This window comes from Coloeus monedula (genome assembly GCF_965178545.1).
Source record: "Coloeus monedula genome assembly, chromosome: 15".
In the NCBI taxonomy this organism is placed as follows: Eukaryota; Metazoa; Chordata; class Aves; order Passeriformes; family Corvidae; genus Coloeus; species Coloeus monedula.
The window spans coordinates 5693652-5762852 of NC_138795.1; the positions used below are offsets into that span (position 1 = coordinate 5693652).

Consider the following 69201-nt stretch of genomic DNA (forward strand, 5'->3'; position numbering starts at 1 on the left):
GCAAGGCTGGCACACAACCAACTGGAAATCAATGCCGATGGGAAAGAGGTGAGAGCAGCCCCGTGAGCTGGGGAAAGGTGCAAATTCCAGTCAGCAAAACGCAGCTGTTGGGTTCGGTGACCCTTTTGGAGGCAAGCCTCACGCTGGAGCGGAGTTTGCTTCAGCTAGACGTGAACCTGCCAGGGCCTGCGTGGTATTTCATGGCTTTTGGAAACACTGGCTGCAATTTTCCATCATAACACAGCAGGCGAAAAGGGAAAAACCACAGACCGTGTGATTTATGAGATGCTTCTCTTGGATATTTCCATCTGTGATCCGAAATTACCGAGTAATGTAGGAACCCCGAATCATTGCTCCAACTGCTCCCACTGTGGGTGCTTTTGCCATGATTTTTCATGGAGCTCCAGCTTCTCCTCCCCCATCCCCAGCAGCCTCCAGTGCTGGCTCTTGCCCCTGCCCAGCAGCAGGTTGGTTTTGTGGTTCACGATGGTCAGAGCACCTTGGGTTGTTACTGATGGCTAATGGAGCTGAAACCATCGGCACCCATCAGGGACTCTTCGTCAGTCTTTTTACGGCTTAGCAGAACCTGGAACATCTGTTGAGTGAAGGATGTGCTGGAGATCAACATTTTCTGCTCTGGCAAACAGCTCCTTGCAAACTCAGGCTCATTTTCTTGAGCAACAGGGTCTTGGCGAACGCTGGAGCTGTGAGTGTGTGTTAGTGCAGGCACCATCCTGGGCTCGTCCTCCTGGCACTGCACATGTGGGCATTGCCTGGCTTTTCATTAGTGTGGGCTCAGGGATGACCAGAGAGGGGCCAGGGGGCTTTGTCCAGCTCCCCCATTCCTCCTCTCATCGCTTCTGCTGAGGGGCTGGGCAGAGGCCAGGCTTGTAATGTGATTTTCCCAGTCTCCCTGGAGGGGCTTGCATTTTCAGCCTGGAGATATCTCAGATCACCAGCCCTTCTCCTGCTGCTGCTGGATTCATTTGGGCTTTTCCAGAGCTCCTGTTTGGCCTCCTCTGAGGAAAACCAGAGTCTGCCAGGACTGTGCCATAGGGAAGGCTCCAGCCCTGCTGTGCAGCTCAAATTATTCCTGGCTTTGGCAGAGCTGGAAAACAGGCTGAGAGCACCTGATCTGCAGAGGTGACTGGGCAGGGGGTAGGTGGAGGACAGGCAGAGGGCACAGGGGTCACTGTGACTCGTGCAGGTGCTTCACTCAGCACCCAGTACACAGCGTTACCTGCACCTCTGTGATCCAAGAGGAGCAGTCACTGGAGCATGGAGAAGGGAAACCCTGGAGACAGAACAGCATCTGCTGGAGATTCAGCCCGAGGTGCTGCCCAGAGAGGGTCTTGCTTGCATTTTCCAGGTGATGAATTGACATGTGCTCCCCAGTCCTCTGTTTCCAGAGATCCCAGAGACTGGGGGGAGCCCACGGTGAAGAGCATGAGAGCAGAAAAACCCTCGTAGGATCCCTGCAGGGTGTGGGAACTGCTCTTGGTCCTCCAAAAAGCACTGTGGGAGTGAGTTGTTGCTCATGCCGCTTCACAGCTCTGCAAGGGGTGGGGACAAAAACCTTGTAGGAATTGGATTTTAAAAGCAAGTTCAAAGTTCAAAAGTAGCTGTAATTTGAACAGAAATCTGCTCTTTGCAGCCAATTAGCAAGGCTGTGAAAGCAGCATGAGTAGCTCATGTTTTGACAGCATTAAAAAGGCAACAAAATGAAACAGTGTGGATTGAACATGGCACCCACGAGAGCTGCTCAGAGCCGATCTGGTGGCGGCTGCAGCAGCACAGCAGGTCCCAGGCACCAGCAAGGTCCCAGCCTGCCCACCAAACCAGCATCTCTGCCCTGCCCTGCCTGCTGGGCTGCTGTTGGCAGGAGAAAATGGCACATTTTTTGTTAACTCCATCCAGAGCAGCTTTGCATGCAGGGGTCTGTGTTTACTCCACGTGCTCCCCTCTTTATTCTCCTTGGGTTGAAAGTTTTCTTGGGTGGAAAGGCCTGGTTTGGGCTGTCTCTGTGCAGGACAGGCAGAAAGGGAATGCTCCATCTGGCTGGCTGTGCTCGTCTGAACAGATGAGTTTGCAGCTGTTTCACTGTCCCAGCAGAGTGAATCAATGGGTCTTTAATTAATTTATTAATAAAATAATAATTATTAGTTTAATTAATTCAGCAGATATGGGGAATGACACAGGTCTGGCACAGTATCCAGGGTGTCAGCCAGGGAGTGCAGAGGAGGAGGAGGACTCTTCCTGAGATGGGCTTCCCTGTGTGTAGGGTGAGGGATGCTCCATTGTCCTGAGAATGCAGGAGACAGGTCCTCAGGTGATTTCTTTTCATAGGGCCTATGAAACACTGAGGCTCCCAAAGAGACAGGTTTTGGTTCTCTCTTGACTAGCAGATAGTGAAAGACTCCATGTTTGCTGTCCCTCTGGGACCTGCTTGTATCAAGAGCCTCTTGGTGCAATTCCCAATGGTTTTCTTGTGAAAAGGGGCTGATGTGATTACCACAGTGCAGGTGTGCCCCTAAATGAGGGGCTCCAAGTGCCCCTTGTCCCAGCTGAGGCAAGAGAAGGCTCTCCAGACGCTTGTTGCACGTGGCACGAACAGGAGCAAGCAGGATCCGAGCCCCCTTTGTTCTGGCGCCTGAAAAGGATGGAGGCCCCGTCCCTGGGGAGCTTCCTGCCCCACTGATGAGCTGTGTCCCCTTCTCGGGATGCTTCCCCGGAGACAGCAAGCCACCAAGGCAGAGGCTTTGGGAAGGGCATTTCGAGGCACCTCCGGTCCCGGGCGGAGCCGGGGTGGAAGTGCAGCCTCCGCACCAGCCCTCGCTCCGGCCGCTGGGATCGCATCCCGCTGCCGGCTCCGCAATCCGATGGATGAGGAGCAGCGGCGCGGGCGGATCGGGAGCGGGCGGAGGGGGAAGGGGGCGGGAGGATGCTCAGTGACCCGCTCCCTGCTCAGGGTTTCTCTTTTGGAGGTGAACACTGGAAAGCAGCTCCCTCCCTCTCCCCTCCAAGCCAAAAAAAAAGCTGTGACAGCTTGATTTAGGGCTGGATAATGAGACAATTGTGAGGAGGATGGGTACGGCGGGAGCCTGCGCTTGCCAAATCATTTGGCTTAAGTGATCAAATATTTTTATGCATCGTTTATTCCTTTAAGGTGACCATAAGCCGCTTCTCCTGCAGCTCTGAAATGAAAAGAGCAACGCTGGAATTCACCCAGGCTGAACCCGGTGCGACAGAGAGGGGTGGGTGGCCGCCAAGGACCTCCTGGCCACCGAGGACTTGCCTGGCAGCCTGCGCCAAGCGGAGGGTGGGCGAGGGGATCCGGCCTCTCCAGGGCCTCCCAGGGCACGCAGCAGGCAGGGGCACCACTGCAGGTAGCATCCGTCTGGCCGGGCTTGTGCCACCCGGGCTGTGGTTGCCCGTCCCCGGGGACGGCTGCGTGCCGTGGCAGGCTGCTCCTGCCATCCGCCGTGCGAAGGGAAACACCCAGCGAGCCAAGACCGGCGCAGGAGTAATTGCCAGGGAATGTTTTCCGCATGCCATTAAGTCGCTGTGATCACTAAATACTTCAGTCAGAGCTGGATCTGTTACTCTACAGAGAAAAAAGGACAAACCAAATCCATTCCTTGTTGGCTTTTACCTCCTGCTGCAGGATGCCAGCGGTGGGAATTGCTCTCGGTGCGGGTAGGATGGGGGCACACAGCTCAAATCCCAACCTTCTCCTTCGGATATCGCTGCTCCCAGGTGCCGACTTCAGCCCCCTGAGCCCCCCATGTCCCTGCAACCCCTCCTCCTTTGGGTTCAGGCTGGCTCCCACCGGGGTTTCTTTGCCCACCCAGGCTTTAACACACTGTATTTGGAGAAAAGCGGCTGCTGAGTGTGCTGTGGGACCCCGGGTGGGTTGTGGCGAGGGGCTGCAGCTGCCCGGGGGAGGAAGGGCCGTGTGTCGGGGCAGGCAGCAGCAGCTCCATCGCTCCTGCCCGCAGCGCCCGGCTGCTCCTCCATGCCCAGAGCAAACCAAGAGCTGCCTCTAGCGGGGCTTCGCGGGGCTCCAGGCGAGAAGCTCCTGCTCGGCCCTGCCCTGGGGACTGCTGCCTGGCCGTGGTGTGTCCCCATCACCCAAAAACTGCACGGAGAGAGACCCCCCCGGCTTCCCATCCCTTCCCCCACAGGCATCTCCCTTTGTTATCCACTTTTCCCTGGTTCCCGGCATGGTGCTGCCCCTCCTGCCGCTGCCACTGTCAGCCCAGATCCTGGCTCTGAGCTTACCTTTGTGTTCTTGTCTTTGGATTCTGCTTGGCACGTAAAAACCTTGACCCAGGCTCCCTTTCAGCTGAACAAAAGAAAGCCTTCGTTGCCGGGATGAGAGTGGCAACTTTGCTAAGGTCAGTTTGATGGGAAGAAAAACACAGGTGCTCACAGGCAGAAAGAGATATGTGGGGATGGATGGAAAATGATAAAAATGTGGACCATGTGTGCTCCTTTCCAGGGTGGCTTCAGTGGCGCAGCGGGAAGTGTCAGGGACTGAAGAGAGCTGGTCTGTCCCATTGTCCCCATGCCTGAGGGGTCATGCTCAGCCCTCAGCACTGTCCCACTCACACCCTGACTGTGTTCTGTACTGCTTCTAAGGACACCTTTCCAAGTCAGGAGATGCTGGAACATGCTCTGGCTGAGAGCTAAGAGATGGGGCAGCTCATGAGTACAACATATCCCAAGGTGCTATTTTGGACTCTCACAGCCACCAGATTCTGTTTTCTCTTATTCGAAAACCTCTCTGTGACAAACCTTCACTAACTGTTCTCTTATTTCACCTAGAGAATGAGCAGACAGAAAACCTCACGGTCCTTCTGGAGCTCCTGGCCAGGTGAGATCCACCAGCATCTGTGGGAAGCACAGGTCTCCTCTCCCACATGCTGCTGATCCTCTGCACTTCCCCCTTTGTTCAGAGCAAGTCAAGTGACATAAGACTTCCTTGATCACACACCCAGGGGTGCTGCTCTATACTCCTGCGCTTCGAGAATGAGCAACTAGTCTGTGAGGCTTCAGAAGAAGGCTGAAATTCCTGGAAACATCTGAACTGAAATGCAGGGAAGAAAAAAAATGAGATAGAGGTAAATTAACAGCTGGGGCTGACACTCCCAGCCCAAACTCACAGGAGGGAGAGAGGCTGGCCTGTGCTCCCTGCTGCCCGTCGAGGAAGGTCACTGTGGTTGAGGCATGTCAAGAGAGTTGCCATTCTGTATGACCAGTAATGGTATTTGCAGCTCTGCATTTAACAATGGTGATAAACGTAACCAAACTGTTAGGAACAAAGACAGATGGGGAGCTCCCTGGAGCCAGTGAGGGATTCCATGCTTTCAGTCAGCATCAGCAATTTATATTTCACTTGCTCTATGGACTCAGAGCAAGGAGCAGGGCAGAAGTGCTTTGCAAAAACACAGTAGGAAGGAACACACAGACACCAAATTTGTCTCTGCTTGAGCTTCTAGACCTGTTTATGCCATCTTTTGACATCACCAGGAAATATTGCAGGGGTTATAAACTTTTCCCAGAAAATATTTTGATGAGCAGAAGTCCCTGATGGGATAACAACCGGTAACTTCCTGCAGACAGGATGCAGACAGGTGCATCCTGACAAAGAGTGACCCCCTCTTCCCTTCCTTGTCTTCCCTCTCAAGGCTTTGCTGAGGTCCTGCCAGCAGGCACTGCTCTTTAGATCTATCTGAGCTATGAGGTTCAAGGATCTTTCAGAAATACAGCCTGCAGCACCAGGACTGGGAATGAAGGAAGGGGAGAGAGGTGTGAGGACTCTCCAGCTGCAGAGCCATTGACCTTGGCCTGCCAGCCAGGTCCACAGCTCAGGTCTTTGGTGGCTGTGGATCCAGAGCTGCAGAGTGGAGACCTCTCTTGCTATTCTCCGAGTTCTCCCTTTGTCATGGCCCTGGCACCCCTCCTGTCTTCAGATGTTGTCTCTTTTCTCCTCTTACCTTTGTGTGGTGTCACGCCGGCAGCGGGGACAGCTGGCAGCCTTTCTTCCTTTGACACGGAGTCACCCAGCACGGGGCTGTGTCTGTGCTGATATTGTATCCATGCAACCTGTGTTCCAAGGATCGTGCTTGCTTCATTTCTGTGGGTTAAAAAAAAGCCAAAACCCAGTAAGAAAACAGCCTTGCTCAGAAGAGTCCTAGCAGTTAATTAGTTTCAACATTGCAAGGCCCACTGCCCAGCAGCTAAAAATCATCGTCTTTGAATGGTGAATTAAGTCAGCCAAGCAATAAATCTGTGCAACAAAACAGTCCCTTTAGCTCAGAGAAGCTCTCTTTCCCCCAAAACACTGAGAAATGTTTTTTTTCTGAGAGCCTACAAGGTCATCGAATTAATAAAGCATTTCAAGTAATCTGTGGAAGTGAAGTGACACCCTGCTGCAAGAGATTTGCTGTTAAAGCCAACTTTCTGTAACAGAGTGTGATGCATATAGGATTTCCAAAGCAAACCTGTCCTCTAATTTAGGACAGTTGTCCAAACTCCTTCATGTCTGTTCTGGTCCACTGTCCTCCTCCCTAGTCATTATTTAGGAGAGTTAAGCTTGAGAAAACTCACAAGAGAAAAAAGAAAAAGAAAGAAAGAAAAATGAAAACTTGGGATTCTCCCATCGACCAGGCAAGATTCTCTAATATTTTCATGCACCAAATTGAAAACATCAAGGAGAGAAAGCAAGTGAAATACTGAAAATCTCTTGAGATAATGGTGGGACAGGTTCATGTGCTTTACAGTGGCTGCCTTCTGTCCCTTATCACATATAAGTACAAAGCTATCACAAGACTGCTGCACCCAGAATTTTGGAGCTACTCCTTTGATATGAACAGCACTGGTGTCAGGGACATCTCCATGACCCAGCACAGACAGCAAGAAGGTCCAAAGCCCAAGAAGCAACACTCACAGACACCCAGGCATTAAATAAACAAAAGGAGTTTGACTTTCAGTTAAATTCTGCAGGCTTAGGCTGAATGCAGAATGATCTATGCAGGCGAGGCAGGCACATAAATCCAAGTACGGCCCCTGCGTTGTGTTGCCCTCCAATTCCTTTCCTGCACGTTTGGTGTGGCCCTGATTTGGACTGCAGGTGTAGCAGCAGTGGGCATGGAAAGGATGAGATGGGTGATGCATTAAGAGATGCTTTGGGGCAGATATTAGGGAAATCTTTCCAGTAGTCTGGGTAGTTCAGCAGGAGAACAGATTGCCTGGGAGATGCGACATCTCTGCCAGCAGCTGTTTTTAAGCCAGGATGGACATCTGTGGCTGAGAGCACGTCCTAGGTGGCCTCTCATGCTCCCTTTAAACCCAGGGCTGTTCTCAATGTCCTGATCTATAGAGGAAGAGGAAGTAGCACGGGACAGAATTTTCACTTTCAACTCTTGCAGATGGACCATAACAGGTCTTACAGGAGAGCAGGGAGCAGGGAAGGCAGGAGGAGCTCCAGCCAGTTATCTCCAACCCCTGTAGTGGAAGTTTGTGTGATGGCAGCCTCTGCCTTGCACTTAGAGCTGAGTATGTCCCCTTGCTTTCCACTGAAATGGCTTTTTGCAAGTTTGTAGAATCATTTAATGTGAAATATATATTTAATAATTTGGTTGCGCAAAGAGGTACCGAATGGGACAAACATAAAGAAGAGCTGGCAATAGCCTCTGCAATACTGTGCCCACTGGGTCCCTTCTTCATGAAATCCTAGCCCAGGTTCCATTTGCCTTGGATTCACTCAGTGCAAGCCTCTTGAGAGAGTGTCCAGTAGCAGAGCTCTGCCCTCCCAGCGCTGTCACAGCTCACAATGACCACGGTGCCAGGGGCAGCTGAAACCCGAGGGATGCTCATCCCGCTGCAGCCCCTGACAGCGCTGACATCCAAACCCAGCAGCACACACAACGTGGCTCCAGCCTCTGCCCACTCATTGCCATGCACCAGAAGCCCCAGATCCCATATGGAGTGTGGCTGCAGATGGATGGACATATGTGGATGCATTCACATCCCCGCCGATGGAAACGTCCCCGTGCAGCCGTAACGCTCGAGTGTGTGGTTTGCGTTTGGGGCAAGAGAGGATTTTTCTCCCACTAAATAAATAAAATACGTTCAGAGCAACTTGGGATAGAGCCATTCTAATCCTTTTATTCTTTCCAAAAGGAAAATGATTCCATATTCAGGGCACTGTGCAAACAATTAATTAGCCTAACGAAAATGAAAGGCTTAATTGCTCAGTATTATTGCGCTCATTGGCAGCCAGGCGTGACCAAAGAATAGGTACTGTTTTACCAGGGATAAAGAACAACTTTCCAGCTTTTAGGGCTTTTTTGGTATTTCAGCATCTAGCAGAACGATTTTTTTTTGAATGATGGTGCAATTCTCACTTCCACATGCAAAAAAGCTGGCAGTATTTGGAGACATCTGAATGAGCTGCTAGCCAATAAAAAAAGAGGAGACTCAGCTGGTGTGAAATGACCTGGCTGAAGGGAAGTCGATAAAGCTGTAACTTTCCTGAGTTGAATGACACCGTGGTGTCTCCATTGTGTCTCCAGCTGGAGACTTCATTCACAGAAGTGCTGTAACATCAAGAAAAAAATGTATTTTTTAAGGCATGCACCTAGAATTAAAGTACAGTCATCCTTAAAGCAGCTCCCTTTTCAATGATCTGTTGTTACCAGATGGAAAAGTGCTCTAAATGGATGCAGACGAATTTGTTCACTGTGGATAGGATCATGAGGGGTCAAGTTACAGGAGCTTTAAAAAACTGAACCGTTATCGTTAATGCATCTCTCATAACAAGGAGATAGAAAGCAGATGCTGACTGAGTATTGACCTAGCCTGAGGAGTATGGGTCCAGTAATTCTTCCTTTAGGCAGCTGATTCTCATGGGAAAATCCCCAAACATTCAGCTGTAATGCCATTATCTGCCTTGTGCAGATTCTGGTAACCAGAGACTCTTCTTTAAAAGCACGGTGGGTGAATTCTGCTCTCGTTCACACTTGCACACCCCCTGGAAGGCACTTCAGAGGGTTTCTCAGCAAGGTGGATTTTTGGTGTTTGGGGTGTGGGATTACAAAAAGAGAGGTGCTTACAATATGGAATAGTACAATCATGTGAAAAAGGTGAGAACAAATAAAACAGATTTGTGGCTGAAGGTCACACACAAAATGTGAAACAAAGAAGTAAACAAGGACCTTCCTGAAACCATTTCAGGCCTGTAACTTTGTATATGCAGCTGGGAACAATTATTAGGTGTTCTTGAGGAGTTTAAGACAAAAAAAAAGACAGTGATGTCAAGCAGGAATGGTCCTTCAGATGACTGAATATTCCAGTAACCTCTGTCAGGTTGATTAACAACATTCTGCTGAGCTCAATACAGCTGCTACATAACCTTGGAGAGACAGGCACTCCTCACTTGTAAAACAGAAAACTCCACCAGAACAAGGTTTTTCTTTTGAATTTATTTTGCAAATCTACTAATTCATTTTATGAAAGTATGAAATCCTACGTGGTTACATTAAACAGTTACATTACAATCCAGGTAATGCAAATCATCACTACAAAGTTAGTTTTAGGTACTCTTGGATAACAAGTAGATTTTAGGTCTTTTAAAATAAGTCACGAAGAAGAGATAGAATAGCCTTGTGATTGTCAAAGACTTTAGTTTAAAGCAAGGAAACCACTGCAGAATCTCCTCATCCTAAAAAAAGTTAAGAGAGAAACACTTTCAATGTTAATGTTCAATTAGATTCATCAAAGAAATTTAAGTGCACACATCTACTCTCAGGATAACTAGAACAGTTCACAAGTTGTTTGGAAACTGGTGTCAAATTCTATTCTCTGGAAATCACTTTTACCATTTAACATCACCATCGTCCTTGCTTTCAGATGCATAAAAATCCTGTGAAATGCACCAGAGCTCCAAATCCTCTCTAAATGAATTCAGTGGGAGTAGGATCAGTTCCTACATTCAGAGGGTACTCCTGATACACCAAAATCCTTACAAAAGCACCTCCTTCCCAGGAAGGAAATTAATTTAAGGAACAAAATACTGTAGTAATTCAGGAAAACTCTCAGCTTTGCTATCCAGCAATTGACACTGCAACTGCACTTCTGAGGACCTTTATGCATGGTCATTCTTTCCTCTCAGAAAGCAATAGGAAGACATCAGGTAACTGCGTTGAAGAACTCAGAGCTACATAAATAAAGCAGAAAAATCAAAGAAGAGATCAAATCTTTCTAGAAACTGCTCCCCTGACACCCGACACACCTCCAGTGTCATCCTGCTGCCTGTCAGCTGCCACTTCTGATGTGACACCTGTCAATCATAACTGCTTCTTAGGAAGCAATTAAATAGGGTTTAGATTTTGTAGTGGCACCTCTCACTGCGTGTGTTTTTAGGGGTTACACATCCAATGTGCTACTGCTGCATATCATGCAACAGTTTCACAGAAGCAAGGAGAGCTGTTTATAGGGAAATAAGGCAGGTGCAGGTACATTCTGATGGCCTGTGGCACAAAGGAGATTGAAACAGATCATTCTCTCTTGTAGCCTTTACCTCTTTCAACCAGTGCATCCTAAAGGATGCAAACTCCCAAATCTCCCCTCACACATGTGCAACAATGAATCCATTGTAGCTCAGAAGTGAAGCCAGCAGCTTCTCTCTTCCAACATAAATAGGAATTTATCCACAGAGTATCTTTTAACACTGATAACCTCAAAAAACTTAAAAGAAACCAGACAGTTCACAGAAAACTATACAAACTTTTCACCTGGACATAAAGTGCTATCAAACTATTGAAGCAAAAACGAAGTCACTGTTGAGGCAGCTACTTGAAGTGTGTACAGAAGGCTTTATTCCCCTGAAGCAGATAAAGTTTGCTACAGTCTTGGAAATGGCACCAAGCTGGTGGGAATGTTACTATAATAAAGGCCAGCAATTTTCTTCCTGACAAACCCGACAGGCCAAAGGCAACCAGGGTGATTTAACTGGTGGCTGACTGCAGGAATTTCCCCAGAAGGTAGTTTAAAATGGTAATAGATGCTGTCATTTTCCTCTCTCTGACATAGTAACTGTAATTCGTTCAGCCCCTTCATTCTGAGCATGCATTACCACAGACAGCCCCACCCTGCTATTACCACTGTGCCTGCTTGTTTTCCACCTCTACTCATGTAAATGTAATGTCAAATCCTCTTAAGAATCCTGAGCAGCCCTCCAGAATCACTTGTTCAACTGACATTTCTGTAATAATAAGGGAAGAAAAAAGAGTTGTGTGAAATTAAATGGTGCTCCTGTTGCCAAGTTGTTAAAATTATATGGCAATATGCTTCCAGTAGTTGTAAGAAATTAATTTGTGGAGTGCTTACAAGCTTTACATCTACTAAATCTCAACAGGATATAAAATACTATTTAAGTGATACAACTTACAAATGTTAAGGAGAAAAAAAAATCAGCACCAAAGAGTGGAAGAAGAAAGTAGATTCTTGTCTGCACTCTAATTCCTGGAGGCTGGATCTCTACAGCTGAGGAAGCCAGGTGGGAGATCCTTGGTGAAGTACTTTTGTGTGTATGTATGTCAGCACCTGCAGCTCTCCCTTCTGCCACCTCTGCAGCACATGAGGCTGGGCTCTAGCAGTGAGCCACTCCACTCCTGCAAACAGTGGCTGGCAAATAGCTCAGCCAGTCCCCCACTCTCTCTGCCACTGCCTTGTGACAGGACCAGCCAGAAAAGAGCGACTCAGTGTCACTACTTTTCACCTGCTTTATTATAATGCTGTTCAGAAAGATGTGCCTGGCACCTATCTGTAGATGATAAATTCATTTATTAGTTATGCCACTATGTGATTACTGTCATCCTTTTCTCACAACAACGTCAAATACATATAAAACTTTGGATTTTCTACAGTGAGTGAAATCAGCAAAGTCAAAAGCCAGGCAGTGCCAGCAGTGCTGTCCCTGCTCCATTCTGTGGGACAGAACCAGGGTAAGGCGCTTTGGCAATCAGCACCAAGTTTAAACAACAAGCTTTTAGAATACACACAAGTTTCCTGCAGATGCACAGAAAACTGAGACCTCCTGGTTGTTCTCTAAGCTGCTTTGAAACTACAACAACTCATTTAATCCAGCAGCAGATCCTGGCACTATTCTTTTCCTAAGTACAGTACATTTTGATAGCAACACACAAGCACGCGACACAAAACAGATTTGTTCAAGCTCACCATGGTTCTGATGGGCTACACGCACCACGAGGCAACTCAAAAAGAGCACAGAACTCAATTCATCAGGACAACACTGACTCAAAGGAATTTCAGCTCAACTTCGTGAGGAAAGAAGGAGCTCACAAAGGAAAAGTTCTTATTGCAAGTTGTACTGCTCGGCTTGGTCACTTCTCACACAGATCTGAAGTATCAAAAGCTACCAAGGAGCCAAGGACAAAGAACTCCTGTTGTGTAACTATTTTAAATATAGCAAGCCTGCTTTAGAAAGAAAAGCCCCTACACAATGTTCCAAACGGCCTTTTCTGGCAGACTCGAATCGTTAAATCAACACTGACAGAAAATACACACTTCAGATCTAGTTCTGGCACCTTGCAATTTGGAGAACTCTTGTGCACATGGGACCGAGGCAGCTTGTTTGCAGACCCTTTTCTCACACTATCCTTGGATCACCCGAGCTTCCTTCACCCCCCTGGGGATCACTGGGCTCAGCAGGTGCCTTCCTCGGCAGGCACAGAGTGGCAGCTGTCGTGAGACACGGTGTCGATGCTCTGCCCCTGGGACTGGGGGTGGATGGACACCTGCACGGCGATCTCCTGGCCCTGCTCGCTCATGGAGCCATCGTCCGAGTCCCCGGCCGGGGAATCGCTGCGCTTCATCTCCGGGTTCCTGGGGAACAGCGCGGCCTGGGCCCCGCAGCCGGGGGGCTGCTTGTCCTCCTTTCCCACCTCATCGGGGTCATCCACTCGCACGGCCTCGAAGATCTCCTCCATGAACGCCCTGCAGTTAAGGATCAGAGGCGGGAGGGGAATGCTCCTGGCGAGCTCTTCGATGTACCGAGCAAACTCCATGGTCTTAAACTGAGTGACTTTGGCCAGCTCGAGCGTTTTGGCAGATGTGATGATAGGGATACGCTTGGCTATCTCAAAAGCCTTCTGCAGCTTCTCAGCCCCTTCCGTGCGGAAGAACTCATTGATGGCCTTCTCCGTTTTGCGGAGGTGGCTGCTCATCATGCACAGGCGGGTGATGTTCAAAATGAGGGTGATGGCAAAGGCAACGAGGCACACAATCATGTAGTAGATACTCATGTCCCCTGAGGTGAAGATAACCCTCAGGGTGACTGTGTAGTACAAGGTCTCGTTATGATTAATGCCTGCACACGTGTACCGGCCCCGGTCAGCAAAGCTGACCTTTGTGATGTTGAGGGAATAATCAGCAATTCTCCACTGGTCACCTGCAGAGGGGAAAGAAATAAACAGAGCTCATGAAACAAAAATCCCAGGGTAAACATCAACAGGAGTCAAAGTTTGGCAGTAAGCAGTCCACTTCTAGCATCATAACAGTACACCAAGGACTGAAATGACACAGAAAGCCATAACCCACTTACCAATCCTACTGCTTAAAGGTAAATTATTCTGCATGCTTGCTACACTGGTTTTACTTCCTTCTCTCATCTGCACTTTCCAGTGTGTTTCTGGCCTGCTGGTTCTTCCTGACAGGGATCCTAATTCTTAACTAGGACTTCTCACCCAATGTTAAAAGACTGTCCTCTATAAAGTCTAATTTTCCATACGTTCAGAGTCAAAAGTCAAGTGACCCATGAAAAAGATCAGTCTGTAAATGGCTCTGTTGGCAAAAGAACGCAGAATTTTCTCAAGACAGTTTTCTGCTGAGCATGCAGTGCTGACAAGCAAAACCCAAGTAAAAAGAAATCAATACAAGAAGCTTTATACAGCATTTGCTGTGCATTTTTAACACAGGGGGGAAACTGTTTCCATAACTCATTTCTTCTAATTACTCTACTTTGAACTGTTTTCATAACTTATTCTTCTAATTACTCTACTTTGAACTAATCTCCAGATGGCATTATAACTACAAAAAGGTTACTGAATACTTAAGGCAGAAAAATGGCCTCCAACAAGATCCTATCCTATAAAATCCATTAGTTTGATGACCTTCATTAATACTAACAGAGAGAAAAACACACACATCTCTAAAACACTTTTTTAAAATTGAAAACTGCAGGGACAGAACTGTAAGAGCCAATGGCTGGGAAAATATATTCCCCTTAAGTTCAAAAGGGTTAAATAGCAGGAATTCCATCGTTGGCCATTACATATCGTGTTACTTTCCACAGTCTTACTGGTGCATAAACCAAAAAATACATGTACTAAGTATGGTTTAAAATATCCTGCAACAAAATTAAAGCACCAACTGCCAGCTGATAAAGTCACAAGCTGTGGAGAATTGTGTTTAATTCATGCATTTGGAAAAATATAATTTAAACCAGAGCAATAATAAATAAAACCATCAGTTAGTATTAGGTAAGATGAAGACTCATTTCTTCTGTATGGAATACTGCGATGACTCTTGAACAAGGTGATTCTGTGGGGCACCAAAGCAGGATGGATGGGCTGGAACAGAAGTACTCAGGTGTAATTCCCATGCAACATGTCAGAGGGCAAAGGGCTTTGTTTTGCTCTCTCCTTATCTCCTAATTGCAAAAATGGGAGGATAGGAAGAGAATATTATAATAAAGTCCCAGGGGTTTTCCAATACTGTAAAAAAGGGGAATAATGATGGATAGAAAACAGCAGGAAAACTCACCTTCATCTTTCTGTTCAAGCAGGTGTCCTCTGGAGTTATACCAAAGGATATGTTCATACTGGCTGATGTTCAGTTTACATTCAATTAAAATACTAGTCCCTTCTTTGGCTATGATATCATGGTGTGCTGGAGAACTTATTAAAGCTTGAGACACTGCATGAAGTGATGCATTGAAAGACCCAAAAGCAACTGTCCTGTTAAAAGCTACATTTTCCACTGTGAATCCAACTGAAAGATCAGCACTAACAGTCAAAATTAACAGGCAATAGCTGAGCTTCATGGAAAGCTAGTGAAAATTCTTTCATTTAATTTGGAGAAATGAGGTCGTATGATATCAAGCTGTCTGTTTTGCTCTGAGATAGGAGAGGGGGCTCTTGGTTTGTTCTGTGCTGGAAAATGTCTGGGATCCAAACGCACTTTCAAGACCATGAATATTTGAAGTGGAAACTGGAAGTACAACTGAAAAAAAAAGATAAAGCAGTAAGTTTATTAATGACAGCAAGGTTACCACGTATTCAAATTTAATTTCCAGTAAACAGATTTCGATTAGCGTAATACAGACTGTCAGCTGAGAGGTTCCAAATCAGAGCTTTGCTCAGAACACAGTAATAAAATGAGGGTAAGAAGGCATTAGCACAGCCTCCAGTCCACTAGATGTTCATCTTCCCAACCAGATAAATAATCTCCGGAATAATAATCATTAAGAGGAAAAAGGTTTTGCAAAAAGAACAAATTGTTCAGACTACTCGAAATGCACAATTATCTTTAAAAGTGGATTCTGCATTTGTTACCAAAGAAAAAGTGCTTTCTTAATAGAGGAAGAAAAGAGAGAAAGAGGATGTCATTTCTGCCTCCCTCTCCACCAATATCAAAGTGCTTTTAAGCCCTGGTTTTCTAAAGCCAGTCTTTCATTTACCACCCAGAGAAAAACCAAAGCACACACACACATCTGATTATTAGCACTTACATCTACTTACTTGATTTTAGGGGTACAACTGGTATTAGGGGTCTAAATACTACATAACGTGATTTAATTACTTGGAAAAGTCTCCTGGTTGTTATCTACAGCCAGAAGAGGAAGTCCCTTTCTGAATATCAGGACACTGATGTCTACATATACTTCCTTTTTTTGCAATCTCTCTTGTTGCTGCTGCATTTTCTAAGCCTGCTTCCTGTTATTCGTTTGTTTTACAATGAGGTCCTGTTGAAAACCTTTTCGTTTATGCTGCTTCATCTCAGCAGTCATATATTCTTCATTGTCTTCTCTAGCCAAACTTCATAGCAATGTGAAAAATTGTTTTGTCTAGATACTCTTCAAATTGATGTGCACAAAAGATATTTTAAGACATTCGGATACAGCCTTTAATTTTCTGTCTTCTGCACACACAGACTTTCCTTTTTTACAAGCCAGAATAAAACCAACTTGTAACAAAATGAGATGACACTGATAAGAGACAATCTGTTATCAATTTTCCTGGAAGCCTGATTCAAGAAAATTTCTAATCCAATATGTGTTCCCTGAAGTTATGACTCTATCCAGACTGCTCCAGAGCCTTAAAAAACCATTTACAAAGTACAGAAGCCACAAGCTCAAATGTTATCCTAAAGAATACCTCACTTCATACCATTGACTGTGTGACTTCAAATTTATCATCTTTTCTTCTACAAATAACAGATGTTAGTGGAATGGAATTTCATAAATATCACCACACAAAGGGACCCATTTACTTGATAAATAATGCAGACACTTTTCATCCTTCTAGAATTAGTAGTTAACACTATCTAAAGCACTTCTGAAAAACAATGTAATATGCATAAAGCCAGGTGATTTCTAGTAATTGTCTATCATCAGAGACAAACCAAGCATATTCAAAAAGGGGAATTCTGCTGATAAGATGCTATCCAGACTGGGAATTTTTTTCAGTAAAAGTTAATTTGCCGAAGGTCAAACCAGATTCCAGACTTGACATCTGATGAGAAATGTGTTATTTGACCCATTTCCATTTCTGTTGTGGCTATTGCCAAAACCAGTTTAACAAAGAAGGCAAAGAAGACAGCTGTGTCCAACTCTCCTTCAAGCTTGACTAACCAACTCACCCACTGAATCCTGCAAGAGAAACTGGAAAACAGGCTCCCTACTTGTTTCTCTGTAAACAGCAATCCCTTCATCTGCCTTCTTCTTCTTTTTTTTTTTTTTAATCATTGGCCCCACTCTGTTTTCTATCATGCCTCTTGTCCTTTCATTTAAGATGAGACTACTGCAGAGAACTCAATTATACCATTGTGCTGGAGAAGCTACTTTCCCACAGCTAAACAGTTAAAACCACTACCAAGGCCTCTTTCATTCCTGTTTTTCACCAGCTACACTTCAGGGAAAGTGTTACTGAGTCCTGCTGCCTCTGGAGAAGAGCATCCCATCCACAGCAACAGCACAGGTCTGAAAATAACCCAATACTAAGGCTGCTGTTGATAACAACTATTCTTTTGTTTGAGGGAGTGGTTTTAACCTTCCATTTTTAGACCTCTGGTATTTTCAGTGTTTCAGAGCCCGCAAAAGACTGCTGACACTGACCTGCTTGTTTGGGTAACCTTGTGCAGGCTCCTCACAGGCAAGCTGTGGACTGGTAGTAGTTTGTGGACCACTGACATTTGGGTTGCTTTAAAGGTCTGTCACACCTTGCAGTGGCAAGTGAGGTGCTGTGGTCCCAGACCTTCAGCTGACATCACCCCATGAACCAGCTGACTTTAGCTAAAAACGCATTTAAAAGCTTTTGCATGCATCAGACTTCACAGCACCTGATACAGTTAAAACAGACAATACTTCTGCAGCAAACACAAACCCTCAACTTCACCCTCGAATCCCAGGCACATAATAACTTACAGTCTTCTAAAACAATAACCTCCCAACTGAAACGTTAGATTTATTAGAGAATAATCCCAGGGCCTCTTGTACTCTGCCTGTGCTATTGTCATTTGAAATTATTAAATTTGAATTGTTAAGGTTTCCAAGCGTCTGTGACGTTTCTCCTAAATGACATTATGAATCTCACTCATTTATTTAACACAAGAAATACTCAGCAACATTTTCCCTCATAAGAATAATTATCTTCAGTAATTGCATATGCTCTCCACTATACTTGCACTGAGCCTGCATAATGCATAAACCATTGGTGATGGGTCATTTAATTTTACTATTAAATTCTTCAAGGTCTGATTTATTAGAAATTGTTTGTCTTTTGGAAAAGCCATTATTGCTAAGCAGACAATGATCTCTCGCTGCTGAGTGCTGGGAACAATAAAATGATTTGCAAAATCCATATTCTTCATCCATTGCACTTATGCAAAACAGCTGCTGGAGCTGATAAAGGACCCAAAAAGGATAAAGCGCGATCAGTGCCAACATCACAATTCTTCAACAAAGTGTTAAGCTCAAGCAAGATGAAATGTGTCAGAATAGGAACTGGCTATTTTACAACTGAACCTGAAGCTGAGCTCAACACATTTAACCTTTATTAAACCATAAGTTGTAACAACAAATAGCAGTGGAAAGATAAAAATCTGTGATGCATGCATTTGTATGAGTCATCCTTGGCTCCTACCCTGAAGAAGTGTATTTGTGTCTAACTTAGAGCACTCTAAGTAGTCCCACTGAGGTCAGTGGAAGCACTGATAGTACTTAAAATTACACACATTTATATGGCACTGCAAAATTGGGGCCCAAGAGGTTGCAAGTTATATGGTTTTACATTCACTACTTATAATATCACATCATACCTGGAGTAACATGAGGCAGTAAACCAAGACACACCAGACAGAGCACAGGCTGCTGATGTCTTGCAGAAATACAATTTGCAAGCCCCCTCTGACCCTCTGTCAAACCAGGGGAATGCATTTGGCAGAGCCCTACAGACAGGAACTCTTGTGGGATTTATGAACATACCATGGTCTTGACAAGAGCCATTCTGGGTGCACCCAGCATGGGAGAGGCCACAGGGAGGGCTCATTTCTGCTGGCACCAGCCAAAGCTCTGCAGGGGAATGGCAGCACCCACGGTGCAAAAACCAACCTAAGGAGCAAATCCACAGGATATCAGGGCCAGCCTCGCTGGGTGAGGCTCCCTGGTGGGATGTGATGTTCTTCTGTGCACAGTCCCGTGGCTGCCTGACAGGATTTCGTGTTTTCCTGCACGCATCCCTTGGCTGCCTGACAGGACACGGTGTTTTGCTGTGCTTATCCCTTGGCTGCCTGACACCTGTCACGAGGTAACCTGCCACGACACAGCATCGGCTGCGCACCAGAACAGGTTTTTTTGCCCTGTCAGCTAAAAACCACCAGGCACAAAGTTCCACTTAGCATTACCCTGTTCCCACAGCCCCAGTGTGCTCCAAGTTCACTCGTGGAAAAGCCCCGGTCCCGCTGGGCTGGTGGTGGCAGTGGGACACACGACGCGACTACACTGCAGCCGAGGGCACCGGGCCACGGGGGTGACACCACGCGGGCTGGTGTCACTGGGGCATGATGTCAAGCCAGAAACACAAACTCACAGAATATTCTGAGCTGGAAGAAAACCAAAAGGATCATCCAGCCCAACTCCTGGCCCTACTCAGGACACCCCGACAATCCCACCTCGTGCTGGAGAGCGCTGTCCAAACGCTCCTGGAGCTCTGGCAGCCTCGGGGCCGTGCCCATTCCCTGGGGAGCCTGGGCAGTGCCCAGCACCCTCTGCGGGAAGAACCTTTCCCTGAAATCCAACCTAAACCTCTCCTGACACAGCTCCGGCCGTCCCCTGGGTCCTGTCACTGTCAGAGCAGAGCTCGGAGCTGCCCTTCTGCTGCCCCTCGGGAGGAGCTGCAGACCCCCATGAGCTCTGCCCTCAGTCTCCGGTTCTCCAGGCTGACCAGACCAAGTGACCTCAGCTCCTCGTGTGGCTTCCCCTCGAGCTCCTCCACCACCTTCGCTGTCCTCCAAACCCATCCCTTGTTGCCCCAGCTCCATTTCCACGCCGGAGCAGCGAGGCGGGACACGGGCCTGCGGCCTCCCCCTCCGCCGCTGCCCCCCGACCCCGACCTCGCCAGGTGAACCTGGCGGTACCGCCGCTCTCACCGGGACGAGGGTACCCGGCCAGGCCCGGCCCGGTCCGTCCCGCAGCTCCGCCGCCGCGCCGGCCCCGCCGCCCGGACGCGCTTCCCCGGGCTGAGGCCGCTTCCGGGGCAGCGCCGGGGCCGCTCTGCGCCGGCCTCGCTGGTCACGGTCCGCCCGGAGCCGCGGGGGCCGCGCCGACCGCCGACGGTGAGGGGCGGCACAGGCTCAGGGGGCTCTGCGGGGCACAGGGAGCCCCGCGGGGAGAGGCGCTTTGGGGTTCCTTGTGGGGCAGGCAGCACCGTGTGTGTGTGGGGGTGGTGTGGACACCGGGCGAGCTCCTTGTGCAGCAGGAGCCCCACGGGAAGGTTTAGGGAACCTGGGGGTGCCATACGGGGCAGCCCGATGTGGGGGTTATGGGACTTCGGGGGTCTCCCGGAGAAGCGGAGGCACAGGGAGGCCTCCAGGGCTGCGGGGCGGGGAGGGTGCAGGGGTGACCTGGGGGCCGTGGTCGCTGCGGGATCCCGGTAGTCCTGGGCAGATGGGGTGGGGGTGTCCCTTTCCTTCGCTTGAAGCCATCGCTGCCCGTGGCGGGGGCAGCTGCCCCGATTGCATCAGTGACCGCCTGGCCGGGGACACGGCGTCGCCCCGGTGTGATCCCGGGAGCTCTGGGGTGCTCGGCTTGGCACCTGCAAGTCACTTCACCCGCAGCTGCTGCCAGAGGAGCCCGCACGGGTGACACGTGGGCCCCGGGAGCAGCGTGACAGCCCCGCTCATGGGCTCCCCATCCCCGATCCGCGATGCTGGGGCGGCTGCTGTGGCAGCTGGGGCACATCGCAGCTTCGGGGGGGTGTTCGTGCCCTGCAGTGCTCATCCCCGAGTACAGAAGTGACCCAGTCGCTGCCTCCCTGCCTGCTCAGCTCTCTGTGTCCCCATTTGTATCCTACACTCCTCAAAGCAGCCATCCCAAGCGACTTGTGTTCACTTTTATTTTGGTAGAACATGTAATGATTTGATTATCTGAGGCCCTATTGTGCCGTCATTTGTTTTCCAGAGTTAGCGAACTGTTTTTTTCCCTGCGGAGAGGGTGTGTCAGTTAGATAAAGCCACGTGGCCCTGTGGGACTTTAGTCTCCCAAGTATGACATTTCTAGTTAGACATAATTTAGTCTACACAAATATGCGTATGCATGGCAACATTGTTGTGTTTAATTATTTAAAACACCAATGTGATGCTCTTCAACTAATGTCAAAGTGCAAGGGAATGATTGTTTTATTTGCTTTGCTTTCTATGGATGTTTGTAGTCATGTCTGAGGAAGACAGTGGTGAAAATCTGAAAGAAGAAACCTCTTACAAAGATGAAAATGAACAGAAGACAGAGCAACTTGGCTGCTCTGAGAGCAGGGAAAGGAGAGAACAAGAGACTGTGCCTGTGACTCGGAAAAGACCTGAACCCAAGCCCCCAAGCCAGCCTGCTGCCACAGAAAAGCCTGCAGCTGAAACCATCAAGGTATGTTCCTGTGCTTGCTCAAAATGATGTGACTTCACATTTCATGGCTTTGAACACAGGAGAACTCTGAGCATAAGCCCCACTCCTTTCTGAAAATTCACATTGCTGTTCTCTGAAATGAAAAAGCCGCACAAAAGACAGACTGCTTCTGTTCCTTTCCTCACCATAATGCCTGCATCAGTCTTCTGTTTTTCTTCATTAAAGGTCTCAGATCCTCCTGCAGTTCAGACAGGGTGGGGCTACTGGGGAAGCTGGGGGAAATCTCTTCTGTCAACTGCATCTGCTACCGTAGCTACTGTAGGTAAGGCTCTTTCTGGTATTTGATAAATATTTTAATCATGTTTTGTGTCTCAAGCTGGTGCTTTAGAACTTGTTTCTAGAGAAGGGGATTTCAGTTATAGCAGCCATTATTGGAAAAATGTCGACAGAATTGTTCAAGTAATGGGAAAAGCTTGTACCAAAAGGGACAGTGAGATAGGAGATAATGCACAGACAGAACTTTCAAGTTTTTAAGGCGTTTGCGTAATTTTTACCTGGTATTTTAAACTGGTGTTCAGCCAATATTTACAACTTCATTTAAAAGCTGAGATGAAACCTTGGTTCATTACATTGGTAGGCAAGCTGGATAGAAGGAGGTTTTAGTGCTGGTTAAACTGTTTTGAGCAGGAGTCCAGAATAATAAAAAAGAATATGCAGCTCTAATCTTGTTTCTGTTCTGATTTCTGTCTTCTCTAGGTCAAGGAATTTCAAATGTCATAGAAAAAGCAGAAACAACCCTTGGGATCCCCAGTCCTAGTGAAATCTCATCAGAGTCTAAAGACGCTACAAGAGGTCAGTTTTGTACTGCATAAGAACAACCCTGAAATGTTTTTCATAAGATAATCAGCCCCAAAATGACATCACCTTACTCTGCACCTTGCACCTTGAGATAGATAATAAAAACATTAAAATAATTCTCTCTTGCTTCGTTCTGTTAGCTCTGAAAAGTAGAAAGGAAAATAATCTGAATTGTAGGCTTGCTCCTGGCGGATATTTGGTGTCTGTTGGTTTTCTCCACTCTGTGGCTGACAGGGTCTGGTTTTGTTTTTGGAAGTCAGGAAGTTAATTCTGTGCCTTCTAATGCAGGAAGTGAGAATCCTGCTGGCAGCAATGCCAATGCAGCGGATGATGGCAGCTCCTTCCCTATTGCTGGGGCTCTTGAAGTTTTATCAACCATCTCTACTGCTGTCCAAAGCACAGTGAGTGAGTTGGGAGTGTGGGAGAAAATGGGTTTAAGGGAGCTTTGGGGTTTTGGTCTTTCATCTGAAACATTGTAAGAGGAAACTTAATTTTGACGTTTGTGGGATATGTGGTGAGAAACTCCTCCAACTCAGACAAACCTTATCCTGGGCCTTGCTTCTAACTGGCACCTAATGTGACAAATGTCTCGAATTGTGATAGTTCTGTATTGGGTGTTTGTACATAGCAAAACAATCCTAACAGTGGATTGTGCAGAGTATGCATTTCTGTGCATGTCACCTCTGTACTCTGTCATCTCTGCACCTTGCCTTTGGAGCGTTCAGGTAAATGCAGGGTCAGACTCATTCCTGGAGTATTTCCACTGATTTCCACAGAACTGTCTGGAGATGAAATCCATTCTCCTCTTCAAACACCTCTGTGAAACTAGCCCAATTTGCTTGGAAATCAGCTTGCTCCTGTGACCATGAGAAATGCACTTCAAAGGAAGCCATTACCCTTGGAAACTGCTTTTGTGATCTGCTGTCTTGTCAATTTGCCTGGGAATCTGAAAGAGCTGCAGATGGAAAGCTGCCTTCTGTTTCTGCTTTTAAGGCTTGAACAAAAGTTAGCAATCAAAATCCACAGGTGTGGTGTTTTCTCATTGGAAGGATGAGAACTAAATACTGCAATGTGCTGAGAACCAGCTTCTTCACCAACTAAAAATGTACTTCCCATCAGATTGCTGCAGCTGTCTGGGTGCTGTAATAAGCTGTTGGGTGATGATGTGTTGTGGCTCTTTCCATGTCCTGCTGCTCTTTTTGTGATGACTAGGGTTGAATTTCAGGGTGGAAAGGACCAATTTGGCTTTTCTGTGAGTGCCCAGCATAAGATTGCTGATAAAACCCTCCCAATTAAATTTCTTCCGTTGTGTAATCTCTGAGTTTTATGTGCTGTCTTTATCCAAATCTGATTCCTAGGGTAAAAGTGTTATTAGTGGAGGTCTGGATGCCTTGGAATTCATCGGGAAAAAGACAATGGATGTAATAGCTGAGGGAGACCCTGGATTCAAAAAAACAAAGGGCCTGATAAACAGAACCTCCACGTTATCTCAGGTACAGCAGTTCCCTATCAGCACCTCGTTGGTTTCTCTCATGTCTTCTCCCTTCCTTTGTGGAAGGGGTCCTCTCATTAAGCAACCATTTTTGCTATTGAGCCAAAAGCCTTCTGCTTCTGTATTCTCTATCTCCTGACACTGTCACGAGGCCTCTGCTTTTCTTTTTCAGGTCTTACGAGAGGCAAAGGAGAAAGAAGAGCAGCAGACAGCTACCGAGGTTACCATGGCTACTGAGAAGAAAGCCCATTATGGGTTACTGTTTGATGAGTTTCAGGGTCTTTCACATCTGGAGGCCTTGGAGATGCTTTCCAGAGAGAGTGAATCAAAGGTAATGGCCTTGAGCATTTTGCTTTCTATTCTGAGTTCAGCTGAACAGGGGAAAAAGGATTAGAAATATATGTACAGACATGTAAAAGCAAGTGCTCAGAACTTGCTATAAAATGATTACTGGACTTCACTTTGATCCTTGCATTAGGATCTGGTGTTTACCTTGGGAGCAGTTTGTCCTGTCCTCAGCTCCTAAAGCCATTCCCTTTACCCCAGCCAACCTCAATTCCTGCAGGTCTCACAACTTTTCTCAAGTTAGTCTCCTCACACCCACTCGTTTGCTGCCTTGGCCTCTGCCTTTTCCATCCTATTGGATGGATTTATTGATTCTCTCTTTGGCTGTGCTGCCCCTAACCAGGTGAAAGCAGTTCTGAATGCCCTCTCTGGAGAGAAGTTGGACACACTGCAGGAGGAAATGGAACAACTCAAAGAAGCATTTTCTTTACCTGAATTCTTTGAAGAAGAAGAGGAAGAAAAGAAGGGTAAGAGAGCCCCAGGTTCTGAGAAGAGAAGCTGGTCCTCAGTGCAGAACCAGCCAGCCCTGATCAGTAGCAATGGCCATGATGCCAAATTTAAGTTATTCTTTAGATGGATGTTTAATCCTAAAGCCATCTGTGCCCAGGGGCATGACAGGTAGCAACACCCTTCATCTCTGTAAAGCTGCTGTGCAGTAATTCCATAGCAGGAATGATTTCTTGCCAGAGCAGGATTAGAGTTGTTTGACTCATGGGCAGTTCATAAAACTGACCCTGAGCCAAGATGCAAATTCAGAGAGAGAGTGGGTTTCCTTGACCAGGAAGGAAAAACTGTGAACAGAGTTGTCCAGCATGCAGGAAAGCAAAAAGGCTTTTTATTTGTTTATTAAATGAGATTTAGCCACACAGAGCAAAAGATTCAGAGGTACCTTTGCACACAAGAGCCCTGATTCTTGAGAATTACATGGATTTAAATGTAAATTTCTTGCCTTGCTTTTACCTAAATGCTCATCAGGGAGGGCTTACACACCTGCACTTGCTATCATTCAACATTTAATGTATCTTTTATATTTGCACATAATGGATCTCACATCTGCTGTGCCATATATAATAGGAGAACCATAGGTTCTAAGTGATATTTCACACTCTCCAAGGTGATGTGCAAGATAGTGTGTTATAAAAGGCTGCCTGTTAAAAAAAAAAAAGAAAAAAAAAAAAAGGAGTTACCTTAGCTACAAAACCAGAATTGAGAAAGCAAGAACTAACCTTCAGGCACTGATGTCTCCACCTTTGCAGAACTTACCTTAGAAATTGTATTTGAAAAGACTGGTTTTGATATGTCTTTGCCTCAGGTGATGATTCAAAGAGAAATAAAGGAAACAGTTGACAGACTTGTGCAGAACTAGGTGTGCATTGAAGTGCTGCTTATGCCTGAATCTGTCCTTTGTGTGGATTCTTTAACCTTTCCTGTCCTTTAGGAGACGAGGAGTTCACAAAAGAAGTAACAGAGCTGTTTTCAGAATTGCACATCTCCTCCAAGCCAGAAAAAGTGATCATGGTGAGTTATTTTCCATATTCTAAAAGCTGGAGAGTTTCCTCACTGGAAGAGCTTCTCTTCACCTGCTTTGCTTGTGAAAATATCAAGTGCATGAAAACAAGCTATATTTTAGATCTTTTGGCAATGGTAGGCAAAGGAGATGGGCCTTTTCTTTTAACCTTATGGGGCAGAATCATGTGAACCTTCAGCCACCACAGTGAAAAAACCTATGGTCATGAACTGAAGGCCTCCTCTTGGTACAAAGCACCTGATTTTACTGTGTTCAGGAGCTGGTATGAAGAAGAATCACCTTTCTTGCCATCATTTCACTACCATTCAGATCCACCAAGTGGCAGCAGCATTCTGCAGACATGTTTCTAATTGTTGGTAAACTCCAGCCCCTGGTGCTAGAGAAAACAGCTGTCCTCAACTACATCAGTGCAGCCAAACTTTTGCAAAATTCTGAAGGCACTGGGAATATGTCCTGGTTCCTCTCAGAAGCTTGAAAGGAGTTGTAGCTTCTTCTTTCCTCTGGAGAGGGCCCATACTCCATTGTCTTGTGTGCAGGGGGGCTTAATTCCAGTCATTAAATATTATGGCACATCTTGCTACAGGTGAGGACATCTGCTCATGAGTGGATAGCACAATTCAACAGCAGTCTTTCTAAAGAAGAAAAAGAAAGTGAAGAAAACCAAGAAGTAGAATCCAGAGATGGTGACCAGGATACTAAGAAATCAGTAGAGGTAACTGAGTAATCAAGGAAAAGAATACTTGCCTGCAGAATGTTTATCTGGCTGCTGAGTTGCAGTTGTGACTCGCAGGGTGTATGGGTTTCTACACACAGGGTGTGTGGGTTCTGAGGTCAAGAAAGGGCAGAGTGTGATAGTATGGTGTGTAATTGACTTGTTTTAAATAATAAAAGCTGCTAGTTTCTGTATGGTATGGGGAATTTTTGTCACTCTTGCAGGATATTCATGCATTTGCCATAAGAAGCCTGGCAGAACTGACAGCCTGCTCCATTGAAATGTTTCACAAAACTGCAGCTTTGTTTCTCTATGGTCAGAAACAGGAGGTGACAGCCACAGACAGAGCCAAGTCCCTTTCACAGTGAGTGCATCTCTCAGTAAATGGATAGCATATAATTACTGATTAAACTGTCTAATAATTCTTTGGAAATCCATGCATTGCAGGGTTCTTGAATAATGCATAGGTGTTTAAATTTGGGAATTGGGCAAATTTGTGGATTTGTGATGGGTGGCATCATTGTCTTTTAGAACTCAGCTGTCTCTTTCCAGCTTAAAGACATTTCTTGATAAGAAAAAGGAAACCCTTCTTGAAAGCTTTGTGTAACCTAGAAGAATATTTGCCCTAAGTTTGTGCTGGTCAGTAGGCAGAGATTTAAAACATGACAAAGCAGTTGTATGGAAGTGATTCCTGATCACCTCTCTGTTAATCATTTAGTATGCTTGGTACATGAGACAGCAAAATTACTGCACAGGAGACACTTGGCATGTGTCTGAAATGTGCAGTACTTTCTAATTCAGAAAATGATACTTGCCAGTAAAAAAAGGCAAGTTAGTACTGTTCCTTCTGGAATGGATGTGTCTGTCCTCTGAGTGCTCTTTAAGATCTTCTGCTTTAATTATTTATTTCCCCATCTTTCCACTCTCTATTTTATTGGGGAAACTTCTGAATCTTCATGCACCATTTATATGTTCTATATCGATTTTGGTTTAATTTAACTTAATAAGCATGGAAACAAGGCATTTATATTTTAGAGGAATGCAGAAAGAAACTTCATCTTGAGGACTGTGTTTACTTCCTTGTTTTCCCTGTCTTCCTCCACAGACTGACGATCATGCTGTGTAAAGAACTGTCAGCTTTCTCTAAAGAGTTCACAATGTGCTTAACAACTGCAGGGGTAAGAGTTACACCACAGTTCTTAGGAATGAGATGTGGCTATTTGATAACAGCCTTGGGATCTTTGCCATGAAGTGCTTTTTTGTTTTTGCATGTTTACATATGCAGGTGTTTTTCCCTGTGAACTGATCTTCTAGGCCCGGGTTCCTCAAACTGTGGCAGCTGAGTTTTTGAGAGGCTCCTGCTGCATTCAGCCTGGCACTGAGTGGGGGGTGGGAATTGATGCTCACAGTGTTAAGGAGACAGAGGCAAAAAAGGTTTGTGAGCCTGTCCTGGGTTTTCCAAAGCACTCGGGTGTTACTGAAGATTGTATCATCATCTCTGGATTCTCCACTTGTTCCCAGCTCATTTGAACATGTGATGTGTATTCATACCCAACCTGTGCTGGCCACATGCAGGTTACTTTGTTCTTATTTGCATGCTACAAGGCTGCTGAGCTTGTGGCTTAGCTTTCCTCTAGTTACAGGAGCAGTGGTGGTTTTAAACTTACTGGGGATTTAGCTTTATCTTGCTTGAAGAAATGTGATCAAATTTTCGATCAGGATAATGTATGTCTGATCTCTGCAGGTCAAAGAGAAAGCAGATGTGCTTAATCCCTTAATCACTGGAGTGTTTTTGGAGGTCAGTTATGCTAACATTAAAACTTTAAGCTAATACTTTAAAAACAGATACGCTGGTTCTTCCCACTTCAGGATCCTTATGCATGCCAAGTTCTCTAACCCATGGTCTAAAATTGTGCTTACCTGTCTAATAATGTGAAAGTTTTGATAAATGTCTGTAGATTTGCACAAGAGATGAGTTACTTAGTGAGGAGTGAGTGTCAGCTCACAGTTATGATGGGTCAGGAGACACATACTAAATTCAGCAGTCTGCATTTTTAGAATTGAAATGTCCAAAGTCAAACCTTAGACAAGTTCAGAAATTAGCATGCAAGAGTCCCAACACTTCCTTAATGTTAAGTGGGTTCTCAATGCTTGCAGAGCTCTGAGGTGTGGTAAAAAGGGGTGTTTCATGTTGGTGTGTTCTTCCTTCCTGCCACAGCGTGCTATGCTTCACTTAGAAATAAACACTTTTCTTCTCTTACTGAGAACAGTATCCTACATTTGGATTGGAACTGATCTTGTTTGGCAGTCTTTAAGCCAGTTGCTTTTTTTGCCTAGTGGCATAGAGCCCCTCAAAAACTTGATATAAAATTGATTTCTAGAATGAAGCCTTTAAAGTCCAGCAAGCACTAGGCTTCTGTTTTTTCTGTGCAATAATCAATGCTGTTTGAAATGAGTATGTGGTGAGTAAAGCTGATTGGTAGCGTAGTTATTCACATGTGTATTTTGGTTTTTGTTTTCACAGGCTTCAAACAGTGCTTCCTATATCCAAGATGCCTTCCAGCTCTTGCTGCCTGTACTGCAGATCTCTCTTATTGAGGCTAGAACGGAACTATCACAGTAATAAAAATCCTTCTAATTAAGAACTTTTTGACCTTCCCAGTTCATAGTTTCCATGCTGGAGAATGATGTAATGGCTCTTATTGAAGGGAAAAAGATGAACTCTGTTCACTGCTGCTGCAAGAATGGTGATTAAGTGCAGACTGGCAATGACAGCTCTTACAGCACACTGAGAGATGTGATTAGCATAGTCCAAGCTGGTGGACAATGTGACAGACTAAAAGTGCAGATTGCTTCTCTGTTTCATGGACTGTCTGTATCTTTTCACCGAAATCTCTCTGCTGTATGTATTAACAAGCTCTTTGTGTTCACAGTCCAGAGAGCTTCTCCAGTGCTGAAGAGAAGAGTAGCAGCTGGCTAGTTAGTTAGCTAAAATCATGGTGTGATTTTTAAGTCAGACATAATTGGGTTCCTGATAGCTCTGCATTTGTGTCAAAGTGAATATTGGATAGGAGGTGCAAGAAAAGGCAAATTTTTATGATTATGAACCTTGCAGTTCCTAGACAGGGCAGAATAGAGCAGAGAGGATTCCTGATCAAGCTGTTGCTGCTGAAGAGAAGCTCAGCTTCCTGAAGATGTCTGTATTGTGTCAGGCATGTGGGACAGGGACTCTCACCAGGGGGCTGTTTCTCATTCTCTCATGCTGTGCTTGCTTCAGCATGAGCTGGGAAAATGCTGATCTGGCCCTGAGAATGCAGGTACTTGGCTTTATAGCAGTAAATGAGAACTGACTAAAAGGGATTGATTCGTGTTTGGGCAATTTAATGAGAGAATTCAGCAGGACGATTCCCCTTTTTCAGTTCAGCTTGACATGTCAGCCACAGGCTGTTCACAGACTCACATACTGCTTGTCTTCTCTTTCTGTGGAAAAACACTGTAATGCAACACTCCTTCTTGGAAGGTATATATTAAAGTAGGGAGAGAGGAAGCAATTTGGCCCTGTTAGTAGAGTCCTAATTTGCCTCAGAAGCTGCTCCACGTATGGTATCTGTTTCTTTGTGCTGTGCAAGTTCCCTGCTTTGTTCCTTTATCTTTTGAGCTTGCCCATGGGGAGGCAGCAGCCTCTGTTGGAATCACAAGAGCAGAAATGCACAGCTAGAATGGAATTTCGAGAAGTCCATAATAGCTAACCAGAGGTGACTGAGTGTCACACCTGCCTCTGCACTTGCTCATTGGTAACAATGGTGCTCAAATCCCCTTTTGAAAATCCTCTGGGTTTTAGCAGGTCTTGCACATCTCTGCTATGCTGAAGGTTTAGAACATTCCTCTGCTCTAGTTGTGCAGTAGAGAAGTATTTTTTGTATTAGAATACCTTTTGGCTAATGCTCTGATTTTGTATATATGGAAAAAGCCCTGCCTTAGTCGTGGTTAGACTGGTTAGATCTCTAAAGGGAGAGCTTTTCCTTGAATCCTAAAACTGGACTTGAAAGGAGTGTGTCTGGGGTAAAAAAATCTGCACTACAATAAAATCTATTTTTTTCTTCTTTTGGTTGGTAGCATTATTAAATAAAGGATTTGTTTTGACAACTGTTTCACTTAAAAGCTATCAGGTAGCAGTGGGCATGAATGAAATAAAAGAACAGTAGGTTTTTTTTCTCAGCCCTGACTGCATCTTTTGGAGCAGAGCTGGGTGCAGCTCTGGGGCCAGGACAGCTGGAATTTTTCTCATGGCAGGAAAGAGTGCTCTGAACACAGGCTGGGGAGTGAGAGCTCCCACAGATGAGCTCCCAGTTCCTGTGTCAGTGCAAAAAGGCAGCTTTGCTCCTGCCAAAAAGCCAAAATGTACAGAAATATCAGAAGAGAAGAAATAAAGGTAATGGGGTTTTATGAAGCAGCAGCTGCTTTTGTGCAGATAAATTCCACCAACCTGCAATGCTTTAGTGTAGAGTAGTTTAATAATTAAAGGAAATGAGGTGATTTTTTGTTTTTAACATGCAGACAGTAATTCTTTCGGTCATGTGCCCACCTGGATTTTGTTATAGCAGCCAATAATCAAACGTGCACCAGCTTCATTTGTGTGCCAGTGCAGGGACTGCAGTAGATAGACAACAAAAACAGTTCCACAGTTGCTGAAATCTTTCTACCCAAAGGATTCATCAGAATTCAGCATACAACTGTCTGGAGGTCTTCCTGCTTGGCCTTGCCTTCCGTGTGAACCTAATGAGAGCTGACAGTAATTTGAGCCCTTCTGGTAGTGTTTGGGGAGGTGAGAGGTGGCTGAGAATAGATAAGAGGCAGCTAAGATGCTGGCAGTGACTTGGAGGGGGGAAAAAAGCCTTCCACAATTGTTTCCTCTCCTTGGGAGTGCTTCTGTTAGTTGCAGCTGTAGAAGCTGCTTCCTGGCAGCTGCTGTGGAAGGGTTTAAAACGTAAAAAAGGCTTGGTCTTCCAATGGGCTTGGGGAGGTGTTCCCAGGCCTTGTCCAACCACCTTGCCAGGGACTCATTTTCCATTATTAAAACATGCATGTTCAGTAGCAGCAGAACCTCTGGCAGGATGAGCAGTTGTCTTCATTTGGAAGAAGCAGCAGCTTTGCTGCCACTTGTGGCCCTGCCTAAAGGGACACCTGTCCCAGGTCACCCACAGCACAAATTAAAGGGCCTGACTCAGAGGCAGGAAGGGGGGAGCTCGTGGCAGGAGGAGGAGTGCTCTGGCATTTCCTTCTCAGGTGTGTATGTTGAATCCAAAATAAAGAGTGGTCTGTGATGATGTGACTCAAGCAGAGATGGGTGTTCTGTAGTCAAAGGCTCCTTGACACAGAAACAGAGGACATAAGAGGCCTGTACTGTGCTAATCCATATTTGCTGGGAGTCTCCTGTGGCAGCAGCTCGAGGTTACCACGCACTGGTGTTTTGGGTGCTGGCTGCAGGTGCTTTCCCTCCTTCAAGGGCAGCTTTGTGCCCGCTGCAGGGTGAGAGCAGAGCCTGTGCAGTCTATGGGCTGGGACCTGGAGGTGTCCCTGGCTGCCACTCTGCTGTCCTGCTGCGGGTAGCAGCCACCCGTGTGCTGGAAGATGTTGGTGGCTGCAGCCTGGCCTGATGGTCAGGATGGTGCCAGTTCCCTGGCTGATGCTTTGCATCCTCGTGTCCAGACAGCAATGGCAGGGCTGTCTCCTGGGCTGCTCTCACCGGAGGGTGCTGGAGGCATCAAAAGACTGAGAGCCCAGCTGGGGCTGGCAGGGAGTGAGCAATGAGGTCACCAGTTAAAAATAAGCTCAAGTTTGGTATTTGTTGGGGAGGATCCTTCTAAGGTGGCAGGAGCTGCTCAGAGGAGTGGGTTGGATGCCAGTGCTGGTCCCAACACTGAACAGATCCTCCATGGATTTCAGGGTGCTCCGTGTGCACATCTCCACCAAATTGCCTGGCTGCACTGGCCTGGTGTCTGTGTCATCCTGGCACAGATGGGATTGCTGCCATCTTTTATCCCAAGACTAAGTGCTGGCATCAGGAGTTCCCCGAGTGAATTGTGTGTGAGCTGAAGCATGCTGTAAGAGCACCAGAGCTACTGATTGTAAACTGGGCAGCAACAGGGACTCTGCCACCAGCTTGGCTGAGCTGCTCCAGGGTTTATCCACCCTGGACATTAAACCCATCCCTCATTTCTGACCTAAACCTGGCAACGGGACTCTTGCTCTGGGTTTGGGGCCGGTGCAGGCTGTGGTGGAGGAGGTCTGGGGCAGACAGCCAGGTTTTTGGGACAAGCGACTTCTGCAGAGCTGCTTGCTCCCTGCATGAGTTACCCAGGGTTAGGTTCACTGTGTGGGAGGGGGCTCCATGCACACTGCAATTACTGTAAATGAAAGTAAAATGATTGTGGGAGCAACTTTGTTGTAGAGTTGAAGGCGTTAAATGGGGCAAATCTTATGGGAGAGCTAATTCCTTTTATTAGGTGGGGAAAACAAATTAGCTGAGTACACAGGCCCTTTCTGACACTATTGTTACTGTTATTATCCATACTGGTGCTGTTAGAAATGAGGGCATTGCATTAGAGGGAAGGCACATTATGCAAGTGTTTAGACGTGCTGGTAACTGCTCTCTGCTGACAGGTATTTACATAATGATAGGTTGGAGTGAAAGCCAGCAGTTAAGGACAAGCATCGGAGGGAGCTGGGAGTACTGGGCTCTGCCTCGTCCAGCCTTGCCTGGACCTCTTGGAGCTGCCTGGCACTTCCCACCCACAGTAAGCATCCCCCAAAGCCCCCTTCCTGTACTTCCAGCAGAAGTCCTGACCATAGCACATTCGCAGACTGAGTCCCCAGTGCTCTCTCCCTGGTTCCAGGGTTGGTCCCTATGGATGTCTGCAGCCTCGAGAGCTGCCCTGACTTGCTTGCTAAAGGTCTTTCTGTTCCTGCCCGTGCTGGAGGCAATGCCTCTTGTGGGTACCAATGGGACTGGTCACGTTTCCGGTGTCACATGCTGTCCGTGACGGATGGCAGAGCCAGTTTTTCTGCTCCAAAAGTGGGACTGGGGAGGAGACCGCAACCCTCAAATACCCGGAGCCCTGGTTGCTGCCAGCCAGGTATCGAGGAGATCACTTCTTTTTCAGCTCCAGGTAAGGCCCTTCCCGTTCTCCCTTGTGCCATCCAGGGAATTTACAGACTCACCTGTGTATTTTACAGGCTGGAGAAGAAGAGCAGGAGGGAAGGGTGAATGAGGGTGCAGCAGGAGCATCCCTGGGACTGCTCGTGCTCCATGTGGTCCTGGGGACGGCAATGGGGCCTGAGCCTTTCGGGAAGGACACAGTCCCCTGGCTGAGATGGGAGTGGGCTCACTGTGAGCCTGTTGTGCCTGGTGGGGTGAGGCCATCCAGGCTTCATCTGGAAGGGTATGAACACATCGGTTTGCTCTGTTAGCCAGAGGTCTGATCCAGCTGCACCTCATGCTCGGCTTGGCTATGGACAATTGCAACTGGTCCGTGGGGACCATCAGCTGGTCTCTGGGTTTTGCTGGTTTGTCTGCCTGGGATTTAGGAAACCAGCTCATCTGGGGCAGGCAAACCTGCCTGCCCAAAACACGAGGTGGCCGAGGCTCCAGAGGACCAGGCAAAACTGGATTTGCTGGTCTGGGATGGGAAAAAGCTGAGTGCTGGCAGCCATCAGGAGCCAGCACCCAGGGCAGGGGCTGCACATGGTGCTGGGTGGCACTGCCCAGACAGGAGCTTTTCAGAGCCCACCTCAACTCTTGAAAATCAGCTGGGTTGGTCCCCAGGAAGAGGGGTAGTGGTGCAGGGGGGAATTAAAGGGTTTTAAGCCCCCACAGAGGCATTTTTTGGCATGTATTGGGGCAGCACTACCCCTTCCCAGCCCTGGCTGCTGGACTTTGGTCTGGTTGTCCATCTCCTAGTGCAAAGCTTGATGTCCACCTCTGTGTACCTTGTGCCTTCCCCATCTACTCCCCTCTGGCAGTGGGGACTCAAGGCAGGGGCATCCTCCTGGATTCAGGGCTGGGCACACCATGGGAGCTGTGGGACAGCTTTAGAGAGCAGGACCTGGGGTCAGAGCATCACCTCCTATCCCTTCCCAGGGGCTGCCTTTTTTTTGTTAATGCTTGATTATTTTTAATGATTTTAGATTAAAATGTGATTATTTTCAATTAGTAGTTACACTTCTTAATTACGGAGATGAATTAGATTGCTGTTCATTATTAATTAGATTTTAACTTTGCACTGATTACATCTTTTATCAGTCACTTCCCACACTTCTTTCCTTCCCATCCAAACTCCCTCTCCCCTGATGCCACTCCAAACCCCACTGCTTCCTGCTCCCCTGCAGCATCCTGGGGGTTTAAAACCCTGCTGGAAAATACAAATCAATGTTATTGGCTCAGAGGCTGTGACTGGCTCCTTCAAAGGGCCAATAATACCGACCAGATGATGTAATTTTGTGGCTAAAAACCATTAAAAGGAAGCATTAATATTCTGCATCCCTCCATCACTGGCTGGAAGAGAAACTATTTCCTAATTACCTGCTGCAGCAGGGAAGGATCCTGCTCTTCCCAGCAAGCAGAAGGGACCTGATCCCTCACCCCTGCTGCCCTGTTTGTGTATCACAGGGAGGGTTTGACCTGCCCAGGCTATTTCATAGGCTTTGTTTGGGCCTCCTATTTTTAAACCAAGCTGTTTTCTTTCCCTTCTTTTCATCTGTCACCTTTCAGGCACCTAATCAATGCTTGGGAGTTTTCTTACCCTTGCTCGTGGCTTTTCCTTTGCTTGCTGCTGTCTCCATCTCCCTCACTGCCATCACCCTTTCCCTCAGGGAAGGTTTCCTTTCTGCTGGGGATTCCTAGGAGCCCCCACACCTGCTCTTTATTGTTTCTTCCTCATTTAATTTGAAATATTTCTGTAATTTGCACCTGATCATGGTGGGAGGTTTAGACATCTCCCTGAAATTTCTCTGCTTCCATTACTCTCCACTTGCTGCTTCCTGGGCAGAGGGCAGTGGGGGCTGCCTGGGTGGGCACAAGGCCTGGTCCTTTTGGTTTTTGTGCAGTCCACAGATTGTTTGATCTCCCTCCCTGCTGTTTTGGGGGGTTGGAAGTGCACAGGGCCTCTGTGAAAACTGAATGTTCAATGTTGCAGGAAGATGTTTTCACCCCTGAAAAGCTCACCTTCCTCCACTATCCTGTTGCTCCTTCAGGTCCTCTCTGTGCTGTAGGTGTGACCGTCTTGTGCCCCAGAGCTCTTTGGCTTTGGAGAAATGTCGACAATCCTGAAATGTGAGTGTTTGGTATGGGCCCAGGGGCACCTGGTGGGTTTGTGTGTGCTGGATGCTGCACGCTGGCAATGAACCTTCCTCTGTAGGGTTTGGACGGGAAGATAAGGAGAGAGAGGAGAAGGACAAGAAAGAGGAGAAGGAAGAAAAGGAGAAGGAAAAGACTGAGGGAGAAAAAGAGAAGGAGAAGCAGAAGAGGAAGAAGAAGGAAGAAGAAAAGGTAGGGGAATTATGGAGTTTTCTGCAGGGCCATTTGCATCCTGGCTGTAAAGGGAAGCCACGTCTGACCCATGGCAACCCCATGCCCCTGGTAGAAGGAGCTATGCCATCCACAGCCTAGAAATCACACTGTGTCCATGGCCTTTCCACTTAGAGACAGCTGTCTCTGCTCCCAACACTCCTAGTTAGCTCTTCCTCCTTTTTCACTCCAAATGGGATGCTGGTGTGGACAGTGATGCTGCCTGCACTGCACACACGGTGAAATCCTTGCTCTTGGCTCCTGGAGGGCTCTGTGGGGCCATGGGCACATGAGGTTCCACAGCAGCACCAGTGGTGCCAAGCATGGCTCTAGAAACCCACAGGACAAGGAGTCACTCTGACTTGAAGCTCTAGCCCAAACAGCAAAGAGTGCCAGGGTTCCCAGTGATGCTTATCCCTCTCTCTCCACCCCAGCAGGGAGATGGGGAAGAGGAAAGGAGCAGCAGCAGCTCTGACAGTGACTTGGAGGAGGTAACCTCACCCCCAGCTCTGTGCTGGGGCCTGGCTTCCCCTTGCACCCCAGCCCTGTGGGGTTTGCACCTATAAAACCCAGTGTGGATGCTATCAAATATCTGGGATGGGACACTCAGCACTCCCCTCACATGCTGTCCCCTTTCTTTTTGTTCCTGCCCCAGGACCAAGGCATTGCCAAGGATGATGAGAAGGAAGACAAGGATTAGTCTTTCCGTGCTGGAGAGGCAGCACATGCCCTGGGCACACCGAGGAGGTGGAGATGTAAACAGCAGCTTGTGCTGGAGGGCAACTGGGCCACTCTTAGCCAAATAAAGTTGTTGTGGTCTCCAAAGAGAAATGCTATTTGTTCATCCAGTCACACTGCCTACCCACTGCCATCCATCCTTCTGCAGAAGGAAACAGTCAAGGAAAGGCAAGAGCTGGGGAGTTGGGGAGCTGGGGCCTGGGTGAGCAGGTTTTGTCCAAGACCTTGATAGACTCTGGAGACAAATCCAGGGGTTCTGTCTGCCTGGCTCTGCATAGTCCCCCCAGATTTGGCAGCACCAACATCCTCCCTGTGCCCTCCACGCCGCCTGTTGTGGGATGGAGCAGCCTGAGTCTGCTGGGAGCAGATGCCTGGTGCTGCGCTGAGCTGTTAAAACTGATTTCAAATTCACCAGAAACAGACGGAAAGCAGTTATAGCGGGGAAAAACCCCGACAAACCTCTCTCTTTTTGCAGCACTGACCCCAGCGCGGGGACCGCGCCTGTGCATCCCCAGCCCCGCCGCAGCCGCCGAGGGCTGGCATCGGGCGCGGCGCCAGGAAAAAAAAACAAGGGGGAAAAATTAGGAAAAATGAGCTGGCACCGCCATCTACCGGGGATGGGACGTCTGGCAGCGGGGCCACGGGTTTCATAACCGCTCGGCTGTTTTGTAAGGTTCCCGCAGCGCTCCGGGGGCAGCGAGCGCACCGGGGGCAGGGAGAGCACCGGGACAAGGCAGAGCACCGGGGGCAGGGAGAGCACCGGGGGCAGGGAGAGCACCGGGACAAGGCAGAGCACCGGGGGCAGCGAGAGCACCGGGGGCAGGGAGAGCACCGGGGGCAGCGAGAGCACCGGGGGCAGGGAGAGAACCGGGAGAAGGGAGAGCACTGGGACAAGGCAGAGCACCGGGGGCAGGGAGAGAACCGGGGGCAGGGAGAGAACCGGGAGAAGGGAGCGTTGTGGGGGCCGAGGCTGCTGGCAGGGTCCAGCCAGCAGCAAAAGGGGCCTCAGAGGGGGACAAAGGACCAGAACCCTGACCCACTGCTGCTGCCGGCAGTATTAGGCCAAGCCCAGAAGTCTCACCATCAATAAAAACTTCAATGCAAACTTGAGCCCAAGCTCTCCCTGCTGCGTTGCTGCCTTGCTTTGTTTTCCTTAAGAAGTCTATTTTTATGAGTATTTTCTTGAGTAATGCAGATTTCAGGCAAACTCGAGATTAAAAGTCAACACCGCAGAGGATTTTACTTGAAACCACAGAATGTGGCTTTGGATGTTCTTTCCGTGGAACAAATGCAGCCGGCTCTTGTATAAACACAACAAACAGCAGGAAAGATGCTGAGGAATGTTGTCTTAATTATCCAGCACAAAGATTAAAGGGAAAACATGAAGATGGGAAAAACAAACAACCCCCAAAGCTAAACTGGGTTTCAATGAGCCAGTTTGGCTTCAGCAGGGAAGGATTGATTTTAACTGCCTTATTGCTTCATGAACCCTTGGGTGCATTAATGTAAAATAATCCTGTGTGGGGTTATTTCACATATTTTACTTTTTCCCCTGTGCAAGTACACAGGACTCTTGCACAAGACACAAGCTTCTTCCAAATAGTAGACGGAGTTGCAGAATTTTACAGTCCCCTCAGGCCATGCTACTACAGGATGGGAACATCTTGGAATAAATTCTGTGTTTGGACATGAAAAGGGGAGGCCTTGCCTTTGCTTTTTAAGATAAGGTTGGAAACTTTTCAAGCATGCTGTGCCAGACTCTGAGGTCAAGCCTGCCTGTAGATGCTCAGTTGGAGCCAAGAGGTGTTGCATCTCACTGGAGTGAGATTCTGCTTTCCAGCTGACAGGTATTTCATCTAATAGCCCTTAAATTGTCCTCTGTGCCTTGTGCCCCACCTCCCAAAGTGGGTGGAGCTTGCAAATGTCTGTCTGCAGCTGGACCCCACAGCCATGTCCTCACACTACCCCAAATCTCAGTATCGTCATGTGCTCAGGGCGTTGGGCACTCCCTGCAGTGCTGGGTGATGGCAAGCGCCGAGCCAGGCAAAGTCTTCCCGTTTGCTGCTTGTGTTTTACAGTCCCTGCTTCAGGCCACTGCACTAAGCTCTGTGCAAATATAGCATGTGCAGCCAGATCCCTGTGGCACAAGAGCAAAGAGCCAAACACACCCAGGGACTGACTGGCTGTGTGAACATCCAGGCGTCTCCTCCAGCAGCCGAGGTTCTCTGTCCTGCCTTTGGCACCTTGCCCTGCACATAGCTCTCTCTGTGCCCTTGTTCTGCCTTCATTGGAACTGGCCAAGCTTCCCCAAAAAGTTGTGGAGGTGAAAACCATTTCAAGTTCTCTAGTGCTCCTAATTCCTCATTGCATCTCAGCCCTGGCTTGAAGCCCGGCGACGTGAAGGGCGTAGAGCACGAACATTCGTGCCAGCCATGGGGATTAGGGCTCTAAAAACACTTAGTGGAGGAGGCAAAAAGGCAGGTGGAGCATCTGGCTTTTGGGGATGTTGAGGACCTTCAGTCACAGCAGCTCAGTAGCTCTCCTGAGGAGCACGTCCCCCAGTATGACCTCGATGTGCTGAGATGGGTGTTTGCCCACAGACGTGACAGGCGGCAGCTTCCCTGGCGCTGCCGGGCCTGAGCTCTGACTTCACCGGGGTGTTTTAACCACCTCCTTTGCTTGAAGCATCTGCACGGTTCAACCAGGGGCTCCTTAGAGCTGCTGTGTCTTCAGCTGGCTCGGAGAGGAGCATGGACAGAGCTGTGCCAAATGCCCATCACACCAGGCTCTGGAAGGGTGGAGTAGGAAAAGAAGACCAGCAAGAGGAACTGGCAGCCATGGAGTTACTTTAGCAAGTCGTGTTTACACAAATTTATGTAATAATTTTGGCTGGTCCTTGGGGAGCAGGAGGGGTTGTGCTGCCCCTGCTCACAGCATTTGGGGGTACCCGCAGGGATTCTGCATGGCATGTGGCTGGCTGGGGCCTCACAGCAGCAGAGATGCCAAGAGAGTTTAGGTGTGGAGAAAGAACTGTTTCCTATACCATTTCACGCAGAGATGCCCCCAAATGAAGGCATTTTTCTATAAATGCCAACCATTTCAGAACAGAAAGGTTGGACCTTTATTTTGTGACGAGGCTTTTCATCTTGCATCTAGGGGCTTTTTTATATAAAGTGTCCTATTAGGGAAACAAGGCTTTCTAAGGTAGACATCAAAAAGAAATATTTCCTCTGTTCCCAAGTGACCTTCTTCATGGAAAATTTCAAGCTGCTTTTTCATTCCACTAAAAAGTGGAAACAGTTAGAAATCCTGACTTTCCCAGAAAAGCTGATTCCTGCAGCCCCGCTTACGATCTGCTAATCTCTGCAGAGTGCTGGGCAGAGGTTTCCTGTGAAACCACTCTTCTATTTTTGAGCTGAATAAGAAGAAAAGCAAAACGCAAATGGAACTGGAGTCATGCAAGTGAAGGGTGTTTTGGAAGGTGAAATCCCTGCTCCTGCTCCCTCCACAGCACTCACACTTGCTCCTCTGTCTGTGCTGCGTCCTTCTACAACTTGTGCCTTCATTCTGAATATCTGTAAATTAAGACTCTTTGCTATGTTAATTAACAGCTAAAAGTTATAGCAGAGCTTTATTCACTGAATTGCTTGGGATTCCTTTTCATAAAAATGATGCTAAGGATACCCATCTTTCCCAGCACCTTTCTCTCCCCTGCAAACCTCTCTAGGATTCTGCATTTGCTCTTTCAGAGGAGCAGAGCAGGCTCCTTACTCCCCAAACCTTGCTGCAGTACCTTCCTAAACCCCACAGTGAAATGGTGCCAGGCTTCTTGCGAAGGAAAACCCGCAGTTTGCTCTGGCAGATCCACCAGGACAGGTTTCTGGGTGACAAATGTTCTGAGTACTTACAACCTGACCTCTTTAAAAGCCGTGACATCTGTGCGTTATGAAAGGAGGAGCTGGCGGCGGGGCGATGACTGGCTTACCCAAACATGATTCACCTGCTGTTCAAAGTGCAGCAGAGGTGGAGGCAAGCCAGCCTGTGGAACAAAAAGGCACAGACAGAAGTATTTGTCTGCTCCTCAAGCAGAAAGCTCTGCCCAGGCCACCACTGCTGTGAGCAGGCCAGGAGCCCACAGGCAGCTATTTATAACTGTGGTAGAGACACAGGGCTGCTCATCCTGCCTGAAATCCAGCCCAGGGCGTGTTTAGGGCTTCATTCTGTCTGGCTGAGGGGAAGGGGAACTGCAGGAGCCCTCTGCATTTCTCCCTGAGACTTCAAGGTGCTTCATTCTCCACACGGTCAGACACGGCTCTTAGATGGAATCTGACCCCCTGGCTTTGCAAGAGCTCTTCTGTCCTCACCAAGGACACTGAGTTATCACCAGTGGGGGTGGAGATGCTGGAGCTGAAGGAATAAAGACCAGGGCAGAGGATGAGGGAGTCAGACCCTGGATCTGGCCTGACAGCCCAGAGGCATCCCTGCAGAGAGGCTCTGCCATCTGCAGAGCCCACCTGCTGCTGCTTGCAGCCTCCTCTGGCAAAGCGAAAAGGCAGCGCTGGGTGCCCGCCAGCCCTGCTGGCATCTCTGTCAGGTGGGTGGGAGCTACACAGGAAGAGTGGAAAAAGGAAGAAATGAGGGAGGCAGCACGTACTCGCTTCTTGCTGGGGCAAGGAGCCAAGGCCACAGGAGCTGGTGAGTGAATGGTGCAGGGCAGCTGGAGAGTCCCCAGCCGCAGTGATGGGCCACCACGGCGTCATTCCCGGCCACAGGTGAGGCACATGGACACACAGCGGTTTGTGAAGTTGGCAACTTCTGTCTGACCCTGTAGTAAAGGCTGATTACAAATCTGCTCTCCCCATCCAGAAGATTAAGTGGGTGATGTGACCTCCATGTCTGGCCCACTGGGATGCAGCTCCCTCTGGACACCAATCTCCTTGGAAGTGGTGGACCTTGCTGCAATGTAAAGCTGTCATCAGAGAGCTGGCTTGTTATGACTTTTCCTCCTTTAATCACTTTGTTATGTTATCCATGGGTTGAGGTGGTGCTGAACAAGCCATGCTGACTTTGGGCTCCTCCTTGGGATCTCGTGTAGATGGAGGATCTTCAGCTTCAATTGAAGTACCAATGAAACAATTGCAAAGCATCAAGGCAAGCTTATAGCACCCTGCACCACAGCCCATGGTCTTGCCACCCATCCTAGGGCTTTCCCTGGGATAATGGGGACAGTCCTGATCTTTGTGTTCTTTTCTCAGTGGGATGTGGTTTGTACATGACTGCCCATGCTGTGGAAAAAGACATCCCCATCCATTTCATGTGGGCCTTGCTTCCAGGACTGAGCGATAATGTCCTGCCAACCTCTTTGCCAAGATGTTTGGCTCAAGAGACTAAAATGAGCCAAATACGGATCTGGGCTCTCTCAGTGTGACTCTCCAGTTTCCAGAAGTTCAGGCATAAGCCTAGTTACATGAACAACGAGATAATGACTTTGCGGCTCTCTGTCCCACCAATCCATGTGAAAGTCAACTCATTTCTCTAGGAATGAGGCTGCCTCAGGCAAAGCCTGTATGAGTCAGAAGGAAAAAATATTAAATTTTTCTTAATTCCCCGATCCTGTTTACATCTGATCCTCTGTACTGAGAGTCAGGACCTCTCTGAGCTCTCAAGCAGCAGAGTTTCAGGACTTGGGAACAATACCATGTAATTTATATGATTGCTTCCTGCCCAATGCCCGGTCAGCACAGTGCAGAACTTGAATCCCAAACCTCATGGAGCAGTGTGGTAATCTGCCTGCCTCTGCCAAGAGAAAACCAGGCCTGGAGCAGCTCCCCTAACTGCACACAGAGACCTGAGAGCAAAGGTGCTGGTTACAAAAGATGAGCTGAGGACAAAGAGTCTCCCACACCACCTGCTTCCACTTCCTTTTGGTCCACTTCCCAGGACTGGCTTTGAATCACGTGTGGCAGTTGGGGAAACGTGGTGGTTGAATAACATCCTGGATCTAGAAATACTATGATGTAAAGAAAGCAAAAATTCCAGGAAGCTGATGTGTTTGTTGACCGGCTTGGGCAGGGGGGGAAGGAGGGATGATGCAAATAACTCGCTGCATGTTATATGCATGTACTGAGGTGTAAAAATAATTCCTCAGGCCAACTCTCAAGGCTTGCAGACAGCCAGGATCCAGGTGCAGCACTGCTGGGGCACAAGTGTGTCTGCACAGATGCTGAGGCTGGAGTTGGCTTTGGTTCTTCGCCTGATCACCCAGCAGGCAGCCTGGCCCTTGGACATGGCACTGTGAGCCCCGCATGGCCCTTGCTGATAGCAACACTCCCCCTCCTCGGCTGGGATGCTGACACTTTGCCTGCCTCCTTCTGTGGATTTAGAAATGGGAGAACTTGTTTCACCTCTGTGCAACAGGACTTTCAGGTCTGATGGTGCTGGAGGAAGCTGGTGGGTAGAGCAGGGATAGCAGTGTGGAAAAGGGGTCATGACATTCAGGGTGCATGTTCCTGTTTACAAGTGCTTGTGGTGCCTTTGAAGACACCCTAAGGAGCATGCAGGCCTCCTCTCTGAACAAGAAAAGGCAACACTGGGAAGGTGCTGTCACCTCAGAGCTACTCCTTAAACCCTAACGTGTCAAAAACAAGTGTCAATGTTTGCAAGAAATATTTATGCACTAAAAATGAGCAAACACAGCTGGTGAGAAATCCCTGATCCCCATGCTGGGCTGTCAACAGTCTGGACCACATTAATGAAGCTGTGCTGGAGTCGAAGCACAAGTGGACATGTGGCTGGGAGCCAGAGGAGGAGCTGCAGCAACACCTGGAGCTCCTCACCCAGCACTGACCCTGGGCTATTTCCCACCTCTAAACTGAAAAAAAAAAAAGCGCTATTGTGCTTTGCAAGTAGTTGCTACACACAGTGCGATCTGTCCTGTGTTATGAAACATGTGAAGTTCTCATCTGGCCAGCAGAATGGTTAGCATTAAGCATTTAAAGCTTTTTTTTTTCTTTTACAGTTATGTACTGAGTCAGCACAAACACGGCAGTGACAAGAGAAAGCATTTGGAGTTCTGAACCAGCTCAGCTCTGGATGGATTGAAGAAAACAAAATGTTCTTGCACACTGGTGCGAATGAAGCCTGGTTTGCGACGGCCTCACGTTTCATGGTTGATTGATTTTAAACTGTATTATGCAAAGGCAGCGGCACGTCTGCTCTGCTTGTGAGGCGCTGTAGAGCCCACACATGGTTGTGGAGTGAATCAGGAGGTGAGGGAAAGAATGAGGCAGGTCCCAGGCAAACAGCCCGGTGTCTCCCAGAGGAACTGGCTGGGGTGGTGAAACATGCTGCACTCCCCACCTGACAGCAGCTGTCCCTGGCAAAGGGCTGCTGCTCCCAGGCTGAGCCACACAAACAGGTTATTGTGCACTTTGCTGCATTGTTGGCTGTGGTGGCTAAAATCACCCTCATTTCATGGCACAGAAGCCAGGAACGTGCCCTTCTTGAGGGGTAATCTGGACGCAAAACCGGTGAGGCCTCCTTGATGGCAATCTTTTTTTTTCAGTGAATAGCCAGGTTTTGCTGGAAAAATGAGCCATGATGAGAACTAAACCATGAAAGGAGAGCATCTGGTTTGATTGAGCGTAATCCACCTGCAAAATGCCCATGGGAGAACTGATGAGGGAAGTGATGTGCAAGGTCCTTGGGAGTCGGGGAGAAAGAACCAAAGACTGACCCTGCAGACGGGGACATGGAACATGTCCACTGCTGGGCAGAGTCCCAGACAGACTCCAGTGCTCCCAGGGTGACCGCTGTCCCTAATGCCATGCTCACCTTTCAGGGCAGTGTTACCAAATGTCACCCGAGCTTTCTCCAGTCTGGAGGGATCACTTAAAAAGATAACGGAGAAAGCAATGAAGCCTATCAAGCCCACATAAAATGCTTAGTTGTTGAGCTTTTAAAACTACTCATGAGCTGTTTCATGTAATTGCGATACATTAGGAAACAAAACCTGCTCCACAGCCCCAACCTCTGCCAGCCACTCCCTCAGCAGGGCACAGGTTCCACCTGCACTGACATCCTGCTGGTGATCTCCCTCCCTGCGCAGCTCTTCCACTGTGTGCGTGGGTTTGGATTGTTTTTGGGGACACACAAATGAGCCCTCGGGGAATGTGCATCATCCTTATATAAAGTCTGATCTACTAAGCTCCAGAGTTGCCAGCTTTCAGCTGTTTTTCTCGGCACCTGCTACGCAAGAGTTACTGACCTTTTTGTTGTACGACTCTGTGGTGAGGGAATGCATCTCCCTTGCAACAGGTTCAGCGTGCCCCAGACCGCCTGGGACCCCGTGCCCAGCTGGCGCAGAGCTCTCCTCCGCCCGGCGCACGGCTTCAGCCCGCGCGTCCGACTCGTACCCCGCACCCCGGCTGCTCGGAGCCCGCCAGCATCCCTGCCTCCCGGCTCCGAAGCACCCCCCACTCCCCCGTGGCCCGGCTCGGGGCGGTCGGCACCCACCTGCACACCAACCCCCAGCCGGGGCCGCCCCTCGCCCTCGGCGGCGCCCCCGGTACCGCGGGCTCCGTTACGAAACGCGGCCGGGGCGGGGCGGCGCGGGCGGCGGCGGCCAATGGCGGCCCGGGGAGCCCCGCCACCGGCGCCCGCCCGGGGTCCCTCCGGCGGGACGGGGCGGGCCGGGCCAGGAGCCGCAGCTTCCGCCGGGCCGGCCGGGGAGGGAGCGCTGCGGAGCGCGCTCTGAGCGGCGGCCGGGGCGTGCGGGCACCGCCGGCTTTAGGGACAGCTCCCCCGACCGCTGCCATGAGCGGCCCCTCCAGCCCGAGCTCCCCGCCGCCCGGGGAGAGCCCTTGCAGGCGGCCCCTCGGGCTGGACCTGCTGCGCTGCCCCTGCTGCCGCCTGCTCCTCTGGGAGCCGGTGACCGCGTCCTGCGGCCACTCCTTCTGCAAGCCGTGCCTCGGCGGGGCCGGGCCGTCCCGCTGCCCGCTGTGCCAGGAGCGGCTGGAGCTGCTGGGCGTCGGGGCGGCCAGGTGCAGCGTGGTGCTGTGCGGGATCCTGGAGCGATGCGTGCAGCGGCAGCGGCGGCTGGCCGGGCTGGCGGAGCGCGTCCGCGACCGCCTCGCCCGCGGGGACGCGCGGGAGGCGCTGAGGATGGCGCAGAGAGGGGTCGAGCTGGGTAAGGACCACCGGGCTCAGGGGCTGGGAGTGCGGATGGTGGGGTTGGGGGTGCGAGGGGCCAGCCCAGCAGCAGAGACGGGGAGGCACGGGCTGGGCTGTTGCAGCAGGTGGGTACCAGTGTGGGTACCAATGTAGGTCACCGTGTCCCAGCAGCTCAGTGCACTCCAAGCCTGCACGGTCCAGAGCTGGAAGACGTGGGAAGCTGGAAGTGTTGTAAGGGAGGGCTGGTGTGGATGGGGATGGGAAGGGGGAACGCAGCTGCTGGGCATTTCTTCCATATCCGTGGATGTCCGGAGGTGCTGGGAGCGGTGGGCTGTCAGGCAAACCGCGCTGCTCATCCCCGGCCAGGCCCGCTGCCTGTGTCCCATCGGCCACGTGCCTCTGGAGAGGGAAGTGCAGCAGATACTCACATCTTGCAGCCCGGCAATATTTCAGGGTCAGAGGAAGAGCTCTGCCCAGGGGGGTGGCCATTATGTTAAGTGGTTGGGACTTGTCCAGTCCGGGATGGACACGTCCTCTCCCCCCAAAGCCTGGCGAGGACACAACCTTGGCGGAGCTGCTGTGCCAGCCCCATCGTGCCGGTCAGCCCCCAGCCCGGCCCCTTCTGCAGCCGGCTCTGGCGAGACATTTGGCTGCAGGGCCAGGATCGGGCCCGAGGGGTGGGGTTTGATCTGCTTCAATGTGTGGCTGTAAGTGGATTTCTTGGAAAGTTAATACTTAAATAAAAGGGGTTATACAATGTGTCTAGAGCAGGGGGTTGGGGCGACGGAGGCAGAATTTCCTTTCTCCACGTCGTTTCTATGACAGCACTGAGCTCCCCTCCCGCAGCGCAGGCTCTTTTTCATCGCCTGCTGCGAGACAAGTGCCAGAGGTTCAGGGTAAGCCTGGAAACGAAGGGCTGAGCGGACCGGTCGATCCTGGTGTTGGCAGCAGAAACCAGGTCCTTTTATGCAACCTCCAGAGGCATCCATCTCTCACTGCACACCCTCCTTCAGAGCAAAGGCCCATGTACACTTCTCTAGTACTTATTTTCCAGGCTTTTGCCTGATCGGGGTATACAATCACACATTTCTTTAAAAATCCCTTGTGAGTATAAAGAGGAAGCATTGCAAACTCTGTCCTCACTCTTCCCTGCACGTCTGTTCCCCGAAAGACAGGAAAGTCTGGCTGAGGGCGACAAGGAAATTGCAGTCACAGCCTCAGCTCCAGTGAACCCGTGCTTGCTGCCAGGGGCTGCCAGGCTCAGCCACGTGGGTGGTGCTTTCAGGATGCGTTTTCCAGCTCCTGCAGCCTGCAGCCAGCTTTCGGCTGCACAACTTTTTACAGGCTGCCTTTCACTTTGAAACAGAACCACTGATAAATGTTAGACCCTCGAGAATATTTTATTTGTGGTGTGATAGGGCCGGTTTGCAGTGCCCTGTTCAGCCCAGCCTGTAGCCCAGCTTGCTTTGCTTGGGTGGAAGTAAACTGTCAACTTTTTATCTTCATGTTTTCTGAGTGAACAACAGAGAAATGTAGTGTAACGTGTAGCACAGGAGGCCCTCTGACATGCCTGGAGCATGGAGGCTGGTGAGTCTGTGAGGCTGCCAGCTGGCTGATGGCCCTGGTGTGTAATGATATCATAGATCAAAAATAGCTGTAGCAGCAGAGAAACGCAGGATTCATTGCCCTGTTTTACACATCTGGAATGGGTTTTTTTTTGCCAAATCAGTCGTTCTATTGCTGGGCTGTGCAAATGTTTGAATGGGTTTGCCCACATGGAAAATAAGCATCTGGACTTTGTACCTATTTGTTCATCCTTACCCGTCCTCAGGGGCTGGGATATTTCACCTGGATGGGTGCTTGTGGGATGGGGTACTGAGCAGCAAGTTCCTATGTTTCCTGACTCGAGCCCTAGGGTCTTGGCTAATATTATAAAGGAAAACAAGCTGCCAGGGACCAGGTGTTGCTCTGCTGCACAGCTCAGCATGGCCAGTGGAGAAGTGGTGCAGGAGTGGCTGTGCCTGGCTCTGCTGCTCTCTGGGTTAGGGTGACAGCAGGTAGGGAGCAAAGTCTCCCTATGCTCCATGCTGGGCACGGGGACAAGGAAGCAATAGCCATGGCAGAGTTTCCTCCTCTGTGATAGGCAGTGGTGTGTGCCTGGGCAGGGTGACAGCAGGGGCAGGCAGGGAAAGGGGCAGATGCTTCCTGCACCCGGCTGTCATGGAGCTGCCAGTCCCGACCTGCAGCTTGCTGGCAGAGCTGCATCAGCACCGTGTTTGAACTGGGCCAGGAAGAAATGCTGCTGGGCTTGGAAGTGCAGGAGACATCACTAACAGTGATGTTTCCTGATGATTGTTGATCAGCTGCCAGCCAGGCCCATGGACTCAGCTTGCCCCTGAGAGAGCTCCTGGCCCTTCAGCAAGGCGATGTTGCCCACACCACATTTGCCACAGCAAATGCAGCAGCAGTGCCTGCGAATGGTGCCTTATTTATGATACAGGGCTGGTCTCAGTGCCAGCATCCTGCAGGGCCACCAGAAGTTACCTGTGCTGGACCTACCATCATTCCCCCAGGAACTGGGAGCCAGTGGGAGGACCAGCCTGACACTGGAGGCCTCCCCAAGTGGACCAGAGAGCAACAAGTCTCCAACCCCAACCCTCAGCAGCTTTGAGCCGATGCTCAGAGCTGGGGGGATGCAGGACTGGAGGCACAGACCTGTTACCTGAGCTGGAAAAGCAGCACTGCACTGGATGTAGGTCACCTCCATGAGCTGTGATGTAACGGGGTGGGTCTGGGCATCTCTGCTTTTCAAACCCACAAACATTGCCACACCTGGTTACTCCATGAGTGTGGGCTCTTGGGGTGCTGCTTCCTCGCTCTCCCTGAAATCCCCCAACCCAATTCTGCCACTGGCAGTGCTGATAGGAAGGAAGGTCTTTATGTGGTTTTCTGAGGCAGGAAAGAAGAAGATATCGCTGCCAGTTATTTAGAAAAGGGCAGGAGCATGTAATGCTTGGTGTCATGACTAGCAGTGGCTGTGGGACCTGTGCTCCCAGCCCCCTGACATCCCGTCAGTGACATCTCGCTGACAAGCAACTGGATGCTCAGTTCTCTTCCTCTGTTTTGGGAAATCTCAGCCTTTCTCATACTTGGAAACCCCAAGTCAAGGGGTCAACCCCAAGCCAAAGGTCCTGTGGTGCAGAGGGATTCTTAGACCCCCCTGGCTTCTCATCTGCCCCAGGAGAGCAGTGACAGCCAGGTAGGTCTTGGAATTAAGGTATCCAGCACTGCAGTCTTGTTTGGTAACATGTTATTGTGACTCTGCTAGGTGAGTCACATTGCAGAGCCTCCTGTGGCCACAGCCCTGTAGGGACTACGTGTATGGTAGAGCTTTTATGCTGCATCCCAAAAAGATGGATGAAAGCCCAGATCCAGATGGCTGAGCCCCGAGGCAATGGTGGGGCCTCTTGGCTGAGAGTGTTTGGGGAAGATGGAGGAAAAAACAAAGGGAAGAGCCTCAAAGAGTTTAAAACTGGGTATTTAGGGGAAATAATTTCCTTGCAGAAACTTACAGGACCTGTGACTCCTGCGGAAGAGCACTGCAGGACCAGGCTGTGCTCAGCGTGAGGCAATGGCACAGGGACTGACTGTCCCACTGTGGTGGTCTCTCCCCAGCCTCACCCAGCCCCACTGCCTCACCATGGGCTCATCACACGAGTGACCACATTTCTCTTTCCAGCCCTGGACTGCAGCTCCCTGCGGCTGTGCCGGGCAGAGGCGTTCGTGGCACTGGGGCAGTATCCTCAGGCACTGGAGGACCTGGATGCTGTGTGCAGGGCTGAGCCTGGAGACCACCAGGTGAGTGAAGGCCACATCCACTGGAGCCAAGTATTATTGTACAGGAGCAGTTCCCCGCCTCCTGAATTCTCCAAGCCAGTGGATTTATCCTGCTCAGAAATGCACTTGACAGACCCATTTTAGGTTGCTAACCCAGCTGGCAGGTGCTGTGTTGCTCTCACAGGAGAGGTCTGGCACCGTGTCCTTCCTTCCCTCCTTCTCCAGTTCTCCCTAGGCTTGGCTTTTACAACTGCTGCACTTTGGAGAGTCCTGGGGTTTTTTTAGCCAAGTCTGAGCAGGGGATCAGTGACATATCCGGGTGCTTTGGTTTGGGATGGGAGCAGGCAGGAGGGACATTCCCCCAGGGCTTGCATAGGAGCTGAAGGGGCACACGCTCAGCTGGTCACTGTCTTATAGTCACCACAGGTTTTTCTGCTCTGCAGGCCTTCTTCAGGAAAGGGAAGGTGCTTCTGGAGATGGGACAGAGAGCTGAAGCCCTGCTGGCCTGGGAGCACTGCTTGACACTCAGTCCCCATTTCCAGCCGGCTCGGAGAGAGATGGAGAAGGTGTGTGGGCTCTGCCATGGTGGGTTCCTGCGCTCTCACATCACACAGGGAGATGTCCTTGTCCTCTGAAGGACTCAACAGAGTGCTCAGTCAGCACAGACACCTCCTGCAGTGAGCAGAAGGGTGCTTTGGGGAAAAAGAGGGAGCCTGGCAGCCCTCCCACCCCCCTCCTTTTTCCTCCTAGCATCCCCCAACCCTTGCTTTGTCCATGCAGATCCTCGGGGAAGCCGATGCTCCTCAGCCACACACAGCTGCTGCACACCTGGGTGATGCTCACCTGAGCTCAGCTGGTTCCCAGGTCGGTGAAGGGAGCACAGCACTCCCATCTTCCACACAAGCTCAGGTAAGAGCCTGCAATATCTGAGTCTGCAAGGAGACTTAATGCCCCTCTGGGACATCCCACTTGTCCAGTGACAGGAAAGGAGGTGTGATACGGGGAGATTGTGCAGGACATGTAGCCATGTTTACCTGGTGGTGTGCTGGGATGAGAATCTGCAGGTTGTGGAGGGTGGGAGAGCAGGTACCATCGGGGCTGATGATGGGGACTCGGGAAATAGAGGAGACTTCCTCTCTCTGTTCATCTCACTACATTCAGGAAGAAAAAAAAGAAAAAAAGTGAGTTTCAATTTTTTTCATCTATAAAACACACTTGAGAATAGTTCAGACCATTAGCAGCTGTTAAGGGCAGCTTGTATTTTTCTCTTTGCTGTCTGTAAACAAACTTAGGGGGTTTGGAGAGAAGAGGGAATTCAGAAAATGGGCTCAGATACATCCAAATAGCAGTTGGTAGGTCTGACCAGAGTGAACCCATGTTTTAACCATGTGATGGGCAGCAATGTTCAGGCCATGCTTCTGCTGTCCTGCAGATGCAAGATGTTAATGTACAGCAGCACACCGGAAAACCTCCTGGTGCCATCAGGCTTGGTGGGACAGATGGGGCTGTGCATTCAGAGGGAGAGGAGGGTTTGGGCTCAATTTCATCTTGCTGTGCCTAGGATCAGGAGAGAGAGCTGGCAGATGGCCGAGGGGGTGCTGGGTCTGAGCACTGCCAGGGTACAGCCACCCCTTCCCAGCCGGGGCGACAGCAAGAACCGGAGACTTCGGCAGAGAGTCAGGGCCAGTGGTTGTTGGGTGAGTGTCATCAAAGGTACCACAGTGTTGTCTCATGTAAAATACATCTTTTAAATCCATTTTGGCACTGAAAACTTGGTGTTTGCACTGTATCCAGCTCAACAAACAAATATCCCATGGGCACATGATGGGGCAGCTCTGGCCAGGACATTCTCTGCTTGTCATGCACGTGAGGAGGATCTACCTGATCTTCCTGTGTTGAGCTGGTGAACTTTTGGCTCCAGCTTGGTGACAAGTTCTTGCTAAAGCCAGTCATCACTTGTTCCCTCTGTGGAGTCAGGACAGCCTTTCTTGGTTTCCCATGGGTTTAGATGGGTTTTGGTTTAGAATAAATTTCCATGTGGGGGACAGGACATGTCATGAGCTGGGGAAGCAGCACCTCCATCAGCATTAACTTGCCATCAGTGTCCAGCCAGGTGGCTGCCACATACCTGGGTTTGCATAAAGCAGTGATGGCTCATGGCAGGTCTCCAGAGACTTCCATCCTGGAGCTTCTTGGGCCATCTCACTGCCCAGTGCCTCAGTTTCCCTGCCTGAAAAAGGAGATACCACCTTTCTCCACCAAATACCATGAGACCCACTGACACTCCAGCTATGGATGAACATGGGTGGGTTAACAGAGGGGTTTATGTTGCATTTCCTAGTGGTTTTGTTTTTCTTTGACACTTTCAAAGCACTTTGTAGGGCAGTTATGCCTCAGAACAAGGTCAGAAAGCAAAGATTAATTTTCTATATTGAAATGGGGGGTTGTCTTCTCTTCTCTTTTGCCACTAGATAACAAGGAGGAAACAGCAGCAGCAAAGTGTACCCAGCCATGCCTCGGGGAGTCACTGAGCATCTCTGACTTGGAGTGCTCCCTCTGCATACGGTGAGTTCTCCAGCAGGAGAGCCTTAAGGATGAGGAATTAGCACCTGCTGGGTTTTCTTTACTGGTGTGCATCTTTCTTCACATCTTTGTACAAGCTCAGTCCTGAGTACTGCTGATATGTAGGTTTCAGTAGAGATGAGAGGGGAAGGCAGGGGCATGGGACACCCTGCCAGGTGGCAGAAGCTCAGATCACCCTGTCTCAGGGTGCAGCATCACTGCAGCTGTATCCCTTGGGACATAGATGTGGAGGTGGGGATGTTCAGTGGGGTCAAAGACCAAAAGCAGTGGTTGCCCTTTGTACCTGCAGGCTGGGACAGGAAGGTGTCGCCCAGGGAAATTCCATCCATGATGGGGATATTGCAGACCTAGAGAGGAACATTTCTGAGCTCTTTGCCTGGTGCAGGTGGAAAAGGGAACGGGTAGAGCCTGTGTTTGTCTGCTGGCTCAGGGCTGGGGAGGGGCTGGTGTTGTAGTGCCACAGGGCATGCTGAAAGCAGGCTGTTATTCCTGGTGTGTCCCAGGACGTGGGGGAGTTGTGCAAGCGGCTGCTGGCAGAGAGCTGGGTGGGTGTTGCACTGCCAGACGCGCAAGTCGGTCAAGGTCTCCTGCACGGCAGCTTTTTCCAGGTCTGTGCATGGCATGGGGGAGAGAAATTTAGGCTGCATCTGATCTGAATTATGTGAATTTGGGTGTCTTCTGAAAGCAGAAAACAGTGTTCAGGAGGAGTCAGGGCTTTCCCAAGACCTTAATTTAATTTCTGATCCTGGAGCTACTTGTGGGCAACTCGAGTGCTTGTTGCTGGCTCTGTTCCTGGAGCAGGGGAGGAGGCACTTTCCTGTCACTGCCTGTTGTATTACACACTGCTGGGGGTATCAGGGGAACCACAGCCCTGGCAGGACCAAGGGGTGCCATGTGTGTACTGATGGGGTCCACTGGGATTCCATCGAGACCCAGCAGAGATGGGGAGCAGAGCTCAGGCCAGGAACAATTCTCATCTTACATCATTGTGCAAGCCCAGCAGTCTGGGCCCAGCCTTTCTAATTAAAAGACTAATTAAAGTCTGTGTCTGCTGGACTTATCTGTGCTCCTTTCCCTTTGTTGTTCTCTGCAATCCATTGACTGTGATCATCCTTTGCAGGATGTTCTTTGAGCCAGTGACGACGCCCTGTGGTCACACCTTCTGCAAGGAGTGCCTCGAACGCTGCCTGGACCACCGGCCCAACTGCCCCCTCTGTAAACAGAGCCTGAGAGAGGTGAGGGCATGAGTCCCAAGGGATGGAGCCTGAGGGAGAGCTGGGAACCAGCTCCAGCTGCTGGCTGTGTGCCCAGGGCTGAGGTGGGAAGGTGCAGTGCTCTTAAATTAGCAGCTCCCTGGCATGGTGGTGTCAGCTCCACTCACATGGGAATGACCAGACAGTTGATAATTAAGACCAAGAGATTCATTTCCACAAGATGCCACAGTGATTTAGTGAGATTGTAAACAGGAGAAAAGAGAGAGAGAGAGAGAAGCAAATCCTAATTACTTTAAAAAATGGAAATGGATGGGAAACCTGCTAGCCTGGAGATTTGCTTTAATCTTTAATGAAAAGGGATTCGGATGAGACCATCAGGGAAATTAGGTTGTCATACAAGGACTGCATCACTGTCAGAGACAGGACGCTGCGCTGGATGGGCCCTGGCTCTGAGCTGTGTCTGGAGGTCTCGGTGGAGCTGACATCCCATCCTGCTCGATGGCTCAACATCCCCCAATGGGTTTTATCCCTGACTTTCTCTGGTCTAAAATTACCTTCAGTTCCAATAAAAGTGAGCATGATTCAGAGTCCGGCAGGGCCCCAGGGCTTCCTCCCTGTTCTTCTCCAACCTATTTTTGGGTCTAATTCCTTTTAGTACCTGAAGGCTGGGAGGTACAGCCCCACGGTGCTGCTGCAGGACATCATGCTGGCCACCTTCCCCACACAGCTGGCTGAGCGCCGGGAGCTGCACCAGGCAGAGATGGCAGAGCTCTCCAAGTAAGCAGGGACTGCTCCTGTGTGTGTGTGTGTGTGTGTGTGCACATTGGGACTTGGAATGCGCTCTGAGGGGGCTGTCCACACCCCATACCATTGCTCTGGCTTGGTTCTGCTCAAGTGATGTCTGTCCCACCTCCAGGATGACATTGCAGCAGTGCTGGTGGGCGTGGACATGGCCAGTGGGGCACCTGGGGGTGAGGGACCATCTTTGCAAGGAGCTGTTTTGTGGGCAAAATGTGTCTTTGGTGAGCCAAGTGGAAGCTTTAGTGTTGCTCTGCTCACTTCTTGTGGGAAAGGACACACCTGGTTTAGGGGAGCAGCTGATGCAGAGCTATTGGGATGAGATTTGCTTCGGGAGGCATCACAGTGGTTTCTCCTTCTGTCCCTCAGCCTGACCAAGAACATCCCCATCTTCGTGTGCACGATGTCCTTCCCTGGCATCCCCTGCCCTCTGCACGTCTTCGAGCCTCGGTACCGCCTGATGATCCGGCGGTGCCAGGAGAGCGGCTCCAGGAGGTTCGGCATGTGCATATATGAGAATGGGAAAAGGTGAGCTCCTGGGCAAGCCTCTCCTTGCCCCAGCTGATTTGGCCCTCTCTGCCTCAGCCCCAAATGTCTAAAATACTGAGTAGAAAGATTCCCTATCGGTGGCATCTCTCAGATAAAATCAGCAGGGAGGTGGTGCGTTCCCCACACTGCAGAGTGAAATGGGATCAAGTAATGAGGCCAGCATTGGAGCTGCACAGAGCCAGTGGCGGCTGTTAAACACAACATTCTTGGAACAGCTTCTGACTCAGGATGTCTCTGAGCTCCATGGTTCTCTGGCTGTGACCTCCAGCTCCTCTTAGTGAGCACTGGGAGGAGGCTTGATTGAATATCTGAATTTGCCCCTGCCCAGACAGCTTGTTCCTGGGCCTTTTCCTGCTTTGGAGATGGTACCTTCAGGAGAAGCAGCCCTCTCACCACCCATTACCCCAGCTCAGCCCCTGTTTTCTGTCCCTATGTCCCTGCAGCTTTGCTGACTACGGCTGCATGCTGGAGATCCGTCAGGTGGAGCTGCTGGCGGATGGGAGGTCCTTGGTGGACACCATCGGCCGGCAGCGGTTCCGGGTGCTGAGCCGCGGGCACAGGGATGGCTACCACACTGCTGACATCGAGTACCTGGAGGACAGGAAGGTGAGGGCTGGGCCAAATCCTGGGCTGCAGTGGGACAGAACCTCCCCATGGACACCCGTGTCCCTCTTGTGTCCGTTCAGGTGTCCGGGGAGGAGCTGCAGGAGCTGCAGTGCCTGCACGAGAGCACCTATCGCCTGGCCCAGCGGTTCTGTGAGCACGGAGACCTCCCCTCCAGGCACATCCTGATGCAGCATGGACCACTGCCCGAGAAGGAAGAGGACATCCAGGTAATGCCCTGAGGGAAGGGATGCACTAAGCAGAGTACCAAGAGAGCCTCTGAAGTGGTGCTGTTCTGCACTAACCACCCTGCTTCCCTACTCGGCTTCCCCCCAGCATTAACAAAACAAACCCAGTTTTTCACCCCTGTTGCAGCATCTCTCATTCATAGAGTTGGTAGGGCTTGTCTTGTAAAACTGCTTGATGTTTCTTTATGGTTTTAAACTGTTCTTGGAAATGGAGCACTGAGTTTCAAAATCTTTCCCAGAGTCTTTTCCTAAATGAGAACTGAGAAACTGAACTGTGTGGGTTTGAAAACACTTTGGGAAAAAGCAACGAAACAAATTGGCAAAGAAGCGAACCCTGCAGCTTGTTGAGTCTGCAGTCTCCTTTCTCACTGTGATCCTTTGAGACAGCCACAGCTGGCCAGAGGTGAGGAGCTAAGAGGACAGGATCCAATTTGCTTGTTATACTGCTCTGACAAATTCAGATTCTGTAGGAAAAAACATCCCAAAATTTAATTTTTGCTCCTTTAGGAAAGTGTTTCCTCTCTGGATCATTACAAATATACTCTTGCTGGCTTGTCCCAGGCTAAGGCTGTCCTGGCCAGCACTCATGTTAATGATGTGCTCTGGAATTACAAAACTACTCACCCTTCCTTCAGCTGAATTGAGCTTTTCCCTCATAGTTTGTCTCAGGTTATAAAAAAGCCACTTTACAAAAGCAGTGCCCAACAGCTGTGCCTGCATGGCCTGTACCTCACCTCTTCAAATGATGGCCAGTGTCCCAAAAACATTGACCATGCAGGATTTGGGCCACGTTTACAAAAAGCACCAGCTTAAACAAGGAAATGCACAAGATATTTCATTGTCTCTTTAGTATAGACTTTTTACCAGCTACATCTGCATCTGGAGGCTCCCTGGGGAATGCTTGTCTGGAAGTTAAATTAGTTTGTCCAGCAGTTTCGAGCTGGGACAGACAAAAGGCTGTTCAGAGGAGTACCTTGCCCAAAGCTGGCGTTGCTGTCCTGACAACAGCAACTGTTTCCCATCAGATGCTGCCTGAAGGCCACCCTTGCATTCACCTCGCGGCTCCTGATGTGGGGATCTCTCCCTCTCTCCTCTCCAGGCTTCAGCAGACGGCCCGACGTGGTGCTGGTGGCTCCTCTCCATCCTGCCCCTTGACCCGTCCTACCAGCTGAACCTGCTGTCCTGCACGTCGCTGCGCGCCCGCCTGTCGCAGCTGCAGCACATCCTCACGGCCCTGCTGCAGCAGCCCCCGCCCCGCCACCTCCTGCCCGAGCGCAGCCCCCGGGGCCGCGTCTGACCCGCCCTGCCCTCCCTCGGGACGCACCTCCACCCTTGGGTTTCTCTTGTGTGTTGCTCCACGGTTTGAGTGTGGTTTGAGCCCCCCCCCTCCCCGCCAAAATAGTGACCTCAGCCGTGAGCTGGGCACCCTCTGCCCGGCTGCAGCAGCAGCGACACTGTGCCATCCGGGCCACCTCTGTGAGCTGCTTGGTGCCACTGCTGCCGTGCTGTGCCACCAGAGGGGATACTGGGATGCAGAGCTGGGTTGTGTCTCCAAAGCCCAAATCACTTGCTGAGTGGCTTCTGCACGGAGGAGGATTCTCCTTAGGACAGAGGACTGAGTGCAGGGATTGCCTCACTTTTGGTTCTTTCACTTTGAAGGACAGCTTAGGGGTTTTATAGATGGTCCTGCCCCCTGCAGCAGATTTAGAGGCTGGGGAGAGGTGGCATTGGGGAAGCAGAGAAGTGCCAGTGGCTTCCCCCATCCTGGGGAGCTGGCTGTGCCACTGCTTACAGCTTTGACTTAGTTTGTATTTGAACAAGAAGAAAGGTTAAATTAAACAGTCTGAAACTCATGGTCCTGCTCCTAACCACCTCCATGGCCACATGGTGAGGAGATGGTTCTCTTTGAATGCTCTCAGGTCAAGACATCCCCTTCCCACTGCTCTGCTCGGTGCTGTGCTGTGTTTGCTTGCCAGGGCACTGCCAGGCACTCTACTGACTGCTGGCTCCAATGCTGTGAAGTACCGTGGGAGGGGGCAATATGTCAGCTTTGGTGCTTTTCCCCCTACCCAAAGGCTGCTGTTCCCAACCCTGGCTGCGTTCAGGTTACAGGGTCGGACCTGGGGGCTGGGAGGAGCTGATAGCACAAGGGAGTTAACTCAGAAAGTTTTGTTGTGAGACTTTCTGCTCCTTGACTAATGCAATTTTTCCCTGTTCTGTGTTTCTTGTGAACTTTCTGCCTCCTCAGGAGAAAATCAGGATCTGAGCCAAGGCTGGACCCTTGCACTTGGGACTGAGAATAGTTCAGTGTCCCCCAAAAGAGCACAGTGAAGTCAAAGGGATCCACATCTTTGGAGAGGTAGGGAGGGGGTAGGATCAGTGACTGAGGCCATGAGCCACATGTCAGGGAGCGAATGCTTGGCTGCTGCTTGTCTCTAGACACAGGGCAAAGACTCTCTTTGGACAGACCAGGCCTCCATTGGAAGTCCTGAAGATTTGGGATTTTTGTTTTCATCCATAATTTCAGTGGCTTTGGATTCAATTCTAGGAGTGACAGCCACTCAGTCGTTGGATTACAATTGCTTCTGGAATTTTATCCCTGCATTTCTCAAAGGCCCCACACCCCCTCAGAGAGCTGTGGGGGAGCAGATCAGTGCAGTGATCCTTACTGCAGGTGTTGCTGGGCTGAGCCTGGGGTGGGAGACTGGGCGTAGCTCCAGAGAGGTCCCTGCTCAGGGCCACCACCTTTCCCTGTCCTTCTGTTTCCCGGAGTGAGAAGTCCCTGTCCCTCCTCTTCATCAAAGTGCCTCCCTGAAGCGACAGTCAGGAACTGAGGGCTTGCTCCCCAGGAATCTCTGTGAGCACAGGGCAGCTGAGGACAGCTCGGAGCTGGATTTGCTCCTCTACCTTTGAGCTGTGCTGCTGGCCCAGGAGCACCACGATTCCCAAGGAGCCATATCCCTGGGATGTCAGATTGGCATGGGCTGGGGTAGGTGATGAAGGGATGCTCTGTGGTCCCAGGGCAGGTGGCAGGATGACACTGAAGTTTGGGAAGTGCCTTTCTTTCCCCAGGATCAATGTGGGCTCACCCAGTGACATCACCACCCCAAGCCACTCACCTGCCCCGAGTTGCCATTTCCCCAGGGCTGAGAGGTCTCTGTGGATCTCTCCAGCAAGGGGCTGGCATGGGGGCACGCAGGGAGAAGTGTGGCTCTGCACTGTGTCACACTGGGGAGGAGCCAGGGATCAGAGCTGCATCTGCCTGGCTGCTTTGGGAAGGGATCTGTGCAACTTGCTCCAGTTTGCTTGGAGCACCTTCGTGGTTTTTATTACTATCTTTGCTCTTGGAATTAAATTTTCTTTCTGATCATTGAAATAAAGACCTTTGTTGTTGTTTTGTTGCTGGTGTTTAACTTTCAGCTGCTTGTTAATAAAAGTGCTTGGGCATCCCCAGGGAGATCTGGGGACATGTGGAGAGGTGACACCCTTCAGACAGCAAGGTAGGGCAGTGACCACGGTCCAGCAAGGGCAGGTGGCAACAAGGGGAAAAAATCAAGTGGTTTTGCTAGCAGAAAATGTGTGAAATAAGACAGGAAGAATAAGCTCCTGCCTGTCTTCGCAGCTAAAGGCTTTGGGGAAGGATGGGAGCAGAGATGCTGAGCAGTGTGGGATGACCCTGGAGGCAATGTCCCCAAATGCTGTGGTGAGCATCTGTCTCTGTCCTGCCTTTGCAACCATGGGCAGAGGGCTGTGAGCTGGAGTAGGTTAGATTTTGGCAGCTGGTATCCAGGGAGATGTGCACAGGCTCTAAAATGAAAGGGTGGTCCTGCATGGAAGGTGATGTCCTGCTGGGACAGCTCTCGCCTGTCTCTTGCTCCCAAGTCTCCTCTTTCCTGGGCTTCCCAGAGGTGCCATCCAGAACCAAGGGCAAGAAGGGAAGTGCCCAGCTGTGCTGTGCATCTTTCCTGGGAACATGGAATAGCTGTCACAGAAAAGCAGAGGGCTCAAGAGGTCTGAGATGGTGGATAACCCTAAACAGATCCCATGCCTCAGAGCAGTGCCCCTGCTATCCCATTAATAACTGCTTCCGTGAGGAATTATACCTTGAATTCCTCCCCAGCAATGCTCTACAGAAGCAGCTGTGCCCTGATGAAGCCCAGCTGTGAGCTGTGGCCAGTGCCACCCTTCTGATGGCTCTGGCAGCCCAGGCCTTGTGCCCGACCTGTGGCTGGTGTGTGCCGGGGAGTCTGGAGCTGACAGCAGATCCCTTTGCCGTGTTGCCCTGCTCCCACTAGATGTCAGGAAGAGGCTGAGTGCGGGCGAGGAGGAAGGCACAGCACAGGGGATGTGCAGCATCGGTTGTTGCCAGAGCCTTGGCTTTTCTCACCATCAGCCCCAAAATCAGCCCTACTCCCAGCCCTGGCCCCAAACAGGCTGTCCCGAGCACTCCCTCAGCACAGGAGGAGAGCTGGGGACCTGGGCAGGTCACTGTGAGTCCACCTCCAGCTCCCCCAGCACGCAAGGTCTGTGCTGCAGGCTCCTCTCCCCACTCCAGCCAGTTTGCTCTCCTGGGACTGGAGCAGGGCACTGGGGCAGCTGGGGGTGTCCTGCTCCCCATCCTCTTACATATGTCCTGCTGGGCATGGCTTCAGCTTGGAGGTGGGAGGTGAAGCAACCCGATGTCCCAGCACACAGCTGGGGCAGAACAGCATCCCACAGCCCCTTCTGAAGGCAGCCCAGGCATCTCTCAGCCCCGCTGGCATGACCAGTTGTTTCACCGAGCAGCTGGGATCTAGTTGGGACTGGCTGGCAAAGACCTGGCAACTTCCATGCTGCCCCCCCTCCCAGCCTTGCCACAAACGTCTGCGTGGGAGAGGGGGCTGCGTGTGACAGCCTCAGCCCCACACCAGCAGCCAGAGCCAGGGCTGGATGGGTCTGTCTCTGTGTGGGCTCCTCAGGGACAGTCAGGGCCCAGGAGGAACCAGGCACCTGGGCCTGCAGCACAGGAGGTCCTGACTCCTGTGCCACTGTGATTTACTTGCAACCTGAGGATTTGAATTCCTCCCCTGTGCATCCCAACAACACCTAGTAATGATTTCTGGCCTTTCTGTAACACCACTCGGGATTTTACAGGCAGGAACTGGGGTGGGAAGAGGAAATGTGCTGCCCACGGTCACCCAACAAGGTCCCTGGTAGTGACTCTCCAAAGAGGCCTTCTTCCCACCCCATCCAGCCTTCCTCTGTGGATGCTGGGATGTATCCTGCACCTGTTTTGACATCTGTGGGGAGATGTAAACCAGTGCTAACACTGGCCCCACTTCCATCACCCCAAAATGTACCTCCTCCCCAACAGCACCATTTCCTCCCTTCCTGTTCAACCCCTTCAAATCGAGACACGGGTGACAACTTCCCTCACCTAACAGTGTGGGCAAGCAATTAGATAGAGGTAAGTAATTAATACAGCAGGTGTCAGACTGTGCCTCATCTTTCTTTAACAAATGGTGCATTTCCAAACTAATTAGACCAGCCGGTACTTGAGAGAGCGGAAAATCAACACAAGATTGTTTGAGCTAAGATTTTCTTCTCTAGCAATGCTACGTTCGTGCTGGAAGAGGAGAACAGAACATGTTAAAGTTAATGAAGGTGGGAAGAAAAAGGAAAAAAACAGCACCTAATTTTTTCCACCCTTCAGCAATACCAGTTGCTGCAATGAAAGACGGGTCGTATTGTTCCTGCTTTCTCAGAAGAAAAGAAGAAAAAAGCAAAGGAAAGCAATGGAGACAGATGTGCCGTCTCTTTCAAGAAACTCACCCACGGGATGTATTCAAAGCTGGAAAATGACAGGTGATGAAAAAAATGTGATGCAAAGTCACTGCTGGAGCAGTTGGAAGTGGGACCTGCCTATTCACCTGGAGAAATGGTAGAATCATAGAAACACGGAATATCCTGAGTTGGAAGGGATCCACGAGGAAGATCGAGTCCAGCTCCTGGCTCTGCACGGGATAACCCCAAAAATCACACGGTGCTGGTGTTTGTGCTGTCCTTTCTTCTGGCCAGGCTGCATGAGGGGGTGACATCCAGCCCTGTCCTGTACAGGGCAGAGCGTGGTGATCACGGGCACTGCTGAAGGTGAGCCAGGGCAGAGATCAAGTGGCAGCTGGACAAATGCCTTTGCCTCCGTGCAGTGGCTTTTTGGAGGTGCCGCACTGGCATTCCCTGGCTGTGCTGCACATAGGAACTGTGCAAAGCCAAGCCCTGATCCAAGCAGGAGCAGGAGATCCAGGATGATGCATCAGGTGGAGCTACCTTAGCATGACCGGGGGTAATTTACACCATTAATAAACAGTTTTACAGTGACAGCCTTTTTCCAAAGGCTTTTCCAAACCCGTTTAGCCCACTCACACCAGCAATGCTACCAGCCTGCAACTGGGAAGCCCTGGGTTTGGGACAGTAACAAGGGGCTGCCTCCCAACACTCCCACACCACCTGATTCAGGATCACATTTCAGCCCCCGGGAAGCAGCTGGAGGAGGGATTAACCCCTGAGTCTCTGCCCACAGCCACATCCATCCCAAGTGCCCATCGGTGATTTGGTCTCTCCCTCCTGATTCCCGATTTCATAAAACCCTTTGAGCCTAGGCAAAATATTTAAAGGACTGATTAAATATCGAGGAAATGGGAAACTTGTTAAAAGCGTGGAACTTACATAAATACAGAATTATTAAAATAAATGTGACTTTTAGCAAGGACAGCTCTCTCAGCTGGGCTGTGTTTACCTTAATTGTCTCCCTCCATTAATTACAGTCTGAGAGGAAGACTTGTGCAAATTGAAATAAATTAATCGAATTTGTTTAGAGTTTTGTGTGTCTGGCTTATGGGGATTGCAATTAAGTGGTATGTTTGGTGTATTAAATTGCATTGCCTAGATCTATTCTTCCCTTTTCAATGTGAAAAGGCAGAAGTGAGTGACAATTAGAAAGTGAACAGGCAGGGTGAGTGATGGTTATTTCAGCTCCTGTGCCTCAAGAATTTAACTCATTGCAAGTATTGAGGCTCATTCCTTAATAAATAAATCCCTGCTCTGTGAAATGAAAGATAAAGGGGAGAGGGTGGAGCAGAGGCCAGGGCACATCCCAGCTCTGCTCTGGCAGTGGGAACAGTGATGTGGGTGGGAGTTCAGTCTGATTCTCCAGGAAAATCAGGCTCTATGACTCAGCAGCCTTGTGTGTGTTCTCGCTCGCTCCCACCAGCAGCTGCCCAGGACCACCCATGTTTGACACAGGGAAGAGGCTTCCAGGTATATCGAGGTCCTGGCAGGGTCTGTGAATATGGGAAATGAAATGGATGAAAGAAATGCATCTTCCAGTGGGGAGGGGAAGGGTATGCTCAGCTCTCATTAGACATCAGAGAATCTACATCACAGTCTTTTTCAAGATGGTTATTAAAGAGGAAACCTTGCTTCACTGATCTCCTCCTGACTCAATCTTCTCTGGTCTTGTCCCAAACCAGCCACAGGAGCAGGCTGTGTGGGAGTTTGCCCCAAGACCCTCTAGCCCCATGGAGAAGTGCAGCCAAACTTTGTGAGGGATTCCAGCACAGACTAAGGAGAATGGTGCAGTTTCCTCTCTAGAGTAAAAGGAATTTTGGGAAGAGGAAGAAGAAAAAAGAAAATCCAAGTTTCAGTTGGTGGAGCTGTGCTGCACACCCAAAGAGACTCCTGGGGGACGATTCTTACAGCACTGACTCAGGCAATGGGGCCAGGCAGGAGGTGAGGAGGGTGTCCCAGAGCTGTGGGGGCACACAGAGACCCAGGGAACTGCTCTTCAGAGACATGACCAGGGTGTAAGGTGCTTCACTCCCCTCCCTGCCTTCAGGCTCATTTATGAAACCACACGGGATTCAAAACTCACTTCCTGTCACTTCCCTTCTATCCCTCTCCCTCCGCTGCTGTCCTGAGCCATGCTCAGTCCAGAAGACTTGTTGCTGTTTGTGTTCCTAGTAAAACCCATCCATCATGCCCCAACAGGAGCAGATTCCCGTGGGAAGTCCCTGTTGGCATCGCTGTGTGGAACAGCCCTACACTGTTCTCACCTGCTCCCGCTGCACTGGGCCCTCCTGGGAGGACAGGAGGACACAGCCTCCTCCCTGGCCATAAATAGGGGGTGAGCAGGCGTGCCAGGGCCCAGCAGTGTCTGGCAGATATGTTTCCTGCAAGCAAACCTCTTCACCTGGCCATTGCCTGAGCCTAGATGATGTATAGAGTGGCTGGGCTGCAATAGGATTTCTACCCAGAATATTGGCTGGATGATAAAGGAGTCTGTCTGTGGTGATAATTGCACCATAAATAGCTCTGGGTTCAGCAGTGAAGAGTGAGGCATTAGAAAGCCTCACCCTCTGGATTCCTCCCACTTCCTTCCATCTTCCTGACTGCTAACAAGCGGGGAGAGCAGCTCGTCGGTTTTTACCAGCCACGAGAGGTTTATGGTGGTCAGACACAGCTGGGCACATTCCTGCCCATAAATCTTAATAGTGAGAAAGGAGAGAGGGGGGAAAAACCAGCCCAGTGGGGTGATTACTGAAAAGCAGCAGGTGGGACTGTGCTGTGGCACAGCTGTCCCTCTTCATTGTCTCCACTGCAAAGACGTCGCTGTCTCGCTCCCTCCTCCAGACTTCCCCTGGCTCTTCTGAGCACTCCTGGGCATTTGGGGGTAACGATCCTCCTCACTCCACTGATGGAAACTGAAAACCTGCCAGCCAGCCCCAAACACTGAAAAATGAGAAGCTAAAACTGGGGGAGTGCTGTGAAAGTCAAGGCTGGAAAGAAAATAAATTTGACCAGACTGGAAGCTCTCTCTGGCTCCTGGTTTTTTAAGCCTGCAGAAAGCACATGGATGCCTTGTCTTTTGTTCCCCAAAAGATGGGAAATGGATCTGACTTCACTGGTACATTTACCTCCTCTTGAATTCTGGAAGATACTGTAAAAATAGAGGGTTTAACCCCTCACATCAGGGCCTCTCACTCACATTAAATGCAGATTCATCTGAGTTCTGTCCTCTGCAGAGATTTACTCACTGCTCACAGCCAGCCACCAGGTACTTTGGGGAGTGTGGTGTAAATAGCAAAAGTGGTCAGGACTGAATGGAGGCACCTCCTCATCAAATTTTATTCATGGGCCAGTGAATTGCCACTGAGGTTCTTCTTTTTCTTGTACACAGTGCCCAGATTTGCTGCAGATAACTAAAAGATGGACTGTGTGGCACAAATCCTTTTTACAAGCCCGGAGAGCTTGCAAGATCCTGGGCAAAAGTTTAAAAAAAGTTAAAAAGTTAAAATTTGAGGAGTCAGACATGACATATCCCAAATGCTGTGAAAATCCAATTCTTGGTTCCTGGATCCCAGCTCAGACTGAGGGGTTACAACATCCCCTTGTGACTCAGACACACTGACATCACTATTGTTTTTCTAGGAAGGTGATCAAATCTATTTTTTTAGAATTTTGAAGGGTCCAGGAGTGAAGGAGGAAAATGATTCTCCTTCCTGGACACTTGTAAAGCTCCCACAAATAACTGCAGTAGAAGGAAGCCAAGTTTTATTCTGAGATGGGAAAAGAGATGCTTAAAAGGCAATTTTTACAGGCATTGAGTAGAACTGGGGGAAATTCATGCCCAGTGTCCACATTTCAGCAGAACCACTCAGCAGGGATGGAGGGCAGTGCTGGGGCTCACACTGACAAGAACAGGAGCAGCTCTCTCCCTTCTGCACATGGTGCAATGAAGGCTGCTAAGAAGGCAGAAGCTTTTCAGCTCCTGTACAAATCCATAAGCTCCCCCAAACCTTCCTCTCCTGCACACCCAACAAATCCAAAGACCAAATATAGAGCATGATTTTTCTTCTTCTTTTTTTTTTTACTCCTTTTTTTTAATTATTATTACCTTACTGGAGTATTTGAAGCAAAACTACCCTGTCTGAGCTTTGGATTTGCAAGTTTAAAGCTTTCACAGTTACAGGTGCACCCAAAAAGATTAAGGGAGCCTGGAGGTGTGCTGCTGTACCTAGAAATAGATAAATAAAGCCGTGATTAATTTGGAGGTAGTTTTTAATGCTCATTATTTCTTCATTATCTACTGCTATTATTATAGTGACCTCACCTAAGCTGACATAGGACAGCACAAACCCCTTAAAGCAAACTGGGGAGAGTTGTAACAAGCATTTGAAAATGCCAGAGATCCCGAAAGCTTGGGACCAGGGAGGGAATGACTGGGCAGAAGAGAGCGGTGTGTTCCTCCCTCTGGCTGCTCTGCTGATGCCAGGAGCTGTGGCACGGCCAGCATGGCATGGGATGTGCAGAACACTGCTCCCCGCTGGCGGATGTTGCTGGGACTCCTGGCAGGCGATGTGAAACCTGGCTTCATAAAGCAGATCCCGGCGTTTACTCGGCCAGACACAGAGGAAGAGAACCAGCCCAGGCTTTAAAAATATAATGAGCCTGAAGAGACAGCCTGGGAGCAGAGGGATCAGAGCTGTGGATGACTCAGTGGAATGGGGCGAGTCGGGGCTTTGTGGAAAAAGCCTTGGGAGAAAGAAGCCAGAGCCGAGATGAGATTAATCAAGTAGCAAGAGCTGCCCAGACATGGCTATTCTTGGCTGTTTTATTAGAAGGGAGATTACTGCCTATGGTTCCTCAAAACAAGTTTCAAGGCAATTAAACAGGCTTTTCAACGGGTCCCTTCCTTACTCAGCAGCTCTGCTTCATTCAGCTTGTCTGGCACAAGGATGGATTTATGTGAGATTGGATGTTCTGGGTCTGGAGACGCAGGAAATCCTCGTGGGGGGGGATTTCCATCCATGCTAGCTGCACTGGCCCCCACTCAGTGCAAACTGCCCCACCCTGAGCTCTGTGCCCTGTTTCTGCTGCCTTTTCCCTGGCAGCTGCTCTGCCTGTGCTGACTGAGCAGGCAGCTCTTCCTCCTCCTGCCTGCTCAAAGCTGGGCTTGGAAGTCCTGTTGACAAGAAGGGGTGAGGTGGGAGCACTGTGCCACCAGCACCCCAAATCACTGGTGAGGACACAGGGCTGGTGCACCCACAAGCCTACTCTGGGGTGGGCACAGCAAATACAGCCAATTTTTGGCACAAAAAAATTAAAACCAGGCCCACATAATATTTCTGTTGCTGCAACAAATGAGTTCCATGGTTTGGAGCTGAAACAAGCTGTCAGTGTTTGACTGTCTCTGGGAGTTAAAGCTTTATGCAAATGGTAGTGAGATTTTAGTCCAGGACAGGAAAAAAGACATCCACTCTGAAAGTTATTAATTTTCTTGTCCTTATTTTTGTAAGTCATTCCCTGCATTTTATTTTGTCAGCTTTCTCTCTCTCTTGAAAGCTCAATACCACCCACAGCACTGGGTACTGCTGAGCTCTGGCTCTAAGTCAAATCCACTTGCCTTCAGGGAGATGGAAACTAATCAATGAGGAATATTAAACAATATGAAAGCCTCAATGGTTTTTACATTTCCCACAAAGGTCAGAGTCCCCCTGGCAGCTCCACGCTAACACTGAGCTAAAGGTGGCAGAGGGAGATGACATATCTCAGAGAAAAGCCCTCATTCCTCTGTTTCCTGCAGAAGATGTTTTCCTATGTTAAGGAAAAGATCCAGCCTCAGGCTGGCTGGGCTGCTGGGCTTGTGCTGAACTGAGTTTCGATTTTGCAAGTGCTCGTGGGGAGCCCAGGCTGTCTCAGGTCTGGGCTTGCAGGTGTGGGTTTGCAGGGGAATGGGGTCCAGCTGCTTTTTCCAGTGCCTTTTCCCAGTCTGAGGGGCTCCAGTGTTTTGCTGGGAGCAGGATGATGCATCCAGGCTGCCCCAGGGATGCTCAGCAGAGCTTGTCAGTGGGATTTTCAATTGACTGAGTATAACTCATCTGCCCAATAGCTGCTGCCTGAGGCTGGGGGTTTCACTGGGTGCCTGACAGGAGATTTTAGCCCAGATTCAGCCCTGGGTGCAGCTCTTGATTTGGCACCTTACCTCCCTTTCCAAAGGTGCTGGGATGCAAGGAGGGCTCTCATGACCCTCTCTTCAAGGGAGGGTTCAGGATGCAGCCCAGCCCATGGCAGCAGGTACCTATTGACCGCAGAAAAGTCACAGAAATATAAATCCTGAAATATACCCACACCTCTGTTGTTTTTCTCTGTACAGGTCCTTCTATTCCTCTAGCAGCAATAAGAATTTTAAAAATTCCAAGGTGAAGATTAATTTTCTGATTTTGCACTTATTTTTCTTTCTGAGCAATCTTACCAAGTCACCTCTCACTGGGTCCAGGGCTTCTGTCTCTGTTTAAGGATGATGACACTTAACTTTCATTTCTACATCCAGTAATATGAAGGGGTTGATAATGTTGAAGCACCAGTGTGAGAGACTTCCCAAAGGGATACCAGTAATCAACTGGTCCTTTTTTCCATTCTAATAGCAACCTGGTTAAAATCTAAGTCTTTTATCTTGAGCATTTGTGGCAGGGCTGAAAAGCTGCTGACACAATGGTTCAATACAGCAAGAACTGCTCAAGACCCTTTTGTATTTAAGGTTTGTGAAAATCCACTGCAATTAGCAAAACAAGAGGAGGAGAACAGCAGGAGGGACCTTGAATGATGCCAAACTGCAGCAAGGAAGTGCCCACTGGATGGAAAGCCAAGGAGCCAGGAGATTCTGGAGATTGCTGTGAGCCATTGCATTTTCCATTCCAATTATTTCTCTCAAGTGCATCGTTAACTGACAGAAGTTGGTCCCCTTCAAGTTTCTTGACAAGCAATATATTGGTAAAAAGGATGAAAACCAGCAGGTGCTAATTCCATCTCAATGCCCCTCCTTTCCCATTCCAGATCCTCCCATCTTCTTCATTTGCTCCTCTTAATAAGATTTTGTATATTGCTACTGCACCTGGTTGCACACCACGGTTATGAACTTAATGTGCAAAGTTAAATGTAAACAGGATTAAAAAAAAATCTTAGCAATTATAAAGCACTTGCAAGCATTCTCCCTCCCTCACTTTGTTAGCAGACTCCTCACTTTGCCTGTCTTGCACATCCAGCATTGCAGTAATTTTCGGGGCTGGCTTAACTCCTCCCAGACATTTCAGCCAAAAAAGAGCATTAATTCTGTGATAGAAGTGGCATGAGAAAATGGAAAGTGTTTGCCTTTATTCAACAGGAATGGAAGAAGGAATGAAAGCAAACTCCATTAAACTAAATTCAAAAATGTCAGGTGAAGTTTTGTCTCCTTAGAACCAAGGACAAATATTTCTTAAACATTCTGTGACTTCAGAGAAAGACAAAACCACAGCTGTAATTGCCTTTACCTGAGCAGAATGTGACTGTCAATCCTTACTCCTCGGTGATGTGCTTCTGTGCTGTTATAATCTTGGATTTTTTATTCTGAGACCTTTAGTAGAGATGTTTAATTATCCTTCTCATTTGGAGCTGCATCAGGTTTGGTGCAGGAAAACATCGGTGCTGTCATTCCCACGGGATCAGAATTTAAAGTATATGTCTGGT

At 49.4% G+C, this 69201-nt stretch overlaps 3 protein-coding genes across 4 annotated transcripts; 2 read left to right on the forward strand and 1 right to left on the reverse strand.

The window, feature by feature from the left end:
- Window positions 1-9540: 9540 nt before the first annotated feature.
- Window positions 9541-20037, reverse strand: MFAP3 (microfibril associated protein 3). Its single transcript, XM_082291316.1, has 3 exons — window positions 19954-20037; window positions 14851-15309; window positions 9541-13477 (listed from the first exon to the last, which is right to left on the reverse strand). The coding sequence occupies exons 2-3, from the start codon at window positions 15128-15130 to the stop codon at window positions 12732-12734; spliced, it is 1026 nt and encodes a 341-aa protein (XP_082147442.1). The 5' UTR covers window positions 15131-15309; window positions 19954-20037; the 3' UTR covers window positions 9541-12731.
- Window positions 20038-20054: 17 nt separating this feature from the next.
- FAM114A2 (family with sequence similarity 114 member A2) lies at window positions 20055-28998 on the forward strand. The gene is made up of 14 exons (XM_082291317.1): window positions 20055-20139; window positions 21234-21439; window positions 21644-21740; window positions 22175-22270; window positions 22565-22677; window positions 23635-23769; window positions 23941-24099; window positions 24457-24580; window positions 25552-25631; window positions 26225-26353; window positions 26578-26717; window positions 27459-27531; window positions 28098-28151; window positions 28878-28998. Exons 2-14 carry the CDS (start codon window positions 21236-21238, stop codon window positions 28974-28976), a joined length of 1503 nt encoding a protein of 500 aa, XP_082147443.1. The 5' UTR covers window positions 20055-20139; window positions 21234-21235; the 3' UTR covers window positions 28977-28998.
- A 16337-nt stretch (window positions 28999-45335) lies between these two features.
- LOC309578720 (LON peptidase N-terminal domain and RING finger protein 1-like) lies at window positions 45336-58976 on the forward strand. 2 transcript variants are annotated; one of them, XM_082291533.1, is made up of 13 exons: window positions 45336-45640; window positions 45698-45843; window positions 49567-49685; window positions 50108-50230; window positions 50445-50573; window positions 51226-51361; window positions 52136-52229; window positions 53368-53482; window positions 54117-54238; window positions 54629-54787; window positions 55252-55414; window positions 55495-55641; window positions 56759-58976. In XM_082291533.1, exons 1-13 carry the CDS (start codon window positions 45471-45473, stop codon window positions 56954-56956), a joined length of 1821 nt encoding a protein of 606 aa, XP_082147659.1. In that variant the 5' UTR covers window positions 45336-45470; the 3' UTR covers window positions 56957-58976. The 2 variants fall into 2 exon arrangements, with proteins under 2 accessions (XP_082147659.1, XP_082147658.1); XM_082291532.1 differs by having other exon boundaries at window positions 45336-45843.
- Window positions 58977-69201: the final 10225 nt, after the last annotated feature.

What these genes read in the sequence shown, in the direction of transcription:
- LOC309578720 (XM_082291532.1), top strand. Translation starts at nt 45,471, where the DNA reads ATGAGCGGCCCCTCCAGCCCGAGCTCCCCGCCGCCCGGGGAGAGCCCT. An exon ending in GTAAACAGAGCCTGAGAGAG is followed by an intron (nt 53,483 to 54,116) that starts GTGAGGGCATGA and finishes AATTCCTTTTAG; the next exon opens with TACCTGAAGGCTGGGAGGTA. An exon ending in AGTACCTGGAGGACAGGAAG is followed by an intron (nt 55,415 to 55,494) that starts GTGAGGGCTGGG and finishes GTGTCCGTTCAG; the next exon opens with GTGTCCGGGGAGGAGCTGCA.
- FAM114A2 (XM_082291317.1), top strand. Translation starts at nt 21,236, where the DNA reads ATGTCTGAGGAAGACAGTGGTGAAAATCTGAAAGAAGAAACCTCTTAC. An exon ending in AGAAGAGGAAGAAAAGAAGG is followed by an intron (nt 24,581 to 25,551) that starts GTAAGAGAGCCC and finishes CCTGTCCTTTAG; the next exon opens with GAGACGAGGAGTTCACAAAA. An exon ending in TCACTGGAGTGTTTTTGGAG is followed by an intron (nt 28,152 to 28,877) that starts GTCAGTTATGCT and finishes TTGTTTTCACAG; the next exon opens with GCTTCAAACAGTGCTTCCTA.
- MFAP3 (XM_082291316.1), bottom strand. Translation starts at nt 15,130, where the DNA reads ATGAAGCTCAGCTATTGCCTGTTAATTTTGACTGTTAGTGCTGATCTT. An exon ending in GCTTGAACAGAAAGATGAAG is followed by an intron (nt 13,478 to 14,850) that starts GTGAGTTTTCCT and finishes TCCCCTCTGCAG; the next exon opens with GTGACCAGTGGAGAATTGCT.